A 63,015-nucleotide genomic window follows, 5' to 3' on the forward strand; every position below is an offset into this window, starting at 1 on the left:
CGAAAACGAAACCCTAAAAGACAGATCTGTACAATTCAACCGTTCGTTTTACAAAATCAAGATCAAATCTATCATCAGCAGAAGAAATAACATGGATTAAAGCCTCGTTTCAAAAGTACGAAGAGTTTTCGAAAAACTTAAAACCGTAAAGTTTGAGCCTCGATCTGCATAGATTTAAGTCTTGTTTGTGATGTCTGATGCTTGATTCGTGTTTAGATTGAAAAATAAACGGTGAAAAGCTTTAGATCGGAGAGTTTTGGTATGTTTGAGTATTAGTTAGGTTTCCGGCATCGGAATCTTCACCGGCGGCGGTGAAACCCGCCGGAGAAGATGAGTCTAGAGAGAAGAGAGGAGAGAACGATAGAAGAGAGAGAGAGACATGTTGAGAATGAGGATTGGACCGGTCTCATGCCTTATATAAAGGTGTTGAACCGGTCCGGTTTGTTCCTGGTTCAGTTTCTTTTCATTTTACCCGTTAGATCTAGGTTTTGGAAACCCTGGATCAATCCAACGCCTCTGAGGCTCTTGGATGATCCAGACATATCCATGGGTTTGGGCTTGGGCTTGGTATCTGTGCAGAATTCGTTTTCCTTTTTATTTTTGCTATTTCCTAACACTGTTGTGCTTTTTACACCTCTGTTCATGATCAAAATTACATGAAAAATTCCATAAATTTTTGTACATGTTCTTGTTAATTTTTGTGGTGTTTTTATGCATTTTGTTTACTGAAAATCTTGATGGAAAATATTATTTCATTTTTCTTGCTTTATTTCCTTAAATTGTTTGAGAATCCATGAAAATTTTGTCCAAATTCTATTTCAAATTCTTGATAATTGTTTGTGATACATGCTAGATGTTTTGTGGGTTTATTGCTACTGTTTGTGTTAGATTTTACTGTATGCATGTGAATATTGATTAGTTACTTAGCTTGCAAGTCATTAAGTAAATAAATAATGTAAATATGCTTCAAACTTGTTTTAAAATGTCAAGTAAACCATGTAGCCTTAATTCCCATTCCAATACTTGTTTCTAAACCCTTAAAATGTAATTGGAATGTGAGAATTATAGGTCACTTGGTTCTTGCATTTTATGAACAAATTTTAGCCATGTTTGCACTTATTTCCTACCTTTTACATTCTAATATTTCTCTTACTTCACTTCTTTGATATTTGCCTTATGCTACTAACCATTTTCCTTTCATATTTCATATTCACCATAAGCATCATCATTGCATCCCATTTTCATCACTATTTTCTTTCTTGCAACTTAATTTGTACCAAAAGTTAGAATGTAAACACTTAGGAAATTTTGTAATATTCTTTCATGCTTTTAATTTCTTGGCAAAGAGGCCATAGAATGTATCTAGGGTATGATGTAAAGGACAATGGACTCTAAAAATGTACACCGACACAAGCACCGACACATGCACACACATCACTATATAGCTAGAATATGCATGTTTAGATGTATGCTTAGGATTGTATGCTTAGATGAATGCCTAGGACTCTTACTTAGAAAAAACCAATTTTCCAAACAAATGTGAACAACTTCACTCAAATCTTTTCCAAATAAACCTTGGGATCCAATATCCCATTGTATTTTCTTTTCCATTTTCTTAATCAAATTTCAATGAAAATAATCAAACTTTGACTTCTTTTGCAATTCACTAATTCAACCTCACTATTTTCCAATCTCATGCCCTTGAGGCCTCTTTCTATTCTTCAAACTCCATTTTCAAACTTAAAATCAACCAACAAAAACAAAAACATTTTTGAAAGAGAACTACGGTGGATTTGATCCCTTAAACGGGTACGTAGGCAAGGAACAAAATTCCTTCAATTCAACTAAAATAAAAATCCAAAAACATTCTTCTCCCTCCAATTCTTCACTTAGAACATCCTTAGGTTTAATAAGCATTTCAAAATAGCATTTAAAAAATAAAGCGCGCGCGTAGAAATTAAAGACGGTTCCTATAGGTTACTATAGTCGTTATGGGTGCCTAACACCTTCCCGTAGCGAAAACAACTCCCGGACCTCGATTCTCAAGGGTTTTGCTTACTTTTTCCCTTCCCAAGAAAAAATAAGATATCACCGGTTTAAAAGGTTCAAACGTAATCAATGTTTGACACTCGAAAACCAAGATAAAACAGCTGGCGACTTCACTGGGGAGATTCGAGAGTTACGCCTAGTCTTTATTTCCACGCTTGCGCTTGTATTTTTACTTGCTTCCTTTACTTGCCTTCCTATGTGAATAAATGTTTAAATTCTTGCAAACGTGTGGGGTGAGAATATCAAAAGTCCTGCACCCGGGCTGAGTGAACTTAGGATTTAGGGGGGATATAATCGACAATTCATTCCGGGGGTTGCCTCGTGTTTTGGATTATGCGATCAATCCCACATAGCTGAGGCATTTTGGGGGTGATGTTGTCGGCGCGAGTTGTCGCGTTTAGGCACTTTGCTTCTAATTGTTCTATGACGCTATGAACCGTAGATAACCAAACCCATCCATGGCCATTTTCTAGGACGTAGTGCGGAGGCTAAACCGGGTGTTGTCTCGAGTTTTAGTCGTCACGCGATACTACACTCAAGTTAGACCTTCCACGTATAATCATGGAGCGAGGGTTGTCTCGTGACACCATGAGATACGTCGGAGAGGTTGCAACTTGGGAACCTTTTTAGAACCCGGTTACTATTATCCTAAAACCCTAGTTTCACCGGACACCGTGTCCACCCATGACTCCTCGACTTTGAACTTCAAACCCACCATGTTTTCTCCGAACTTGAACATAATCATGCATTCATGCATACATGCATACATGCATAAACTTTTTGTCATGCATTGTTATCGAAGGGCTTAGACAAGTTGAAATTGTAAACATTGTAGGGATGAAGATGACTAAATCCTACAAGTTCAAGGAAGTGGATTTGGCTAGTTTGAGAGATTTGGCACTCAAGATTGAGGATCCGACTGGTTTCCGACGCCGTTACGGGGCTTTACTTCCTATTCTCCATACTAATGTGGATGAGAAGCTTGTGCACACTCTAGTGCAATTCTATGATCCGGGGTATCGGTGCTTCACTTTTCCAGACTTTCAGTTGGTGCCTACTCTAGAGGCTTATTCTTCCTTGACAGGTCTATCTATTGCTAAGGGGATACCTTTCTCGGGACCTGAAAATCCTCCTCCTCCATTGGTTATTGCTAAAGATCTCTATCTCAAGACCACCGATGTCTCCAAGAATCTTGTCACTAAGGCACATATTCGAGGGTTCACTTCAGAGTATCTTCTTGGGAAGGCCAACCTCAACACCACTTGTCAGGACACTCTCGAGGCTATTCTTGCACTTCTCATCTATGGGCTTATTCTCTTTCCGAATCTTGACGGCTTCGTGGACATGAATGCTATTATGATCTTCCACTCCAAGAATCCGGTTCCTACTTTGCTAGCAGACACATACCATGCTATTCACGATCGTTCCAGCAAAGGTCGTGGATACATTCTTTGTTGTGTGCCTCTCCTCTATAGGTGGTTTATTTCGCACCTTCCGCAGTCTTTCCACGACAATCCGAGGAATTGGTCTATTTCACAGAGGATCATGGCTCTCACTCCTAATGAAGTGGTTTGGCTCACTCCCGCTTCTAGGGTCAAGGAAATCATCTTTGGTGGTGGAAAGTTTCTTAATGTACCTCTTCTTGGTACCCGGGGTGGAATCAACTACAACCCGGAGCTTGCTTTGCGACAATTTGGTTTTCCGATGAAAGATAAGCCCATCAATCTTGCTACAGCTCCCTACTTCTTTCACTACTCCAATGCCCCCACGGGAATTAGAGAGGATTTCATGGAAGCTTGGACTAAGCTTCGGAAGAAAGAGGTAAAGCATATGGGTGTAAGGTCCGGTATTGCTCATGAGGCCTATACACAGTGGGTGATAAACCGAGCTGAGGAGGCTGGTACGCCTTACCCCTCTATGAGATATGTGTCTGCAACTGTTCCTACTATGCCTTTGCCTCTACTCCCACCTACCCAGGAGATGTATCAGGAACATCTAGCTATGGAGAGTCGGGAGAAGCATCAGTGGAGAGCTAGATACTATGAGGCTGAGAACTTGATCATGACTTTGGATGGAAAAGGTGAGCAGCAGACTCATGAGGTCTTGACACTAAAGAAAGAGCTAGCTAAGGCCAAGAGAGAGATTGAAGAGAAAGATAGGTTGCTTATGAGGGACTCCAAGAGAGCTAGGGGTGCCCGTAACTTCTACGCACGATACTGCAGCTATGAGTCCGACTCTGAGGACGACGCTTCCACTTCCTATGCTTGAGGATTTCCATTTTCTGTTGTTATATCCATTTGTTTATGTTGAAATTGTCTTGTAAAACCATATGTTGGTTGTTTCCCGTTTATGTTAACTGTTGTTTAGTAATGTTTACGAGTTCATAATTTGTCTAAAACCCTTCGATAACACAAAAAGAGTCTTTTTTGCATATGCATTAACACATTTCATGCATCATATGCATTCATTGGCTACAAAAAACTTCTCTCGTGCTCATTGCCTCCTGGTTTTGTCCGCCGCAGTCTGAAAAGTGGCTCGTGTTCGCAAAGTCTACCAACCAGACAGAATTCATCAAACAAGATTTCACAAGAGAAGGATGATGGCTAATTTTGAAGAAGAGAATGCTCAGCTCCGTGCCGAACTGGCTGCTATGAAAGAAGACTTGGCTAAGGCTCATGACGCCATGTCCGCTATGATGGCTTCACAGGAACAGCCAGCCACTTCTATTCCAGTTACTGCTGAGGTGATTCCCTCTATCCCACTATCTACTGTGGCTACTGATGCTCGTTTTGTTATGCCCAACGGCCGTCCTTATGGCCTCTCAGCTTACTACTCTCCTAATACTGCTGCTGGTGTCTCTGGTTTTGCTGGTCAAGGACAGATTCCTGTGTCTACTGCTATGCCTCAAGTAACCACTGTTGTTACCGACCCTATTGTACACACTGTGCAACAGGTGATTGATGTTGATACTCTGCGTGGACAAGATCCCGCAATGGAAGCTATGAAGAGACAGTTAAGGGAGTTGGCTGGAGAACTCCGTGAGGTCAAGGCTAGCCGAGGAAACAATGGTGCTCCTGCTAAAGCTCGTGATCTGTGCTTGGTATCCCGATTTGAGGTTCCGAAGAAATTCAAAGAGCCAGAATTTGACAAGTACAATGGGACTTCTTGCCCACATAACCATGTTATCCGGTATGTCCGAAAGATGGCTAACTATGCCAACAATGATGCACTGATGATCCACTGCTTTCAAAGTAGCTTGACAGATGATGCAGCAGATTGGTACACTAGTCTGAGCAAAGATAACATCCATACCTTTGAGGAACTCGCTGCTGCTTTTGAAGGTCAATATGAATTCAACACTCGTCTGAAGCCAAATAGGGACTCTCTTAAAGCCTTGTCTCAGAAATCAGATGAAACCTTCCGAGAATATGCTCAGAGATGGAGAGGGGCAGCTGCCCGTGTTTCTCCTCGACTTGATGAGGAAGAGTTGACACAGACATTCCTGAAGACTCTGAAGAAGGAATACAAGGAGAGAATGATAGTCTCTGCCCCAAACAACTTCTCTGATATGGTTACAATGGGCACTCGATTAGAGGAGGCCGTCCGAGATGGTATTATTGTCCTAGAGAAAGGTGAATCTTCAAACAGTGCACCAAAGAAGTACGGTAACGGACATCACAAGAGGAAAGAATCTGACGTAGGGATGGTGTCTGGTAACCCGTCTGCAGCAGCCATGCAACTACCTCTGCCTTATCACTACATGCAATACTCTCAGCATCCGTTCTTCCCACCACTCTACCAGCAATACCCTCTGCCACCGGGTCAACCACCAATGCCCGTCAATGCTATTCCTCAGCCAGCACAACAACAACCTCCTACTCAACAGCAACGACAGCAACAACAGGGTCCCCGACCTAAGCCTTCTTTCCCGCCAATACCAATGCGGTATGGTGAATTGCTCCCAACCCTGCTGGCCAAGGGGCACTGTGTCACCAGACCAGGCAAGCCTCCGCCTAATCCATTACCTCCGAGGTTCCGTCAGGACTTAACATGTGAATTTCATCAGGGTGCTCAAGGCCATGATATCGAAGGTTGCTTTGCTCTGAAATATATTGTGAAAGATCTGATAGAAAAGGGACGGTTGACTTTTGAGAACAGTGTTCCCCATGTCCTTGACAACCCGCTTCCAAACCATGCTGTTGTCAATATGATTGAGGCCTTTGAAAGGATTCCCGTTCCTCAAGAGGATCCCATGTTGGATGTCCGCAATGTCGTTACTCCCTTGGTACCTCTACATATCAAGCTCTGCCAGGCTTATCTGTTCAAACATGATCATGATTCTTGTTCAGAATGTCTGCAGAATCCTATGGGCTGTCGTGTTGTGCAAAATGATATCCAGAGTCTGATGGATGACAAGCACTTGATTGCCAGTGATGTATGTGTGATTGTGCCAGTGCTTCAGGATTCTCCGGTTCAAGCAGGGCAAGCTGCTGGCTGGGGCAAGGTGATTCAGATCGTGGAAAACAAGCGTAAAGAAGGCCTTGGATTCTCCCCAACATCTGCTGTTTCAAAGGGAACTTTCTACAGTGCTGGGTTCATCAATGCTATTACTGAAGATGCTGCTGAAGGTGGTTATGTGCCTGCCTTTGTTATACCAGGAGGCACTGTGAGAAATTGGGAAGCCATTGATGTTCCTTTAGTCATGCATGCTTCCATGTAATGTGTCTTGTTGCTCATGTTTCTTGTTTTCAAAATAACAATCCTTTCGCTCTGCCCAAGGCGAAAGTGATATCTTTGTAAGGGCGTGTTTGTTTCGGCATTGCCGTTAATCAATAAAAAGTTGTCGTCTTTCCCACGACTCTTTGTTTTTTACTTTTTAGTGCCTTTTTCTTGGAAATAATGGTAATGCCAGAAAAAACCAAAACATCTGTATTTTTTTTTATTAATTTCAAAAATCTGCATAGAAAAACTTTTTTCTAAAATCATCCCAATCATATTATGCAGATTGAACCACAATAAACCCGTTGAACACAGTGACCCTATGGTTCCTCCAAATTTTGAATTCCCTGTATATGAAGCTGAAGATGAGGATGATGATGATGAAGAGATACCGTATGAGATCACTCGACTGCTTGAGCAAGAAAGAAGAGCCATTCAGCCTCACCAGGAAGAGATTGAACTCATCAACCTGGGTACTGAAGAAAACAAGCGAGAGATCAAGATTGGTGCAGCACTTGAGCCAGAAGTGAAAAAGAAGATTATTCAGCTTCTCCATGACTATCCAGATGTCTTTGCATGGTCCTATGAAGATATGCCGGGTCTAGATCCCAAGATTGTGGAACATCGGATACCGACAAGACCTGAATATCCTCCCGTCAAACAGAAATTGAGAAGGTCTCGTCCAGACATGGCTCTTAAGATCAAGGCTGAGGTGCAGAAGCAAATTGATGCGGGTTTCCTCATGACAGCTGAATATCCTGAGTGGATTGCCAACATCGTACCAGTACCAAAGAAAGATGGGAAAGTTCGAATGTGTGTTGATTACAGAGATTTGAATAAAGCCAGTCCAAAAGATAACTTCCCATTGCCTCATATTGACGTGCTTGTTGACAGTACTGCTCAATCTAAAGTGTTCTCTTTCATGGATGGTTTCTCTGGTTATAATCAGATACGAATGTCTCCTGAAGATAGAGAAAAGACGTCCTTCATCACTCCGTGGGGAACGTTCTGTTATAAAGTGATGCCGTTTGGCTTGATAAACGCTGGTGCTACCTATCAAAGGGGTATGACAACTCTGTTTCATGATATGATTCACAAAGAGATTGAAGTATATGTTGATGATATGATTGTGAAGTCAAGTGACGAAGAGCAGCATGTTGTGTACTTGAAAAAGATGTTTGAAAGACTAAGAAAGTACAAGCTGCGGTTGAATCCTAACAAGTGCACATTTGGTGTACGATCTGGAAAGTTGCTAGGCTTCATTGTCAGTCAGAGAGGCATTGAAGTTGACCCTGACAAAGTCCGAGCCATCAGAGAGATGCCGGCCCCTCAAACCGAGAAGCAAGTCAGAGGTTTCCTCGGACGTCTAAACTATATTTCAAGATTCATATCTCACATGACTACTACCTGTGGACCAATTTTCAAATTGCTCAGAAAGAATCAGCCTGTTGTATGGAATGATGAATGTCAGGAAGCTTTTGATAGCATTAAAGAATACCTGTTGGAGCCACCTATCCTTGTCCCGCCAGTGGAAGGAAGGCCTTTGATTATGTATCTGTCAGTGTTAGATGATTCAGTGGGCTGTGTTCTCGGTCAACAAGATGAGACTGGTAAGAAAGAGCATGCTATCTACTATCTGAGCAAGAAGTTCACCGACTGTGAGACTCGGTATACAATGCTTGAAAAGACTTGTTGTGCCTTAGCTTGGGCTGCCAAACGCCTGCGTCATTATATGGTGAATCATACAACTTGGTTGATATCCCGAATGGATCCAATCAAGTACATCTTTGAAAAGCCTGCTGTTACTGGAAAGATTGCACGTTGGCAAATGTTGTTGTCTGAATATGATATTGTGTATAAAGCTCGGAAAGCAATCAAGGGAAGCATCCTTGCTGAGCATCTTGCTTGCCAGCCTCTTGATGATTACCAGCCAATTAAGTTTGATTTCCCTGATGAAGAGATTATGTATCTGAAAGCAAAAGACTGTGAAGAGCCACTGATCAATGAAGGGCCGGATCCCAATAGCAAATGGGGATTGGTGTTTGATGGTGCTGTTAATGCTTATGGTAAAGGAATTGGAGCCATCATTGTAACTCCGCAGGGGCACCACATTCCTTTCACAGCTCGAATAACCTTTGACTGCACAAACAACATAGCTGAATATGAAGCATGCATCTTGGGCATTGAAGAAGCCCTTGATCTGAGGATTAAGCACCTTGACATCTATGGAGATTCTGCACTTGTTATCAATCAGATAAAGGGTGAATGGGAGACTCATCATGAGAAGCTGATCCCATACCGTGACTATGCAAGACGTCTGTTGACATACTTTACAAAGGTTGAACTGCACCACATCCCTCGGGATGAAAACCAGATGGCTGATGCTCTCGCTACTTTGTCTTCCATGTTTCGTGTGAATCACTGGAATGATGTGCCCGTAATCAAAGTGCAGCGTCTTGATAGACCCGCTCATGTGTTTACCATTGAAAATATGCCAAATCAAGCTGATAAAGATGTGAATGATAAAAAGCCTTGGTATCACAACATCAAACAATTCTTGCAGAATCGTGAATATCCACCTGGTGCTTCCAACAGGGATAAAAAGACCTTGAGACGATGGGCTAGCAGATTCCTTCTGGACGGAGAAATCCTATACAAGAGGAACTATGACATGGTCTTGCTGAGATGTGTGGATAAGCAAGAAGCCGAGAAGTTGATGCATGATGTACATGACGGTACTTTTGGGACCCACGCTTCGGGTCACACCATGTCAAGAAAACTGTTAAGAGCCGGCTATTACTGGATCACTATGGAACGTGACTGCAACAGACATGCCAAAAAATGCCACAAATGTCAAGTTTATGCTGACAAGATTCATGTGCCTCCACATGCTCTCAATGTTATCTCTTCCCCATGGCCTTTCTCTATGTGGGGCATTGACATAATCAGAAGAATTGAACCGAAGGCTTCCAATGGACATCGTTTCATTCTAGTGGCAATTGACTACTTCACCAAGTGGGTTGAAGCTGCCTCCTATGCCAATGTGACCAAGCAAGTGGTTGTCAAGTTTATCAAGAATAACATCATCTGTCGATATGGTGTTCCCAACAAAATCATCACTGACAATGGTTCCAATCTGAACAATAGCATGGTGCGAGCTTTATGTGAAGAATTCAAGATTGAACATCACAACTCTTCTCCTTACAGACCTCAGATGAATGGTGCAGTTGAGGCCGCTAACAAGAACATCAAGAAGATTGTTCAGAAGATGGTCACTACTTACAAAGACTGGCATGAAATGCTACCTTTTGCCTTGCATGGTTACCGTACTACAGTGCGCAGTTCAACCGGGGCAACCCCTTTCTCTCTGGTATATGGCATGGAAGCAGTTCTCCCTCTAGAAGTGGAGATTCCATCTCTTCGAGTGATCATGGAAGCAAAGTTAACTGAGGCTGAATGGTGTCAAAGTCGTTATGATCAATTGAATCTGATCGAAGAGAAACGTATGGATGCTATGGCTCATGGACAGTTGTATCAAGTGCGAATGAAGAATGCTTTTGACAAGAAAGTCCGACCTCGAGAATTCAAGGAAGGCGAACTTGTATTGAAACGAAGGATAAGTCAGCAACCCGACCCAAGGGGCAAGTGGACACCTAACTATGAAGGTCCTTATGTTGTCAAGAAGGCTTTCTCTGGTGGTGCTTTGATTCTTACACACATGGATGATGTTGAGCTTCCAAATCCTGTTAATGCCGATATAGTCAAGAAATACTTTGTCTAAAAAGAAAAGAACAGCGTGGTAGGTCGAAAACCCGAAAGGGCGGCCTAGGCAAAAAAGCGCTTCCCGGTGGATCGAAAACCCGAAAGGGCGATCCAGGCAAAAGTTAGGGACAAAAAATGAATATGAAAAAGCTCGCTGAGATTGTACGCAACTCAGGCAAGAATGAGCGCCTCGATGAGCCGAAAACCCGAAAGGGCGGTTCATGCAAAAATGAGGTTGATAAAAGACAAGTAACTATATCTGGCAAATCACCATCACCCCTTGGGGCATCTGCAACTGTCAATGATCGTCTTCATCAGAGGCTTCTGTACCTGTGAATTCAAAATTTCTATGAAATGTAGCGGTCATCGTGTTCAATGTATCACCAACCAATAAAATTACCATTTTCCAAGCTTTGTAAATCCGTGAAGTCATGCCTTTGGCTGACTTTCACTCTTCTATATCAATTTGAGCCTTTCTATTGTTTGAAACTCTATTTTTCCTTCTACTTTCAATGCTTTATACAAAATATTTCCTTTCTATTTGATAATGTCAATAACTGAAACAAACATTTTTGAAAATTGAAAAATCTTTTTCTGTCTATTCTGAAAGCAAACCTGAGCAATAGGGTACATTTCAGTGAAACATGCATGAATGAATGAATGTCAATGTCTATTTCAATACACGTTACAAGCAGGTTACTCCCCAGGATGATCTGTGGTCAATGGCAAGAATGAAAAACAAGAATGAAAATGAAAAATGAAAATGAAAAGCTCGCTAAGTTGAAAACCTGAAAGGGCGGCTTAGGCAAAAATGAGCACCCCGCTGATTGACAACCTATGAAGGCAATTCAGGCAAAAATGGGGCAATGAAAAGAATTTATTCCCCGGTGAATCGAAAACCCGAAAGGGCGGTTCAGGCAAAAGTGGGATTTGAAAATGAAAAATGAAGGAATGAAATATTGAAAAAGCATTGACCACAGATGCGAACATCCAATGTTTACCCAGCACTGACACGCCTAGCAACGGCGACCTGTATCCAAGGACCTTCCAAGGGTCCTCCTCTACAAGTTTTACTGCCCTCAGCCATGGTTTTTGAAACATCTCAACGACGGTCTCTCCAAAGAGGTTTTTTCCCCCGTGAATATGTTGCAGCACGAGCCACTACGTGCCCAATCTTCCAATATTTCGTCTGTCTTTGTGAAACTTCTCTGTCAAACTGTCAATCAATCATGCATTTCAAGCATTCATACATGCATAATCATGCATTTTATGTGCTCATACATCCAATAATCTTGCTATACCATACATACATGTTGCATATCCAACTTTCAACTGCCAAATTCAATGCAAGTTTCAACTCTCCAACTTCAATTCCAATCATGTCAACTGTCACATTCGAAGCAATTTCCAATCTCCAATGTCAATTCCAATCTCAACTTCAATGTCAAACTGTCAATTTCAACTCAATTTTAAATGTCAAATTCGAAGCAATCTCAACTTCAATGACAATGTCAATGTCAATCTCCAATTCCAATATTGACATCCAATGACAATGTCAATGTCAATCTCCAATTCCAATTCCAATGCCAAATTCCAATTCCAATGTCAGTTTCAATGTCAATTTCCAATTTCAATCCAATTCCAATGCCAATTTTCAATCCAATTCCAATACCAATTTTCAATCCAATTTCAATCCAATTTCAAGGTCAATTGCAACTTTCCAATATCCAATGTCAATGTCAATTCCAATTTCAATGACAATCTCCAATGTCAGTCTCCAATTTCAATTCCCATCTCAATTCCAATGTCAATGTCAATGTCAATTTCAATTTCCAAGCCAATGTCGATGTCAATGTCAATGTCAATTTCAATTTCCAAGCCAATGTCGATGTCAATGTCAATGTTAATTGCAACTGTCAATTCAATTCAAATCAATGTCAATTTACTCTTGGGCCAACAAAAAGGGTCATGTCTATTTCCAAATCAAGTCAATAACAATTTACCCTCAATTGGTATCTTGTTAAGCCAGGCTCTCAATTTGTATCTTGTTACTGGTCAAGTGCCAGGTTCGATCCAAAAAGAACCACTTGTACCTGCTTATATACCTATGCTTCCGGACAAACGGCAGGTTCGATAGAACAGTTTGTACCCAGCTTATGCTGTGTTATTGGTCAAACGGCAAGTTCGATTTGAAGAACAGTTTGTATCCAGCTCATGCTCTGTTATCAGTCAGACGGCAAGTTCAATCGGAAGAACAGTTTGTACCCAGCTTATGCTTTGTTATCGGTCAAACGACGAGTTCGTTCTAAGAGAACAGTCTGCATTATCCCACATGATGTGGTGATAATCCAACAAGCAAGTTCGATCCAAAGAAACAGCTTGTATCAACCCATATGTCTATGTCTCCAGCCAAACAGCCAGTTCAATCCAAAAGAACAGTTTGTGTCTGCTTATCTGTTTGTATCTTCAACCAAGTGTCAAGTTCGATCCAAAGAACCGCTTGTATCTGCCTATATGTCTATGTTTCCGGTCAAGTGCCAAGTTCAATTCCACGAACAGCTTGCACCTATCTTTTGTTTTGTATTCCTTGGTCAAGTGACTAGTTCGACCCAAAGAGCAGCTTGTACCTTATTTTCTATCCCTGGTTTGTCTACCCTGTCAATGTCCACCTGAATCCCCAGTGACACCACAGGTTCCATAGACCCCAGTTGTTTGTCTTGCATTCATAACTAAAATACTGCATGACATTCATAATTTTGAAACTCTGAAAGCGTATTTTTATGTCCAAAAACAGTGCAAATGTCAATATTTAAGTATCTTCGTCCCGTCAACTCTAAGACTTCGTCTCTTGACTCTCCGGACAAAGAAACTTAAATAGGGGCAGCTGTTATACCCTAATTTTGGACCTAAAAATACTAATCAATTTCTCCTTTTCTTGCATTTCAAGTCATTTGATATGTCTCTGATCAATTGCATCTTTCTCTGCATTTTATTTCAATGTTATTTGCAAAATTCACATACAAGGGTATTTTAGTCATTTCCTATGTCAAAATGTCTCTCAGTCTGTCAAAGTTTGTTTAAGTCCTTTCAAGTAGGTTGAATAAGTCTTTGTTTCATTCTATGTCAAAATCCATTTCAAAAATTGCATTTGAAGTCATTTCGAGTCAGTTTTGCCCCTAGGGGCATTTTAGTCATTTCAAGTGTCAAGTCACTGTTTAAATCCTAAAAATTATCCCTGAGTCTTTTAATTTTGCCTGTGTGAGTCTTTGATTCAATTTCTGTCAAAAATCCATTTTTTAACTGCATCTGAGTCATTTTTAGTCGTTTTCAGCCCCAGGGGCATTTTGGTCATTTCACACGAAATTTCGGCAGAGAGGTACTTTAAAGTACCTCATTTAGGCCATTGGTTCATTTTAGTCCGTTTTGTCAAATTTTAGACGTTTCACTTTACGTTTAGTCAGGTTATCATTTTTTATTTTCAATTTTATTCTTAGTTTTTTTCTCTAAGTCCAAAATTTCCAAAAATTGCATCCAAGTCCTTTTCAATTTTCTTGTCAGGCCCTTCAGTTTCGTATTTTTTGCATATTAGTTTTTTGTTGTTTTTTGATTTCTTTTAAGTTTTTATTTTTTGCAGTTTGGTCCTCTTTGACTTTTATTTTGCAGAATAGTCCTCCAAAGTTTCAAAAATTGCAGAAAGGGTCCCAAGGTCCAAAATCATGCCAAGGCCGAATCAGTTAGGGTTTTGTCCATGTGTCAATTTTCTATTGGGGCATATATCCACATGTCAGCTATATAAGGAGCCCCAATCATTGCTAAACCCATTGAATACACGCCAACTCAACAAACACATTTCAGATTTTCTCTCTGATCATCAAAGATCAAACACCAAAATTCTCAGAAAAGTTTCAAGAACATTCATAACAGAAAACCCTAACCGTTTCCAAAATCTTCAAAGTTCCTCAAATTCACATCAATACAAAGCTTAAATTCAACAATTCATTGTGCAAATCAATCGAATCTGTCACGAACTCTCAGAGATTCATCAAGAACCTTCATCATCGAGTTCGTACCTTCGCAATTCAAGCACCAAAGTGCGATCACGAAGGGTTTGAGGCGAGAAGAAGAGTAACAGAAGCAATTGTGAATCAGTGAAGAAGAAGAAGAGGATCACCGATTTATTTTCGGTTCCAGAACTTACCAGAAGCTTCAACAAGGATCTTTTGTTCGAATCTCCAAAAGTAAACCAGGTAATCCTCGAAAAACCTCTTCGTTCTCATCGCAAAAGCTCAACGAAGCTCAACAAACAGAAATAAACGGTGAAGTTGAAGAAGAGCTTCGAAGGAGATTCGAAGAACTTCAAAACGAAACCCTAACGATGTGAATCTTCAAAGATTCACCGTTTGTTTCTTGAAACGAGGCCTATAATCATCATAAGTAAGAAAAGTACTTCAGTTTAGGGTTTCGTTTCGATATATTCAGAAAAAGTTTCAAAAGCTTCGAAAACGAAACCCTAAAAGACAGATCTGTACAATTCAACCGTTCGTTTTACAAAATCAAGATCAAATCTATCATCAGCAGAAGAAATAACATGGATTAAAGCCTCGTTTCAAAAGTACGAAGAGTTTTCGAAAAACTTAAAACCGTAAAGTTTGAGCCTCGATCTGCATAGATTTAAGTCTTGTTTGTGATGTCTGATGCTTGATTCGTGTTTAGATTGAAAAATAAACGGTGAAAAGCTTTAGATCGGAGAGTTTTGGTATGTTTGAGTATTAGTTAGGTTTCCGGCATCGGAATCTGCACCGGCGGCGGTGAAACCCGCCGGAGAAGATGAGTCTAGAGAGAAGAGAGGAGAGAACGATAGAAGAGAGAGAGAGACATGTTGAGAATGAGGATTGGACCGGTCTCATGCCTTATATAAAGGTGTTGAACCGGTCCGGTTTGTTCCTGGTTCAGTTTCTTTTCATTTTACCCGTTAGATCTAGGTTTTGGAAACCCTGGATCAATCCAACGCCTCTGAGGCTCTTGGATGATCCAGACATATCCATGGGTTTGGGCTTGGGCTTGGTATCTGTGCAGAATTCGTTTTCCTTTTTATTTTTGCTATTTCCTAACACTGTTGTGCTTTTTACACCTCTGTTCATGATCAAAATTACATGAAAAATTCCATAAATTTTTGTACATGTTCTTGTTAATTTTTGTGGTGTTTTTATGCATTTTGTTTACTGAAAATCTTGATGGAAAATATTATTTCATTTTTCTTGCTTTATTTCCTTAAATTGTTTGAGAATCCATGAAAATTTTGTCCAAATTCTATTTCAAATTCTTGATAATTGTTTGTGATACATGCTAGATGTTTTGTGGGTTTATTGCTACTGTTTGTGTTAGATTTTACTGTATGCATGTGAATATTGATTAGTTACTTAGCTTGCAAGTCATTAAGTAAATAAATAATGTAAATATGCTTCAAACTTGTTTTAAAATTTCAAGTAAACCATGTAGCCTTAATTCCCATTCCAATACTTGTTTCTAAACCCTTAAAATGTAATTGGAATGTGAGAATTATAGGTCACTTGGTTCTTGCATTTTATGAACAAATTTTAGCCATGTTTGCACTTATTTCCTACCTTTTACATTCTAATATTTCTCTTACTTCACTTCTTTGATATTTGCCTTATGCTACTAACCATTTTCCTTTCATATTTCATATTCACCATAAGCATCATCATTGCATCCCATTTTCATCACTATTTTCTTTCTTGCAACTTAATTTGTACCAAAAGTTAGAATGTAAACACTTAGGAAATTTTGTAATATTCTTTCATGCTTTTAATTTCTTGGCAAAGAGGCCATAGAATGTATCTAGGGTATGATGTAAAGGACAATGGACTCTAAAAATGTACACCGACACAAGCACCGACACATGCACACACATCACTATATAGCTAGAATATGCATGTTTAGATGTATGCTTAGGATTGTATGCTTAGATGAATGCCTAGGACTCTTACTTAGAAAAAACCAATTTTCCAAACAAATGTGAACAACTTCACTCAAATCTTTTCCAAATAAACCTTGGGATCCAATATCCCATTGTATTTTCTTTTCCATTTTCTTAATCAAATTTCAATGAAAATAATCAAACTTTGACTTCTTTTGCAATTCACTAATTCAACCTCACTATTTTCCAATCTCATGCCCTTGAGGCCTCTTTCTATTCTTCAAACTCCATTTTCAAACTTAAAATCAACCAACAAAAACAAAAACATTTTTGAAAGAGAACTACGGTGGATTTGATCCCTTAAACGGGTACGTAGGCAAGGAACAAAATTCCTTCAATTCAACTAAAATAAAAATCCAAAAACATTCTTCTCCCTCCAATTCTTCACTTAGAACATCCTTAGGTTTAATAAGCATTTCAAAATAGCATTTAAAAAATAAAGCGCGCGCGTAGAAATTAAAGACGGTTCCTATAGGTTACTATAGTCGTTATGGGTGCCTAACACCTTCCCGTAGCGAAAACAACTCCCGGACCTCGATTCTCAAGGGTTTTGCTTACTTTTTCCCTTCCCAAGAAAAAATAAGATATCACCGGTTTAAAAGGTTCAAACGTAATCAATGTTTGACACTCGAAAACCAAGATAAAACACACCACAACAAACTTTTTCCACCACCTCAAACCACCATAACAAACTCTTTCCACTACAATCTTCATCTCTAACTAACTTCTTCCACCACAATCTTCATCTCTAACCTCTCTCCAACCACCACAATCTTCTTCATCCACCATTAAAATTCACCACAAAACCTCCATAACCACCACAATCTTCATCTCTAACAAACTTCAACCACCACAATTAACCTCAAACCTCCACAAATCCATTACCAAATTCAAGGATTCATCCAAAACACTCATCAACACAAACCTTCAATTCCACAAAAATCACATCCATGAACAACAATCTTCAATCAATTCCATTGTGACCGAATTCAACAACGACGAACCGGAATCGGACGAAGGAAAGGAATACAATCGAAGCAAAGGGAGAGGAAAAACAGCACCAAATCCGAATACATAAGAAGAATCCGGAGCCATTCAAAGCGTCGTCAAGCATCACGGTATTGTTCTTGATCCAAGCTTTTTTATTCCATTCTTTTTCCTCCATTAGCGCGGCTGTTAGCTTTAGATGTAGGTGGATTGATTGTGTTTTGGATGTTTCCGGGTTCATATTCGAAAAGAGGATAACGATCCGGTTTTAAAAGTGTAAAAAAAATTCGAATCGGAGCTCGCCGGAATCCGGAAGTGTCGCTGGAGTTATGAATTTTCCGGCGAACCTTTGAAGATTCCGGCGAGTTTGTTGAACTTTCCGGTGACATTCATAAGGTTGAAGATGAACATTTTAGAGAGAGAAGAGAGAGTTTATGCATGCTTTGGCTTTAGAGAGAGAAAGGTGTGTTGTTGTTTTTTTGTCTTTCACGTGAAAGACTTTTATTCACCTCTTGTTCCATTTTTTATCCTATGCGCATGACCACATTCATTCCATGTTCCTTTGCCTTCTCGATCGTTGGATCAAGGGTTGATCCAATTGGATCAATCCTACGGTCCATGATGCTTTCTGTTTGGATGTGGATCTTGTGTGTTTGGGCCTGGACTTTTGGTACTACTTTCTCCTTGTTTTCTTGCTATATGCACACTGTTTCTTGCTGAATACACCTTTGCATGCCTAAAATCTCTTTGAAAAATTCTAAGAAAATTCCTATAATTTTTTCTAGTATATTTTGATCAATTTTGATATATTGCATGTCAAGATTGATCAAGAAATACTAGAAAATTATTTTGCCTTGGTTTAATGCGTTTTCTTTTACTTTTTGTTGAAAAATCTTGATGAAAAGCTTGTAAAATTTGGTGAGTTCTTTTTGCATTTGTGTTGATTGATTTAGGATTGTTGCACGTGAATTTTTGTATGCTGAAATTTGTTAGGAAAATATACTTGTAGGATTTGTTGTAATTTTGTGTTGTTTTGTCCAAATTTTATGAAGTTTTTTGCACTTTCCAATTCCAATCTTTTGGCTCATAATGATTGTGTTTTGCTGAATGATCTTGGAGTGTTGGTTGATGCTTGATAAGTAGTGTTTGGGGCTGTTTTGAATATGTGATAATTAGTTACTTACATAGCAAGTTGCTTGATGTTTAAATGTGTGAATTAGTGCAAAAATAGGCTTAATATCATACCATAGTTTCTTGACTTGTAATTTTCTCATAACTCTCACATTGGAGCTGAACCTAAATCCTTTGAAAAATGCCAAAATGAAGAGTTACGAGTCTCTTGCATTTGCCTTGGAATCTTGATGTTTTATTAAGTGCATTTTTGCTACTTTTTCTTGCATTTTTACCATGTGTTATGCTTTATTTCCTTGCCAATTTTTCCACTATCCTATGCCTGTTATTACTAACCATTTGTTCATTGTTTCATAAGCATCTTCCATCACTTTCATCTTCATCTCAATTCTTCATTTCTTTCCCTTTACACTTTTATGTTGCTTTAAATTTCATTCATGTGGGATTAAGTTCCCACAAGGAAGTAGTGTGTATATAGGGAAATGATGTAACGGACGATGGACTCTAATGATGTACACCGACACAAGCACCGACACATGCACACACACATCACATGGTTACTTTAGATGTATGGCTAGGATATGCATGTTTAGATGTATGTTTAGGATTGAATGTTTAGATGAATGCTTAGGTTTTACACTTAGAAAAATCAATTCTCCAAAAAAACTTGAACAACATCACTTGAAAACCTTTTCCAAAAAATATAGGAGTCAAAACTCCTTTGCATTTTCTCTTTTATTTTCTTAACCAAATTTCAATGAAAATTAATCATACTTGACTTTTTTTCAAAATAACTAATCAAACCTCACATTTTCTTAAAATCTCATGCCTTTAAGGCCTCTCAATCTCCATTCTTCAAAATTCCAAGTTTCAAACTTAAAATCAACCAACAAAAACAAAAACATTTTTGGAAGAGAACTACGGTGGATTTGATCCCTTAAAAGGGTACGTATGCAAGGAATCAAAATTCCTTCAATTCAAATAAAATAAAAATTCAAACGCTTTCTTCTCCCTCCAATTCTTCACTTAGTAAACTCTTAGGTGTAAATATCATTTTCCAAATAGCATTTAAAAATGAAGCGCACGCGTAGAAAGTAAAGACGGTTCCTATAGGTTACTGTAGTCGTTATGGGTGCCTAACACCTTCCCGTAGCGAAAACAACTCCCGGACCTCGATTCTCAAGGGTTTTGCTTATTTTTTCCTTTCCCAAGAAAAAATGAGATATCAAAGGTTAAAAAGGTTCAAACGTAATCAATGTTTGACACCCGAAAACCAAGATAAAACATAGGTGTAATCAACTGCAGGAGCTTGTTGATAAGGAGGAGGCGGAGGAGCCGAGTTCTGTTAGGACCGCCTGCATTAAGGTGTTTTTGTTGCTCTTGCTTGGCTACACCATTTTTGTCGGCAAGAACAACACAAGCATTAATCTGCTATGGCTGCTTGCGCTTCAGGATTTGGACAGGTTGGGTGATTGGTCATGAGGGGGATGACATTTGCTTTTCTGTATGACCAGCTTTCTCTTACCTCCGACTCAGCTGTTAAAGTTGTTGGTGGTTACATGACCTTGCTTGTGGTAATATATTTTATCTTATTTTTTTAGTGGATCATAAATGAATAGTTATTTGTATGATACTTGTGCTGATATAAATTTATCTCTTTGTGTTTGTGTAACACCCCGTTTTCCCAACATAAAAATTTCATAACAATTATCAGAGTTTTTCATCACAAAACGGAATGTCACATTTCTTAAAAATCATAAATTGAATAAATTAATATTTATCCTTCGAAATTCAATCAACAACTAATTAATACTTTGCAGCGGAATTATTCATCATCTAAAATAGTCTTTGGCACGAAGGCCTCATCATAAAAGTCTCATAAATAGTCTAAAACATAATAATTAGTTCAAATCCAACAACTTCATTATAAATCTCTTAAAACAATACGTAAGGAATAGAAAACAGTGTCAAAATTCCCATCCCGTTACATATCAGAGCACCTAAGACACACTTGTGAGGAGTCGACTCACGACCGCAACTAATCTTGGTTACCTGCAAGTTACCCAAACGAAGAGCAACATTTTCAAGCAGAAGGGATGAGATTTCACAAGCAACAATATTAAGCATATAACTCATCAATTACATTTAACAACATAAACTTCATATAATTCAAAAATTATATTCAAATACATCGTTATCATCAATTCATCTTAGCAATGTATATCTAACACCTTAACTTCATTGATTAGGATCACTATTCATCATATGACAGTCTTAATCATCATCACATATCATCAATAACATCATAACATATCATCATTAATAATCATAACATCATCACATATCATCATTAATAATCATAACATCATCACAAGGTAATTCGTTAAAACATCACAACTTAACAACTTGACTTGTCAATGCATCTAGACTCGACTATGCAACTCTTAACGTCTTAAACCATCTCGAATCATCATGAAATGCAAATGCATGTGGTACCATTCTAGGGCATAAGCCCTCATCGTCGTTGAGAAAAAGCTCCTAGGGCAAAAGCTCCTAGGGCATAAGCCCTCATCATCGTTGAGCAAAAGCTCCATGGCATAAGCCCTCGTCTTTAAATGAGTATGCATGGACTCAACATCTTACGTCTTAGAAACTTCATGAACATGTTACAACTCTTTGACTTAGACCGACATTTACATCTTAATAAAGATTAGCAGCAACATATGCAGCACATATTAATTCATTTCATATCAGCATCACAACATAACAATATCAAATGATAATAATAGCATCTTAAGCATCACATCAACATAAGCATCATAATAACACATAATGCATATCTGATTATATATATCATTAGTAACAACATTAAATCATCTTATAACAACTTCACAGATCATCATTAATATTATATTCAAACATCAACAATTCATCATATATCATCGTATTCAAGTATCAACAATTCATCATGCATCTTTGTAAGAACATAAATAATCATGCACAACATATTTTTATGTCAAACCAAGGCTACTGGAAAGATATCACAATTATCAACAACTTTCATGTTTACAACAAAGATCAATTCAAATCAGAAACATATGAACAAAACGCAAAAACATGGAACAGAGAATGCTGTCACTGTGCAATTTCGCTAAGACCTCCTTGTAGTATTTTCATTATAACTCAAAGACCAAACATCATTTTCATGTCAAACCAAAGGCACTGGAAAGCTAACAAAATTATCTGAAACTTTCATGTTTATGCCTAAGACCAATTCTGTACCGATCAATACCAATTTTCATTTTAAATTCGGAAAAGTTGTGTTGAAAGTCCATAAAAATTCACTGTGACCTACGTGCAGTAATTTGACCATAACTCAAGTTCTATAAATCCTTTTGAAGTCAAACCAACGACATTAGAAAGCTAACATCCATACCTACAACTTTCGTGTTTACACCTAAAGCCAATTCAAAACTGAAATGTGTGAAAAAGATGCAAAAACATGAAACAGAGAATGCTGTCAGAGATAGCTCTCGGGAAAACTCCATTTTTCATCCCAAAATCCCAATTTTGAATCCTCTAAGCCCAAATTTGGTCCCAAAGTTTGTTTAAACGTTTCTAAACATGAAAAGACACCCAAATCCATATAAAACTTGAACTAAAACACCCTTCAACTAAAATCACCATTTGACCCATTTTTCATGAAAACCTTCAAGAACAACATAAATTTACTTCAAGCTCAATGATTATGATTGCCCATGGATTATCTAAGGTCTGTACACAATTTCTACATCAATCTAACAACTTCTCATCATCTAATCATCAATTCTCTCTCAGAATCCTAATTCGCAAATTCTCACAAACTAATCCTAGAACCTGTTAATTGCAAATTCAGAATTACAGACTTAATATTACCGAATGATAGTCTCACCCTTACCTTAGAATTATCGATTGGCAGCCCTTCTCTTGGTTCTTCTCTCCTCTTGTTCTCTTCTCTCTAAACCTTGTTTTCTCCAAATCCTTGTTTTTTTTTTTGCATATGTTAGTCTTTCAACCTAATATCTCCTCCAATTATAATACTAACTTCTCTTCTTAAATCTAATTAGGCCCAATAACTCTCTTCTTTCTATTTCAGCCCCCAAATCTACTTATTCTAATAATTATATTTCTCCACTAAATATATTCTTCCACTAAATATATTCAATAGGGGCTACTAATAAATATATTTCTACACCAGATAACATATATATATTGCCACACAAAATAACAAATATATTTCTACACCAAATAACATATATATTATACTAGTAAATACCAGCGTATAACATAACAAAATATCACTCATCAAAATAAGTCGACTAAATTATAAAAAGACATCTAATCTCAATAAAATAATAAATAATAAAAGTAGGGCGTTACAGTTTGCATGGATGGGTTATGGCGCACTTCAAGCAGCTCGTTTCGAGGAATCTTGAGCTAGAGTACGATCATGTTGACCCTCTTGTGGGTAGATGGAAACCTACCAGGGGCTATACTGACCCTAGACACTACAATGGCGTAATTATTTGATGGAGCATGCTAATGTCATCTAGAGGCCGTATGAGTCTCGGCGAGACCTGATGCCTTTTCGGCACATATGCTGATACTCCGGATGGATCATGGCCGACAGGGACAAGATGTGTCGTCACTTGCTGGAGTGGGTTCTGAGGCAGTACAACTATGTACAGCAGGAGAGGGGTGATCAGGTCCCGGATGACGAGGTGTGGAAGCATGAGGTGGGGTACATCAAATGGTTCTACCATGTATCCCATCCTATTATGATCGCCCCTGCGCCCGTTGTTGACCACACAACTCCTATCGCTCCGTACGAAGAGGTTATTGTTGAGCAGCAGAGGGCCAGACAGCCTCCCGACCCATTCCAGATCATCCAGAACATCAGACTCATAGTGGACAGCGTTATGGGGGGTTCCTGATGTGTTTTCAAATCCTATCGTTGACGGCATTATGGAGGGCATCTGGTCCGAGTATAGCATTTTGCAGGTGGCGCCATATATTTAGATGTTTTTATGACACTTTGGAGGATATCGATGTAATATATTTACATTTGGGCGTTTGCGTTATTTTATGATATTTTGGTTAATTTTTGGTTTATTTTGCGTGTTTAAATTTTAAATGAATGAATGTATGATGAAAACATGAATGGAAATGAATGAATGGATGTATGGAAGTATGAATGAATGATTGAAATTAGGTAAAAATGCCAAAACAACTATTCTGCTTGTGGACACAGAATCAGTGTGAGTTATGTCATGCTGGGTTTAACACTAACGTGACTTAAGTCACGCAGGTAGCGTGACTTAATTTACCCAGCGGGTATTTTCATCAGTTTGGATGGGAGTGACTAAATCTTGATGGGAGAAGAGCAATTTTCGTATTGTTTTGATGCATCTTAAGTCATATTTTCTTTCTTCTTTAGGTGAGACAAAGAGCATAACATTTATTTCTTGATCTCAATGATGCAAAGCTTAACATTAATATAAAGTTCACTTTTATTATTTTGCTTGATTGTCATTTTGATGAAGATTTTTTGTGAGTCAAGAACATTCTTGAGGGCTTTTCCCTAAAAAATATATTCTTGAGGGCTTTCTTAATGAAATATTTATTACAAAATTCATTAGTAGATAACAAGATAAAATAATTTAATATGTTTGTAATCTTTAAAATATTCATCATATTCATCAAATTACCTAAATTTCCAAATATTAAAATATATCTTATTATTTGGGTTGGATTTAACTCAATTTTACAAAAGTGGCTTTTAAGGTCGGGATTTCCCTTACGCTTAAGTATATGTTCACGTCACCACTCATCTAATGTGTGACCCTTAAGACACCCCCCCCCCCCCCCCCCCACACACACACACACACACACACACACACACAGAGCATTAGACACATGATAACAAGCGACTTAATTATTCTGTAGTCGTCATAAAATAAAAGCCAATTAAAAAAAATAGCAAACACACTATTGTAAAAAGTAGAAAACATAAGAATCAATGTTTTAATATCTGAATTGAAGATCAAACCGGTGGAAAGCTTCGGTTCAAGGTTCAAGCAACTAAACCTGATATTTTGATCAAATAAATATACCTATTTAATTAAATAGAAACACGAAATAGTAGACCCATTTTATCAATTAATAATAAGCCCAACACAATTTATTTGGTATTGGGCCAAACCCATATTAAAGTAACCCAAATTCTTTTGTGAGAATTTAATTTTTCACCTACATAGTTGCTAGCGTGTCCTCCAAAAATCTCAAAATACCTTCGTTTGGATTTTATATTTTGAACTAAATTGGCAGGATTTCAGATTATATAATCTGAATTCTGTCAAAACCCAAAATTCAAATTATAATTGATATGTATGTCTCTGTTGACCATCATACCATTCATATAAAAACAACGTAATAATTTTGAGGATAGTATGAATGATCATCGGTGATTATAGTATCATAACCCCCTCCTCATTGAAAACTAATAAAGACAAGTGAAGAAGGAATGGAAAATGGAGAATAAATTAAATGCTAAATTGCATATTTGGTCTCTTAACTTATTTGTTGTTTTCCTAATGGTCCTTTAACTAATTAACATTAACTTTTGGTCCCTTAAGTTATCCTCCGCCAACCAAATAAATCCTCTCTGTCAAAACTGTTAACCCAATGTATAAGGGGGATACACATTGTAAGTGGTCCGCCAAAGACATCGTTAATTTGATAAAGGTGCATTAAGTTTAAATTGCAGAAACTTAAAAGAAAAGAAAAAATACAAATGCAAGTGCATTAAAAATAAAGGTGGTTCGATAAATCCTTTACATACATATTTTATGACTCTTTTGTCTCGTGCCGGTACTTCGAGTGTTTTAGAATTCTATATAGGTGATTTGCGATCTGTTTTCCCTATGGAAAACTACTATTTATACATAGAAAATAAATGAAAAGAAAATCAAACTTTGATTTTTGTCAACATTAAACATCAATGCGGTCAACAAAAAAAGTTCTACGACTTTAATGCAGTCAAAAAAAAAATCTACGACTTCAATACAAAAGCATGCAGTCAACAAAAAAAGTTCTACGACTTTAATGCAGTCAAAAAAATCTACGACTTCAATACAAATACTTCATCCGTCCAAGTGACACAGTTGGCTTTGTCACACATACCAATGCACAATTTTAATCTATTAGAAAAAATTATAAAATTTGATATTTTGAAAATATTTATCGACGAATCCAACAATATTTTATATGATATATTTGTATATTAGTAGAAAAATACAGTCAAATATTTTAGGTCAATAATAAATATTTTCAAATAAGTCATTTATATCATAGATTTTATACAGTTTTTGAACGGAAATTTTTAAAAATATAGAACAAGTTTTAATTCTAAGAGGATACCACAAGTCTATAAATTAAGAACTCTAAAATAACTTTTAGCATCTACCAGATACAAAAAAATGGTACCCTCAACATATCTATCCTTGTTGCTCACCATTTCAATGATCTTTATTTCTCAAGCCATTTCACCGACTCCTAGCCCTAAATTGTATGAAAATGTATGTCAAAGTGTCCAAGAAGAGCGTTGCTTGAAACTTCTAGAATCCAACCCTCAAATCACTTCGGCCATAGACTATGTTACCCTTTCCAGGTTATTCTTGGAGATGGCAATAGATAAGGCCACAAAAGGCCAAGATTACCTCAAAAGTTTAATCAACAAATACCCTTCTTCGCAAATCCTCAAAAAGTGTGCAACAAATAATTATGATTATTTGATTTTAGGGTTTAGATTGGCGATACCTCAGTTGACTAAGGATTCGAATGGTGCAAATTGGGATGCCACATCTGCTTACCATGGACCTGACATGTGCGAACAAAATCTGGCTCAAGAAAAGATCGTCAAGGAACCTTCTATTACCAAACTCAATAATGATATGCAATTTCTTTGTGATATTGCAGGTGTAGCCATAGACTTTATAAGGCAATGACATATTTAGTTTTTATTGTTATAATGGCGCTATGAAATATCTTTGGCCACTATTATTTGGAAGTCTTGTATTCCGCCTTCTCACTCATTTTTCTTTTTTGCCATTCATGCGTCAAAAGCTCCCAACCGATGAAAATTTTAAGATTCGAGAATGTATTATGGTTTGGATTTGTGTGTTGTGTTATTAGATGGATGAAACTTCTCATTTATTTTTGTCTTGTGATTTTGCCATCAGTTTATGGCTCTAGCTTGATTCCAAGTTGAATTCATTTTCTTTCTCATCCGTAGCTGTTCTCCTGGAGTGCATTCCTGCACATTGTAGCTCTCAGGTGCAAGACGTTTTTGTGGCTGCAATTGTGCATACGGTTCACATCATTTGGATGGCACGAAACATATCAGGCTTTAGCTTTGAAAAAATATCTCTGCATACGGCAAAGGCTAAAATTATTTCATTAATGGTGCTTAGTGTAAGCATCTCAAAAAGTAACTGATTACCATATTCTTCTGATGCCTCTTTGTTGGAATGTTTCATCATAGCTCCTGCTTACCCGCGGTTCAAGGATTTTATTAAAGTTATTTGGAAACCTCCAACCATCAATTGGTTCAGTTAATACTGATGGTTATGTGCTTTGTTTGCATGCCTCTTGTGGAGGTACTTTATGTGATTATAAAGGCACATTCATGGGTTTTCTTGCTAGCAATTTAGGGGTTTTGTTTGTTTTTTAGGCTGAATTAACACATTTTAATTTAGCAATTGAGTTTTCTTCTTAGTTTGCTTGGCGCCGAATTTGGATAGAGAATGATTCTTCAAGAGTTGTTAAAGCCTTCAAGAATCCTGACATTATTTTGTTTTGCTTGAGGAACAGTTGGCAAAATTGTCTCTAGGTTGGTATTAGTTATGTTTTCTCTCACATATACCGCGAACGGAATTGTTTTGCGGGTAAATTAGCCACTCATGTTCATAACATCCCTGGAGTATCTTGGTTCAACATTTTACTGCAATTATTGTTAAAGGATTTCTCTCGGGGATAGGAATGGTTTGTCTAATTACCGTTTTCCTTAGAATGTCTTCTTTTTTTGCTGTTTATTTTGGTTAATATATATTGAGTAGGCGGTAGAGGATGAGAGTTTCAGTTAGGTTCCAACTTAGTTGAAATGTTTCTGATTCTTCTTGATGCCTAACCCATCTCTTGGTTTATCGAAAAGAAAAAAAAAACTAAATTTAAAGAAGGTAACATTACATGAATAGGACCAACTATGAGTTGGATGGCGAGACACCACGAGATACTGAGTTCCTTGCTTCAAAACATGCATCATAGATCAAGAAAATTTGAACCCGTCTTCAGAAATGAAGTTTTTCTTTTAAAGATAGGGTTTTCAGGGTGTAAAATCGCTACGATGTCTCAAAATCGTGCCACGATGCTTCATTAATTTCAAAATTCCTGGTTTGGCGCTCACAAAATCATACCACGATTTACATGTCAGTAGAAAATGCTCCATGCTGAGATGAAAATTGTGCCACGATGCTAAGGGTGTGTTTGTTTTAGAAGAGAAATTGTGAAGAGAGAAGTAGGTAAGAGAGAGTATGAGAAAAGAGAAATTGGTGAGAAATAGAGTAGATTTGATAGGTTGTTTGATATAAGAGAAGAAGAAAAGAAATAGAGAAGAGAGAAGTGTTGATTATATTTAAAAGTACAAAAATACCCTTGAGATAAAAATATCACATAAAAATGATTTAATTATTTGATTTGAGTTGTTTAACTAATTATATTAGCTCTAAATAAAAGAACTAATTATATTAATTAAATATTTTAATTATTAATTAATTTAACTAATTTCCCGTAAAAAAATAATTTGACTAATTTTATTTTTTTTGTTGAGTAATTTGACTAATTGAACAACAAGTAAAAGGATCTTAAAAAAACACAGTAAAAGGAATGAAGGAAAAAAAAAATCCAGGAGCTTCCATCACCGACCCATCCACACGCTGCATCTATCATCACTCAACAAGACCTTCTCTTCATTCTTTTTCTCTCTCTCTTTTTTTTTTTTTTTTGTCTTTTTTAAATAAGCTCACGGTAAAACCTTTACGATTTTGTCCACTGCCCATAAACACTTCCTTGGTGTTTTTATCTCATCATAGCACAGACCTTCTCTTCATTTATATAACAACAAATTAATTGTTTTAAGGGATAAATTCCACTCAAGAAATATTGGGTTTGACCGTTTTGGTATGGTAGAGCAAAAGTTGAAACAGAACTGCACAATTGTTGAAGACAGGGACAAAGTTGGAAAGGCAAAAAAGTCACGCTCTCTCTCCCACTTTCTTCGCATAAATGGGGAGACTAAATTTTAGGTGGGTCCCACACGAATTTAATCACTCTCTTCAATGTCTTTGCTAAACCAAACAGGAGAAGTTGGGTGTTTCTCTACATATTCTCTCGTCCCCTTCTCTCTCTTCTCTATTTCACCTCTACCAAACAAAGGCTAAAAGTCATGTCATGAACCTATAAAAACAAAAACATTGACTTTTTTGAATTCTTTTGCTCCAAGCGGTCTAAAACCGCTAAACACTAAACTAAAAAACATAATAAATGGATACAAAACATCATATCACATCATGTCATCACATATAAAATTTATCATATAGAGACATAAAAATTTGTTTTAACAGATATAAGCTCATAAAATATGTAACGGGTGTGGTGCAAATATTTAACAAACTTTGTATATAAAAGGGTTTAATATATTTTTGACCTCTATTAGTATATCAAATTTTCGTTTTAGTCCCTCTAAAACTTTCTTTCAACTTTTAGTCCGTATCAAATTTTCAATCACTACTTTTGGTCCCAATTTTTAAGTCAACTCTTGAATTTTTTTAATGAAATTGTGCAGAAATGTGTAGAATAGTCTCTCGCAAAAAAATTAGAACTTTTTAACAAAATATAAATTAAATATGAATTTTTAACCGCCAAAAATATAAAAATTCATATTTAATTTATGTTTTGTTAAAAAATTCTAATTTTTTTGGGAGAGATTCTTATAATATTATAATTTTTTATGCAAAATTTTATTAAAAAATATGAATTCTACATTTGAGTTTACTTAAAAAGAGGGACCAAATGTTAAGATAATTTTTTTGGGGGGACCATAAGTCGAAGAAATTTTTTAGAGAGACTAAAAATAAATGTTGACATCTTTATACGGACCAAAAACATATTTAACCCTATACAAAATAAATAAATATTTAATAGAAACACTGCATTATTTTGGGTATTTTTGATAATACACATGAATTTTTAAAATTATATTATACCAACTTTCTCATATAGAGACATAAAACTTTGTTTCAAAAGATATATGAACAGATAAAAATACTACATTAATGATGATAATTTTTGCATATAAAATAAACAAATATTGAATAAAAACTCTACATTAATGTTGATAATTTTTATTTAATATCTTTAAACATTTCAAATTACTAACAATATAATTTTTTTATTTGTTTAATTACTGTAATATTACCCGATCCATGCTTATGCACGGGTCTATTACGAGTTTATATTAAAAATGCATACTGGTGATTCTGTGTCAAAAAACATCCCAGCACCACCTCTTTTCGGTGAAAAACGAAGAGAAACTTAGAGATAAGATGAATTTTAGACGATTAACATAATATATTACTCTAATGTTTGAAAAAGAAAATAAAAAAGTCAACTTATATATATATATATATATATATATATATATTATAATGCAATAATATTAAGAGTTACGATAAATCTCATTAAAAGAAAAGTGTGCATTAAATTCAGAAACCGATATTTGGAAACATATAATTAGTCAAAAAAGAAAGAAAAAAAATAAACGCATCATAAAGGGATTGGGACACAAATGGAAGGCATGCACCGGGGGATGCATGAATCATGACAAACTGTAGTAAGTATTCATTAACTCATATCAAATTTACTTTTGCATTATTAGAGTTGGATTCAAACCCAAGAGGCCAAGACCTTCAATTAAGCTTAAAGTGATCCCTTACCATTTCATCCATGTGCTAATGCGTGACTCATATCAATTCTTAAAAGAAAGAGTTTGACACTAAATTAATAAACATCTATGTTTCTTAAACCACATGTATAGAAAATCTACATTTGTTAGAACACATGAAAACTAACACACAAATAGGAGATATCAGGTTGGATCCCGAATAACAACGAAAAATATCAAGCATAAAAATGCACACATTGTTAGGCTGGATAGGTCTAATTCCATAATCTAATCAACTAAAAATGTGATTTACTCATGATTAAAAAGATTTGTCAACAACAATAATAACAAAGTCTTATCCCACTGCGTAGGGTCTGCTACATGGATCAAATTACGCCATAACGTTATATCATAACTAAATTTGGATCCAACTCATTAACATCTAAATCTTTCCTAATAGTTTCTCTTATAGTTTTTCTAGGTCTTCCTCTACCTCATTTTGATCCGACTCTACTCCATCAGATTAATCAGACTCATAATTATTTTTTCTCTCATTATTTATATAATAATAAATGATAGAAAATTATTAAAATAATTAAAAAAAAGATAAGAAATAATTTAACATTTACAATTGTCTATGGAAATATCTATCCCCTTTATATTTTTTTCATTAAAAATATTATTTTTCTTATTATAAATAGCTATTAAGTCTTCAACTTGTTCACACTCCACCATCAAATTGCTTGCTCCCCCCCCCCCCCTCTCTCTCTCTCTCTCTCTCTCTCTCTCTCTCATGGAAAATGATGATTGGGATCTCTTTTCTATTGTGCGTAGCTGCAAAGCTACCACCTATAATGCTCCTGCCACCTTTTATGAAACTGCAACGCCAATCCTTCCAATCACCACCAACACAATCACAAATAACATCACATCCCCTCACAACACCACGTCATATTGCTTTGATGATTTTACACTTACCCAAGAAAATAGCACAATCCCAATATCCCCACTTAAACCAAATGACCTCATCGAACTAGACAAGTTGATCATTTGTTCCAATCCCACAAAAATTATCCCTATCCCTACTACAAGCGATATCCCAACCCCCTCAATCACTACCACCACTATCCCCACCTCGTTGACCAATACCACAATTATCACCACCCCCTCGACCATTACCATCCCTAATCACATCACCACTGATACCATCACTAACACTAGTTCTCATGGATCAGATCAAAATTCTACATTTTTTTATTTTCCAATACTCATTGAACAACAACAGATTCAACCAAGTGAGTTCACTGAGTTAGAAAAATGTATACTCCAATTTAATCCCATCACAACTATCCCGATCTCCACTATTACTACTCCCAACCCCAGTACCAGTACGCCCATCACCTTCACTACCCCCACAACCACTATCAACACCCTAACCACCATTACCACTGCCATTCCTACCACTACCACAACCACAACCATGAATAACTATGAGGCAAATAGAATCAATCAATGTTCTACCGTTTCTAATTTCCCAATGCTCGTTGAACAACAACATGTTCAAGCAAACCAAAATCGAGTGTCTGTTTTCGACTCTATTTCCTGCATTAAGACTACAACCACCAATTTTCATCCTGAACTCAACCATCCATTACAACCACAAGAACCCCAGAGAAATCATAATCAACTACCGATTCTACTACCCCAAACCAGTTCTACAGCTTTACTGAATACAAAACCGAAACAACAAAAATTTAAACCAGGAAAAAGGTAAAGAATTGATTCCTACTATTTAATATATTTTATATGTAAATATATTTCATTTTATTGAAATTATTAAAATACTTTTATATAACTCATTTTTACCGAAAATTATCTTACCCTTCTTTTCTTGTAGAAAAAATAATAACCAAGTGACATTGGTGAGCTATGTGAAGGCAGATAAAATTTCAGAAGATTCATGGAGATGGAGAAAATATGGACAAAAACCCATTAAAGGGTCGCCACATCCAAGGTTTTTTATTCATTCAAAACTCTAACATTATCATAATTTTCTTTTTTCTAATATTAACACAATATTTTTGTTACCTAATACACACACCCACACCCAAACCAATGGTTTTAAATAGTGACCACATGCATTTTGATCATTCTTATTGAAAAGAATTTTAGTTAAATGTGACAAATATGGTCTTGATAGTGGTTGTGTTTTCTTTTCAATTTTGAAAGAATAAAAAATTGTTACTCTCATCATTTCAATGAGAGTCATGTTTGCAAAATATTTTTTTTACAAAGTAAATGTCACTTTTAATTTTCTATGTAATGAGATTAGTTTTTACTTTAATATATGTTTTAAGACCTTGTATATGTATCATTTGTTGTTTAGTAAAAAAAATTATCATTTTTTTGCTTTTAACCTCGTTGATTTTTTGTTTTTGACTATCACAAATATTTCCCCTTTGTTCTTTAATGCTTGGTATTTGTTTTAGTTCATGTAATTTTGTTTTATATTAAAATTGGTTCCTTTAATATTAATTTTAACCCTTATATTGATGGGTTAAAATCAAATATTCCAATATGAATAAATTTTGTAGGGACTAAACAAAACAACAAACACTGAAATAAAAATGTGGTATATATGAAAAAGCTAAACAAATTAGAAAGACTAAATTTTAAAAAAAAAAATATATTTTTAGGGAACAAAAACATATTTAAATCTCACTTATTTTTCACAACTGTAGAATTGTCTATATCTTTCACTTTAGAATTGTAAAACTCCTATTTTCCCTTTACATTTACATCATTTTTTAATATGTATTATTTCACGTGTCGTGGGACGGAGTTGGATTTTAAATATTTTTTTGAAAGCATCGCCTATTTATATGTGTCTATATGATTTTAGATATTAAAATGTTACGATTTAGTGATGTTTGATATAAAAACAATCAATGAATGACTTTGCAGGAGCTACTTCAAATGTAGCAGTTTCAACGATTGTTTAGCAAAAAAACTAGTGGAGAAAATAAAAACTGGAGAGGACACTTATGAAGTGACATATATAGGAGAACACAATCACAGAAAACCAGCAAATAATTGGAATTCCGTTGTTGGTAGCTCCCGGAATATGTCATCAAATTCTGGATTAGATGTTGTCCGAGAAGCTGGATGTTGCTCAAACGTTAGAAACTTGGGTTCTCCTAATGTGGTAATGTTGCAGCATGATCATCCAGAGAGCAGCAAGGCTCGAGTTCATGATGGTGAATAAAAAATGCCTTATCTCAAAAATGAACTTCTAAAAAATGCTGGAAAATTGGATTCACCTAACATGATTATGTTGCAGTTTGATGAGCTAGAGAGCGAAAATTCTAATGTTTTTTTAGATGAATAAGAAATCCCTGATACAGAAACGAAATTTATTGAAAGCTCGAACGAAGACGACATTTTGATACCAAACATGATAAATATGTTAGAGGATTTTATTTTTATTTTTTTGAATTTCAAAAACATCAACAATGGTTCTCCATTCCGCTAGTTGGGTTTAACCCAAATAGTTTTTCTGGGTTGAGCATATTTAGTTTTGAGTTGTCCTCTAAGTAATATATGATTCAATAGTTTTTCTAGGTGATGTAGTATGGCACAAATTAATATATGAACCAATAGTTTTTCTCGCCAAATTTAATTTTATTATTTAATTTAAATAGTTGCAATTAAATAATTTAATAATAATAAAGTGTGTGTTTTTTTAGTAGAATAATAAAGCGTGTTTATTATTGTTAACAATCGGTTAATGGTTATCGCCTTAATCCTTTTATTTTAATTTATTTTGAAAATTTAAAAATACAGCCTGCATGTCATTACTCTCGCTTGAATTTTTTATGTACATTCTCTTATCATACACTTCCTTGTATGTAAAACGAGTATTTTTAAATGTAATATAATTAGAAGGCAAGAAGGCAAAAATATACACAGCGTGACAACAACCTTAGAGGTCAAGCTTGGAGAAGCATGACCATTCATAAGATTAGTTAAGATTCTCTCATTGGCTTGAGAGAATCACCGTATTAGATGGCCATAACCACCTCACATTTATTTATACATGATGCATGTTTGTATGTTTTGAGAGACGTTTGTATGTGATACATAAGCCGTGGTGAGGTGAGATTAAGCTAATTTAAAGTGTGTAGGTTCGCCTCTGTCAAGTACACTTTTTATACTATAAGTTACAATACGGTAACTTCTAATATACAAAATTTGTATTCTTTCGGTCTAAATTAACAAAATTATTTTAATGATTAAAATAAATTTAGAATCAATGATTGGGGAACATTTATACGATAGATAAAAGTAAGGAGTTACTTAACCAATTGATTTGAAATTGTATAAGATAAACTAGGGAGGAGTTCCTACCTAAATAACTAATTTTTGAGGGATCATCCCTCGCTGACTAAAAAATGAAGTGAAATATGTATTTCAAGAGTATGTCGTATATGATGAATTTCAAGAGGATGAGATGAATGATAAATTTCAAGATGACGATTTGGATGATGAATTCCAAGAAGACAAACTTTAATGAGTTGGATGGTGTTTTATTTGAAATTGTAGTTGAAAGCATTAAACTTTAGAGAAATATGGTTTTTGCTATTTTGCTAGGCTCATACTTCAAAGTGTATTATTATGTAATGTTCAACATTTTGTTTACTACTATGTGTGGATTTAATGTTTGAACTATTTTATTATAATATAATTTTTGTGGATATGTTGTTGAATTCGATCTTGTTTGAGTTATAACCGACAAAGTTTTTTTTTATTAAGCTAGTTATAATCGACTATATCTCAAATTGATTGCAAAATTGTAATATTTTATGGGGACCTGTAATTTTTTTTGCCTCAGATGCCATAAAAACGTCCCATATTCCAATGGTTTAGCGACGTTTTTAAAAAATGTGCCCAAATATCATAAAAAAAATGTCCCCTTAAACAATAGGAAACGCTCGCACTAGAGACACTTTAAAAACATCTCATATTCTTTTAGACAACATTTTTCATAGTTTTGGCTAGTTATCCATAGCTTCATGTTAAATTTACCGTTAAATAATAAGAAATAACAATATATTATGAGATAATTAATAGGAAAAAAATTTATTCTTCTATCTTATGTCATAATCTATTACTTTATTACTAATTACTGATATATTATAACTAATGTCCATCAAATTATCTAAAATGTCTTTGGTTAGACTTTTAATCTCACCTAATTTGTTAGCTTCAATGTGGCATTTGGTTAGGTGTCTCTTCGGTTTCTTCTGATGACCTTCGGCAACATTTTGTTCAATTTACATATATGGCGGGCATGCCTAGATATACTCATTCGTTCTTCACAACTATTTGGTTTGCCTCTATTTGGGTGATTTGGAAGGAGAGGAATTACCGTGTATTCCAAAACACTGCTTCTGATCCTTCTATCCTCATCGAAAAGGTTAAACTAAACTCTTTTTTATGGCTGAAATCAAAACAGGCGACTTTTAGTTACAATTATCATGATTGGTGGAAAAACCCGCTTCTTTGTATGGGTGTCCACTTGTAATTTTATTCTCTGCTTTTGGTGGTGCTTCCTTCGTGATTGCACCTTGAGGTTGTAAATACTCTTGTGTGGTTTGCCTTGCACGCCTTGTGGGGGGTAAAACACAGTTGTTTATATATCATTTTAGCTTGTTAAAAAAAATTTGTTAGCTTCAATGTCAATTTGCTATTAAATAATAATATTTAATAATGTATTATGACAAACATAAAGGAAAAATAATTGAAAAATAATTTGTTCTCCTATCTTATACCATAAATAAAAGAAACATGTTATTCCCATCTCTTTTTATCTCTTAATCACAATAATTTGCATATCAAATAGAAAAAATCTTTTATAAAAATACTTCATTATATTTTTATTTAAGGATGAAATACTACGTTAATGTTGATCTGAAAATAATTATGAGTTTTTAAATTTTCATTGTATCGACTTTTTCATATTGATACATACATACGTACGTACGTATAAATTTTGTTCCGTAGATATAAACACATAAAATCCATTGTTTGATGCGGACTTAAGAAATGAGAAGAAGAAAATTATTTTTATTTTGTTCTGGACCGGCTAGAGCGCCACTCCCATGAAGACACGTGGACCCAAAACCCTCGAAACATGACGTTACAGACTGAAGGAGCACGCTAGTTCCGGTGCACACCACAGAACTAAAGCACTTGTCTGTGCTTTTTGCACCGTACACGTGGCCTCCAACGACTCCCTGATGAGGCGCCGCATTTCATAGAAGCCATTAGAGCCTCCTTCTCCTATATAAGGGTGATTACATGTCACCCTCAAGGTACGATTCATTTCCCACACACTTTAACACATTCGATTTCATTTCCTACACTGACTTAAGCGTTAGAGTGTTAACATGCCTACAGACACCTTTCGTTCCACAATAAAGACTGCACTATCACCGTGTCGGAGCACTGCACGCCACTGTTGCTTTTATCCGTTCATTACCGGACATATCAAATTTCCAATTTAAATTCTTGAATGCAAATAGAAGTTTTAAATAAGAGGTCTAAGGTTCGCTCTTTGTTAATAATATTTTCGTCTCTCTCTAATAAAGTAATTACTAACATTTGTCTCTTAAAAACATGCACAAACATATCATAATTGTACGATAATTGATAAACTAATGGCAAAAAAAGAAGTGATGCAAACATATATAGTTCATTGGCAAAGTTTAAATTTGACGCAGTCAGAAGAGAAGGCTAGCAAGCGCTAAATATATATTGAAAAGAAACAAGTTTGCAAGCGACAAACTTGTGAAAATAGGGTTCCAAAATGCACCAGGAATCGAGAAAACTCTCTAAAATATTATTGAATGAAAAAACTGCCTGTTAGACTACAAATGTTAATATTAAATACTAGGGAAACAACAAAACCCTAATGGGCCGAAAATCCAAAATAGAAAATAAAACATAAATTATTTAAATTGGGCCAAAATAAAAATACTATAGAAACTGATGAGTCATAGATAGTATTAATTATTGCCTTATTTAGTTTAATTTTATTTTAGATTTGATTTAGTTTTATTGCATTTTATTTTATATTAGAATATTTTACTTCAAATTGTATTTTATTTTATTTTAGGAATAAATATATGGTGGAAGGTGTCTTGGAGCAAAAGAAAGAGGACTGGAGCAAAATACAGCGCAAGAATACGAAGATACGGGGCAAAAATATATTCCCCCAACTCAGAAGCTTGGCACGGCCCGTGCCAACATGTGGCACGGCCGTGCCCGTCCCAGAAACCACTTTTGCTGCTTTTTCTTCAAGGCCAAGTTACCCTGTTGCGGCTTTACCGTTTTATCCTTTTAGTTGCTTAGTTTCTAAGTCAATTGTAAAGCTATAAATAGAGTAGCTCTCCACCATAAACAATCATGCTTTACTTTGTTTATTTCAATTGCTATTTTAATAAAAGTCTTTATTTTCCCTTTTACTTTCTTTGCAATTTATTTTACCGTATTTCTCTCTTCTTCCTCCATGTCTACGATGAACATGAGTGAGTAGACTTCTTAGTCTTAGGATTGTTGGGGAGTCTAATGACTCAATCCTAAACAAAACATGTCTAAACCCTAATTTCCATGTAACCCTAATTTCTAATCTAGATTCACCGTCTTAACGTGGATTAACAATTATCAAACTGTGGAAGCGAAAGCGGAGGGTTTGATAATCGTTAATCCATCATCCCAAACATCAATTCATAAAGCGAGAGCGGAGTCTTGATGTTGGAACAAGTGAATCTAGACAATAATTGCAAAACAGTGAAATAGTCTTTGCAATTATTGAGACAAAGAGTAGTTTCAATCCTCTATGCATCTTCTAGTAATCATGTCAGTGAAATAGGCTTGGTTGCTAGAAGTAAACTCTCACCGGACTTTCATCGGAAAGGTTAGGGGCTAAGGGAAACCGGTCTTTAGAAATTAGTGTGTAAATCATGAAATTAGATGTTTAGGTTTTGTCTAGTGAAGGATTAGTTATTAAGATGAACCAATGATCCTAAGGCCCTTTTATTATTATTGTTTTTACCTTCAGCAATCAAACCCTTTCTTATCAACTTTCTCTCCTCTAATCATTCATTAAAAGTTAATTAAGTTGAACAACTCCCTAGCGGAACGATACTCTACTTACTACTATTACTTCGATAGGCCGTGCACTTGCGGTTTGGCTCTATCAGAAACCCCCCTACATTAGTCTCCTCCACCTCTGAATAACTCGACCTCGAGTTCTCGTTCTAATAAAGAGATTCTCATACATGTTGATTCCTTCAATGAACAAGAGACCAACCTTCTGGATTCGATTGAGTGAAATGTGAAGATGGTTTGGTTTTAAGAATATAGCAGTTGCCTTTACCCCATCGAAGAAATGTAGTAGCATGTTGAATACTTACCCCATTTCTATGAAGTGCTTTGAGGACCATTTTATGTTTTTTATGAGATATAACTTTCACACATCGGTCCTTCATGGTCAATTTATTTTGTTCAGAAGAAATTTTTTCTTTTCTCGCACTTAAGTCAGAATCCTTCAACGTAAAAGCTTCCAAACATTTTTCACTACCACCATGGACATTAATTGGTGAATTTCTTTCACAAGTGTCTAATTATTTTACACCTTTACCATCTTTCAAGTCCTGCAAACCGTAGGGAAATTTACTTGGTGCCGAATCAGTTGTCCTGCACTGCTATTCTTTCTTTTCTTACTCTCATGACATTATCATGGGGATGTCTTCCTGCTCAGTGGAATTTGCATTCGGTATTGATTCTTTCTACAACAACAGGTTTTCAGCTAATTGATTGTCAATAAATATGCTAGCTTCTTTTTGAATGCAAGAATGATCTCAAGTTCGTTTATTCTCTGATTCACTTGCGCTGGAAATCTTCTTTTCAAATTTCCTTGCTTATTTTGACACATCAGTCTCCTCCACCTTAGAAGAACTCGGATCCTCAATAATTCGATTGTTTCCACCACGTGGAACCCTAATTGGTCCACCGCCCAGGTTCTTGTTGTTGTTGTTGTTGGCTGTGGTAAGAGCCGCGATTATGCCGGCAAACTCTTCCCTCGTCACTGTTTGAACTCTCATAGCTAATCACATTACGAAAAGAATAGGAGAAACCTACTATGATACCAACTGACGCAGTCAGAAGAGAAGGCTAGCAAGCGCTAAATATATATTGAAAAGAAAAAAGTTTGCAAGCGACAAACTTGTGAAAATATGGTTCCAAAATCCACCAGAAATTGAGAAAACTCCTAAAATATTATTGAATGAAAAAACTTCCTGTTAGGCTACAACTGTTAAGCTTGAATACTAGGAAATAACAAAACCCTAATGGGCCGAGAATCTAAAATAGAAAATAAAACAGTAATTATTTAATTTGGACCAAAATAAAAATCCTATTAAAATACTATGGAAACCCCTACATCAAAATTAACGACCATTCTCTAGGCTTGTGGTTATGGAAGCTCCTTCTGAGCTTATAGGCGTTGCAGGAGCAAGATAAGTTGCAACAGGCTTCTTTGGTGGAAGATTTGGCAAGGCAACCTCAAAATTAAGCACTTGAATTGCTTGTACAATTGATGGTCTTAAACTTACATCCGGATGAGCACACCATAATCCAACAATCAACAAACACTCTACTTGTTTCTCATCAAAATCCTTTTGCAAATTCTCATCCATAGTCACAAGTAGTTCTCCTCTTCCATAATGATCCCAAACCCAGTCAATTAATCCCTTATCTTCACCTTGTTCCTTCATAACTTGAACAGCTTTCCTTCCAGTTGTGATCTCCAAGGCAACAACCCCAAAACTATACACATCTGACTCTTTACTAGTCTTTCCTGTACTTATATATTCTGGAGCCATATAGCCTAAGGTTCCGGCAACCACTGTCGTTTGGGGTCCAATCTCATGGTCCATTAGCTTAGCCAACCCAAAGTCACCAAGCTTAACATTGAAACTAGAATCTAGCATAACATTACTTGATTTAATATCCCTATGTACCACACACCTCTCCCATTCTTCATGTAGATAAAGCACACCAGAGGCCAAGCCAAGTGCTATTTTGTGCCTTACAATCCAAGGAAGAGGTGTTCTTTTACCAAATAAATGAGAATCAAGACTACCATTTGGCATGAACTCATAAACAAGTAGAAACTCACCTTTGTCATGGCACCATCCCAGAAGCTTCACAAGATTTCTATGTCTCAGTTGACTAATGACTTTAACTTCAGTGACATACTCTTTCTTACCTTGTCTTGACCCTCTTGATATTTTCTTCACAGCAACTTGTAAATCTAAATCAGCAAAGTAACCTTTATAAACAGCTCCAAAACCACCTTGACCCAACTTTCTATCCTTGGAAAAATTATTGGTTGCCAAATCAAGTTCTTTGTAGGTGAACCTTCTTGGCCCTGCTCCTCTTTCTAGGTCATCATTCATTGAAGTCAAATGCATAGCCTCTTCCTTTTGCTTTTCACTTCTCTTTCTTTTCCTCTTTAGTATTACATATGCTACTAATACTCCCACTCCTATAACTACAAGCCCACAAGAAATTGTTGCTATCACAATTAATCTTGTGTCTTTTGTTTTACTATCATTACTTTTCTCCAAAGTGGAATTAAATTCCCATGACAAAAGAGTATTTACTTCTCTTATGTTGCCTATTGACGCAGAAAATCCTATAGTAACCCATTCAGGCAAAAACTCCATCAAATCAATCTGATATGAAAGGCTAGTTTTTTCTTGAGGATTTGAAGTTCTTTGGTATTTCCAAGATACTGTCAAATTTTTGGTTGTAGAATTGAAACTAATCCATACCTCAGCAATGTCTCCACTGTGTAGACTAGCATTCCAAGGTGTAAATACAGATGACATGATTGAATTAATGTTGATTCCCACATGCTCCGTTTTCTCACCCCATTGACCATTTGGAAAAGAATCAAACTCCACTACAACAATTTGATTACTAGATGAAACCCTAGTTGTCATGTTAAATAGGCCCAAAAAAGCAGTAGCTGAATTTGGTGGAATATCAAATCCAAAAGGAGCTAAAAAAAATGCAAGTCCATGACCATATTCAGAAGCATTTTGAGTGTCGATGATAAAAGTGTAATGGGTTGTGAAATCAGTGATTTGACCTGTTTTTGAATCCCAAAGTAACACCTCTTTAGAATACATGGCTCGTCCAACTTGAAATGGATACTTTTCAATTTCATAAATGTTAAAATCAACTTTTCCATCTCGTGGTGCTGCTGAACCTTGGTAGAGTATGTTTGCATCATTAGGATTAAAACTGGTAATTTGGAAGTGAATTGAATTTGAAGGGAAAGTGAAGAAAATAAATGAGAAGAAGAAAAGGGGAACGGTATAGAAACTAGGAGCCATGCCTTGAACTGCATACATTTCTTGACTTGTAAGTATATAAATATAAATATTTTATGATTAGCAATGAATATGTAGTAAATGGAAGATTCCTTCAAAAAAAGTAGTAACAGGAAGAAGGCAATGAAAACAAATCCAACAGTACAAAACAACATATGTTGACAATGTGATTATACCCAACTTTTCACTCTTTGAAAAGTAACGTGAATGAGACGAATATGTTCCCAATTCCAACCTCGAAACATTTTAATAATAGATTAAGAGATCGTAAATATATGTGTGTGTGTGTTTGTTTATATATATTAAAAAAAAATACATCTTTATATAAATATTTCATCTTTTTTAAAATGAATGTCTATTAAGAGTTTTAATTAAAAAGTGTAATAAAGTTGTCGGAAGACATGACACTTACTAAAGTAACTTTATTAATTATTGATGTATTTTTTAAGGATCATGAATTCAAACTGAGGTATAATTTAAGAATAGTGTACAAAATAGTAATTAAGAAATACATTTAGGGGAAAAGCTAATTCTACATTAAAAAAATTAAAATAACATTTTTTTGAAACAAAGTTCTTTATTAAAAGGACATTCTTCATTGTGAAAGGGATCTTGAAATAGGAAATTAGATACTGAAAAGGGGCAATCAAAGAACCAACATGTCCACTACAACATAGTCAACTTTAGCTTCTTAGTCCAATTCAGGATCTGTGACTCAATAGTTTAGTCCAATTTGAGATCTTTGACTCAAAAGTAGTAGTCCAGCATACTATAGGATTAGGGTCATCTGCCAAGGGAACTTCTCCACGTTTTCTAGATGGAATTATGTTTAATTTTTGTGTTCACAAACCCACTTAGGTTGGTCTAGAGGTTGGTTTTGAAGTTTTGGAATGTACTTCTCTTAAGGTCTCACTTTCAATTTCTCCTAAAATCAATTTCAGTGGGTTAAGTCTAAATCGTGTTCGAGATATATGCTTTTATCAAGATATATGCTTTTGTCAAATTGATAATTGCCTTATTTTTTTTGGGATCTAACACAGTCCTTTCCCAAAATGAGAAAAGTGGGGGACATCCCAATTATATATGTTCATAGACAAACAAAATTGCCGTGTTACTCATCTTTGGTATGAAGGGAATATTTTCACTTGGAATAATAGCAATACATAAAGAACCTCATAAATCCATATAGGGCAGAATATTTTCTACCTCTAATTGGATTTCTATTTTTCAAAATCAATGGTCAACGTCTCCTAAGGAAGCTTCTGATCATTGCCCCATCCTTATAGATTTTTCCTCAAACCAACATCACATGTATCAAGGTCAGAAGACAAACAAAATTTAGACGAATGAGCCAATTTGGATCCGAAATGAGGGTATCTATAATATTGTAAATAACAATTGGAATTCTAGCAATGAAACTGCTAATATAAAACTTTCCTTTTATGAATACTCCAAATGACTCTATAGTAAATCAAACTAGATGGCATCCCGCGCGTTGCGCCCATTTGATAAATTAAACAACTTAATTTGCATCTTAATTTGCAGCATTATCGCTCATGATGACAAGACTAATGTATAAGTTATCTGCTAACCATACATAAAAATAAAAATCGAAGTAGAACAAAATTTCATAATATTAAAATTCATAGTCATGAGTTTCCAAAATTTTATGTTGGAACATTGGTGTGAAGATGGAAAGAAATTGGAAGGTTGGAAGATTAAACACCAAGTTATTAAACTTTGATTTAGTGTTGTGTGAATTGAAAAAATAGAGTGTGGGAGTCCCACATAAAATAGAACACACACATTAATGGTGTTTAAATAGTGGTATTTAATTTTAAATACCTGATAATGATGAAAATAATAATAATAATAATTATTATTCTTTATTCATATATATCACTTCCCATAATTTTATGTTATGTTTGTTGTGATAATATAAGATTGAGAATCCAACTGAATTTCCTATATTTCCTTCATTAGTTTGTTTCAGCTAACCTTGTGGGTTTGTTTCTTTTTGAACTTATCCGATTAGTTTGTTACTTGAACTGATTTGTGGGTTGCTTAATTTTTAAGTTTACCTAATTCTTAAGTTTCTCCAAATTGGTTACAAACTCTCCCTATAAAAGGAGAGCTCAACTAGTTCAAAAATCACACCAAAGAGTTTCATTGAGTTGTCGGGAACTCTTTCTCTCTTCTCCCTTTCTTGACTTGTGTTGACGAGTCTTTTTATCTTCATCTCCTTTTTTCTGTCCCTTCGGAATTAAGAGTGTTCTTAAGATCATAGTCCCTTTTTCGGTTTAATGTCCCTTCGGAATTAAGAATGGTCTTAAAAGCATAGTCCCTTCGATAATATAAGTCCCTTCGGAATAAAGAGTACTATTAAGATCATAGTCCCTATTTGGAATAACAGTGTCCCGTCGGAATTAAGAATGATCTTAATGGTATATAAATATTATTTTAATATTTTTCTAATTGAGGAGAAATTAAAAAATCGAAATGGTAGAATCACCATATTTGAGTGGTCGTAGTGCCATATTGATATTTTGGAGAACTTAAAGGTTAGAATGGTGGTAACACCATATTTGAGTGGTCATAGCACCATAATAGAATGGTAACAATACCATATTAAAGTGGTTTCAGTATTAAAGAGCAGTCTTAGTACCATATTTGAAGGTGTAAATCTCGAACGGTTTTCTGCAGTGCAGTAGTTAACCGCACAGTCATAGCTGTGCTTGTTTTATCCTGGAGGTGGCGTGGTTGATAGTCTGCCTTGCACAATTTTGGGCAGTGCCACGATAAAATTGTTGTTTTTGGATTTCCAAACTGTTGTATTTGAATTTCCAAATTCTATTATCTACCGAAGTTGTTACTAGGTTGAGTCACGACCAGGTTGCTCTCTTTAAGACGTTTCGGGGCACTGCCCAAAATTGTGCAAGGCAGACTATCAACCACGCCGCCTCCAGGATAAAACAAGCCAAGCTACAACTGTGCGGTTAACTACTGCACTGTAGAAAACCTTTCAGGATTTACACCTTCAAATATGATACTAAGACCACTCTTTAATACTGAAACCACTTTAATATGGTATTGTTACCACTCTATTACGGTGCTAAGACCACTCAAATATGGTGTTACCACCATTCTAACCTTTAAGTTCTCCAAAATATCAATATGGCACTACGACCACTCAAATATTGTGATTCTACCATTTCAATTTTTTAATTTCTCCTCAATTAGAAAAATATTAAAATAATATTTATATACCATTAAGATCATTCTTAATTCCGACGGGACATTGTTATTCCAAATAGGGACTATGATCTTAATAATACTCTTTATTCCGAAGGGACTTATATTATCGAAGGGACTATGTTTTTAAGACCATTCTTAATTCCGAAGGGACATTAAACCGAAAAAGGGACTATGTTCTTAAGAACACTCTTAATTCCGAAGGGACAGAAAAAAGGAGATGAAGATAAGAAATACTCGTCAACACAATTCAAGAAAGGGAGAAGAGAGAAAGAGTTCCCGACAACTCAATGAAACTCTTTAGTGTGATTTTTGAACTAGGTGAGCTCTCCCTTTGTAGGGAGAGTTTGTAACTAATTTGGATAAACTTAAGAATTAGGTAAACTTAAAAATTAAGCAACCCACATATCAGTTCAAGTAACAAACTAATCGGATAAGTTCAAAAAGAAACAAACCCACAAGATTAGCTGAAACAAACTAATGAAGGAAAGATAGGAAATTCAGTTGGATTGTCAATCTTATCACAACAAACATAACCTAAAATTATGGGAAGTGATATCCATGAATAAAGAATAATAATTATTATTATTTTCATCATTATCAGGTATTTAAAATTAAATACCACTATTTAAACCCTACTAATGTGTGTGTTCTATTTTATGTGGGACCCCCACACTCTATTTTTTCAATTCACACAACACTAAATCAAAGTTTAATAACTTGGTGTTTAATCTTCCAACCTTCCAATTTCTTTCCATCTTCACACCAATGTTCCAACATTTTATCATATCGACTTTCTCATATATGTATATAGAAATTTGTTTCTACAGATATAAACATTTAAAATATGCAACGGATGCGGTGCAAACATTGAACAGTGTTTTGCATATAAAATAAAAAGTTATTTAATAAAAACACCAAATTAATTTTGATTTTGAAAATAGTAATGTGTTTTTTAAAATTTTATCATATTGACTTTCTCATACATGTATATAAATTTTTTTTTATGCAGATATAAGTTTATAAAATCTGCAACGGGTGCGGTGCAAACATTGAACAGTGTTTTGCATATTAAATAAGAGAGTTATTTAATAGAAACACCACATTAATTTTGATTTTGAAAATAGTCAAGAGTTTTAAAATTGTATCATATCAACATTCTAATATATGTATATAAAAATTTGTTTATGCATATATATGTAAACAAAATCTGCAACAGGTGTTGATCGTACCTGATTAGAAGGTGACTGCCGGTGCTTTGAATGCGGTGGTTTAGACGGTGGTGGAATACGTCAGAATGCTTCTTGGAGTGAATGGGGGTGTGTACCTGCAGGCACTCCGACGCTCAAGTCAGTAGAAATCAGAGAGGGTTTAGAAGAAGAGATAAAACCTACTTTGGGGACTGCAGTTGGTCCCCTATTTATAGAGGTGGAGGGCTGCAGAGCCGTTGTAGTGGTACACCTGTCTCTGGCGGTTACGAAATTGTGGGAAGTGTAACCGCCAGAGAGTTTATTGCGGGAACATGCAGAGAGACGTTGTGGCTCATTTGAATCGGTCTTCGCTCGCTCCGTGCACCCCGCCTCACGAGGAAGGGGTGTGTCGCAAGTAACGTTGCCAACCGTGGCGTTTGAGCTTTGGATTGTATTGGGCCTAAGTGAATGGGCCAAAGGTCCTTTTGGCCGGTCCAGAACAGTAGCCCCCAAGTCGTTGCTCTTGACGAAGAGTGATGACTTAAGTGTGGGCGTTTCGCCTGTTCGTGGTCGGTCCTGGAAAGGAAGGTTCGCGTTTATGCGCTCTCTTGTTCGAGAGTGAGATGGGTTATGTTCGGCTTTTGAGTGTTCGGCCGAGCAGGATTGGAAGGAAAAGGTTCCCTCATCAGAAAGTTTGGTCGAATGTCATTCCGCAATTAATTCCCACGTCTCGAGGGAGAAACTGAGAAGACAGGATCTTTGGTTTCTAAGTGACACGTGTAAAGACTATTGTAGTACTTGAGTACCTATAGTCTGCACAGTGTTTTTGGTTTGTGTTTCCAAGATGTCATCAGTACCGTTGATTCAATCCTAACGTTTATAGAACTGCTACGAGTGATCAGAGCCCTTGGACCAATGATTTGATTTGATCAGGACCGTAGGCATGTTACTTGAATAGAGAGTTTTATGTGAAGGGTTGCACCGGATTGGGACCTCGCGACCTTTGAGAGGTTTTATGAAACGAGTATAAATAGTTCAAACGTTGTTTGGAACATTACTGCATTTTCATTTTTCTCAGATACTTAGAAGTTTTTCCAAGAGTTCCTTCAAAGGCGAAGCATTTCCGAACTTCAACTTTCAACTTCAAGTTCAAACCATCTGTCATAACAGGTAATGCTCATAATTTTTAAAATGAGCGTGAGAGAGACCAAGAGAGGTGATTCTTCACGGCTCCGCCACGAACAATCACGTCGGCATTCTTTTTCTCCGGCAGTGAGGACTAATGGGGGGGAAAGGGGGCCAAGCAGGGTGCCAGATATTGGGGGGGATGGGGATGATTGGACTGTGGTGAGAGTGCGGAAGAGGAAAGCGCGAGGACAGGTGGTTCGAGGACAAGATGGACAGCGGGACAACGAGCGGCATGGAGGTTCAGAGATATGGCAGCAACATAGGTTTAGGTCATCTTCTCGACAGATTTTGGCGACTGAATTTGATGAAGTTCAAAACCCTAAGCAGGGTGCGATTGCAAGTGATCATCACAGTGTACGTACTAGCGTTTGGGATCGGCTTGGGCAGAATTCTAGGGTTTTCGCACCGATTTTGCAACCTGTTCCAGCTGCAGTACGCTCAGGTATTTTAGGTGGTGGTGCAGCACATAAACAATCTTCTGAATCGGCTGTTGTTCATGGCACAATTCCAGCAAACAGCAAAAGTGCATCAAATACACAACGGTATGTTACATTCTATTTCACTAATGTGCCAGATATGATCCCATATTTTTACGTTAAAAAGGCTTTTGAGGTGTGTGGCATCATGGACAATTTATTTTTGTCGAGGAAGAGAAACAAGCAGGGTCATGTTTATGGTTTTGTCAGATATGTTAATGTTAGGGACTCAGATAAATTGCTAAAGGCTCTTAACAATGTAACTTTCGGTCAGTTTCGTGTGTGGGCGAAGGTTGCTCGGTTTCATCGCAAGCCCTTGGGAGAGAGTGTGTCGAGGGAGTTGGAGGATGTTAGGGGAGAGGGAGCCTCGGGGAAGAGGAAGGTCAGGTTGGATATTGCAGTTGTTGAGGGAGAAAAAAGAGAGCCAGTGAGAAAATATTCAGCAGATGGAAGACGAGGGTTTGAGGTGAGGGAGCAGGTGACTTTGGATAAGGAGATTGAGAGGGATGCTGATGGAGAGGGAGGTGCTAGGAAGGTTATGGGGATGAAGGAGATTAACGTAAGGAAATGTACTTCAGTTCATGATAAGAAGGCTGATGTTCTCATGTCAGAGGCACAAGTGGTTGGTAATGCAGGTAGGCAATCTGTTTCTAAACTGGTTCGCACTTACAGATCACATTCCGATGATTTATCTTGGGCACGGAAGGGTGTGGTTGCAACAGTATTGTATGGTGAAGCCATTCCGGTAATTCAAACGCGTATTATGGATGCTGGTTTTAATGACTTGGACATCATTCCGATGGGTGCAGATAAAGCTTTTATCAGGTGCGTATCGAACGCGGATGTCATGCAAGTGATAGATAATGCTCGAGATTTTTTCAATTTATTTTTCTCTCAAATTGTCAGCTGGAAAAAAGATATTGTTAAGTTCGAAAGGGGAGCATGGGTTCGTATATATGGCATTCCCATTCATGCTTGGAATGCATCTTTTTTCAAGTTGGCTATTATGGATTGTGGCAGATTTTTAAGGTTGGATAACAGTACGGTTGCCAAAGACCGATTTGACTTTGCACGAGTTTTATTAGCAACATCTTCACTGGATGTTATTAATTTTACGGAAAGAATTGTGGTAGATGGTGTGTTGGTAGATTTAAAAGTCATTGAGGAATGGGGATTTGCACTAGGTGAGGATGCTTGTTTATTAGAAGAAGAAGAAGATGCAGATTCCAAGATATCAATTCCAGACAATAACTATGATGATGAATCACCTGAAAACCGCGATTAAGTGGCTGATCTAGTTAACAATTTAGCCGAGGATTGGATTGAGAAAGAAAAAGAGAACGATGTTACACTTTCTAACAAGACTCCGTCTGGTTCATTACAACATGATGGGAATATTTTACCAGACATGAACCATGTAGTTCAGTCCGAGTCTGATCCATTTCAGACTGAAGTTCTTCCGAATGTGTTACTGCCACATGCAGCTCAGGTGATGGTTAATTATGACTTAGATGCAAAGGAAGTCAGCAAGCAATCCTTTGATAAAGTGGTGCAAAAGGTGATCAAACAGGCTGAATGTGAAGAGTTAGACAAGGGTAACCGAACCAACATCCAAAATTCTTGTGTGATGGTTAATTATGACTTAGATGCAAAGGAAGCCAGCAAGCAATCTATTGATATAGTGGTTCAGAAGGTGGTTAAACACGCTGAATGTGAAGAATTAGACAAGGGCAAACGAACCAACAACCAACATTCTTGTGAGATGGTTAATTATGACTTTGATGCAAAGGAAGCCAGCAAGCAATATATTTATAAAGTGATTTAGAAGGTGGTCAAACAGGTTGAATGTGAAGATTTAGACAAGGGCAAACGACCCTCCAGACAACATTCTTGTCCTCCAAAGGCGGCTCGATCCGTTACATCAGGGCCGTGGAGCCTTGAATGGCTCAAAGATCATGTTCATGGTGATGCAGGGGTGGTGTCTTCATCCAAACTTGTTTCAAAGCAAAGGTCGTATTCTCAATCAAATGCATCCATAGCTACGGTGGTTAGGAACTCTATTATTAAAAAGAAAGCAGGTGGCAGTTTGAAACATCCAGTTCATAATTTAAAGAAAATTGCTCGTTTATCAGATCATGATCGTAAGCAAGTCCTTAAAATTTTAATGAAGAAACGAAGACGCAAAGTGGTTAATTTAGTAGAAGCTTTGCCTTTTTCTATTCCTATTGGACCACAGTCATCTGATTCTTCCTCTTCAGCATCTGTTAATAATGATTGGAAGAATTGGGTAGCGTTAAAGGGCAAAGAGGAGGAGGTCTTGAATGATGTTAAAGGCTTTGGCAAGGCATTGGGCGTTAAATTCTATAATGATAAATGTAACCAATTTCGGTTGTTATCGAGAGGTCGGAAACAAAACAAGGAAGTGCAGGGTGGCTCAAAGGTAGGGGCACATTCTGAGTAACGTGGGGGTCGGCTGGTTGTCAAGGGAGAAGGGGTTGTAATGAAGATTCTCTCTTGGAATGTCAGGGGCTTAGGTGGTTTTGCTAAAAGGCCGGAAGTCCGTAAACTAATAGCTGAAAAAATTCCTTCCATTGTTTGTCTGCAAGAAACGAAGTTGTCTGTCATTGATGATGCTTTGTCCTTATCCTTATGGGGTTCTTCTGCTCATTCATATTCTTTCCGACCAGCTGTGGGAGCGTCTGAGGGCCTGTTAATTATGTGGGACACTGCAGTTGTCGAGGTTTGGTCATCGGTTAGTTTTGAGCATGTGTTAATTATTCATGGACAGTTTCTTGATTCAAATGATGAATTTTATCTTTTTAACATTTATGCTCCTTGCGATAATGGTGCGAAACAATTATTATGGAATTTTTTGTCTGTTTATCTTCAACAATTGGTGGGAAATTTTTTTTGTTTGTGTGGGGATTTTAATGCGGTCCGTAATATGGAAGAAAGAAGGTCTAGGGGAGCTACGATTCAGTCCTTTGATTGCGGTCCCTTTAATGCTTTCATTGTCAATAACATCTTGTTAGATCTACCCTTACATGGCAGAGGCTTCACGTGGTATAAAGGGGATGGCAATTCCATGAGTCGTATAGATAGATTTTTGCTTTCTGAGGAGTGGTGTGCAAAATGGCCCAATTGCTTGCAAGTTGCTTCTTTGCGTGGTTTATCTGACCATTGTCCATTGTTTTTATCGGTGGATGATCACAATTGGGGACCGAAGCCGGTGAGAATGTTGAAATGTTGGTCTGATGTTCCGGGGTATCATCAATTTGTTCGATCAAAATTACAATCATACCAAGTCGACGGTTGGGGGGGTTTTATTTTGAAGGAAAAATTGAAAAGGATCAAAGGTGATCTCAAAGAATGGCATCTAACTCATTCACACAATTTACCGGGCAAGATTAATTCCCTGAAGAATCAGATTGATGTGTTGGATTCTAAGGGTGAGGTGGATATGTTATCTGAGGAAGAAGTGAGTACTTTGCATGATTTATCTTCTGAGCTGCATTCTTTATCAAGGGCTAACACTAGTATATCTTGGGAACAATCTCGTTTATTATGGCTTCGCGAAGGGGATGCAAATTCAAAGTATTTTCATGCTATCATGTCTGGTAGACGCCGACGCAATGCCATTTCTTCGGTTACAGTGAACAATAACGTTATAGAGGGAGTTGACAATGTTCGGCAAGCAGTGTTTGGTCACTTCCAGTCTCATTTTCAAGCGCTCCAAATCAACAGGCCTAGGGTTGATGACTTACATTTTCGTAGGTTGAATGCATCTGATGGTAATTTTTTGACTTGTCCGTTTCGTGAAGAAGAGGTAAAGGCGGCTGTGTGGGACTGTGATAGTTTCAAAAGTCCTGGTCCGGATGGTATTCATCTTGGTTTTATAAAAGATTTCTGGTTAGAGTTGAAGCATGACATTATGAGGTTCATATCAGATTTTCACCGTAACGGGCGCCTTTCGAAAGGTATTAACATTACTTTCATTGCCCTTATTCCAAAGATAGATAATCCGCAACGCCTTAATGATTTTCGCCCCATTGCTTTAATTGGTTGTTTATATAAAATTTTGGCGAAATTGTTGGCCAATCGTTTGAGGCATGTGGTGGGTAAGGTTGTATCAGAAACCCAAACAGCTTTTGTTAAGGACAGACAAATTCTTGATGGCATCCTTATTGCTAACGAAGCCGTTGATGAAGCTCGTAAGACGAAGAAAGAAATGTTATTGTTCAAGGTTGATTTTGAAAAAGCTTATGACTCAGTTGATTGGGGTTACCTGGATGATGTTATGGGGAGAATGTCTTTTCCTACATTGTGGCGAAAGTGGATGAAGGAATGTGTTTCTACAGCAACTGCGTCGATTTTGGTTAATGGTAGTCCAACAGATGAATTCCAATTGAAAAGGGGTTTACGTCAGGGTGACCCGCTTTCTCCTTTTCTTTTCCTTCTCGCAGCAGAAGGCTTAAATATTTTGATGTCTGAGGCGGTGAATTTGAATCTCTTTACAGGGTACTCAATTGGGGCGCAAAATCCCACTGTGTTATCTCACTTGCAATTTGCTGATGATACTCTTCTGATAGGTGTTAAGAATTGGGCGAATGTTCGAGCTTTAAGGGCTGTTCTGGTTCTTTTTGAAAATATGTCAGGGTTGAAGGTAAACTATCACAAGAGTAGTTTGTTTGGTATTAATATTGAAGACTCGTGGTTACGTGAAGCTGCTTCTATTTTGTCTTGCAAAGTGGGTCGCATTCCTTTCATTTATCTTGGTCTCCCCATTGGTGGTGATCCTAGACGCCTGGCTTTTTGGGATCCGGTTATTTTTCGAATAAAATCTAGGTTGTCTGAGTGGAATAGCAGAAGTTTGTCTTATGGGGGTCGCTTGATTCTCCTCAAATCTGTCCTGTCTTCATTGCCTGTCTACGCCCTTTCTTTTTTCAGAGCTCCCGCAGGTATAATCTCTTCCATCGAATCTATTCTTATTAATTTTTTTTTGGGGTGGGGGTGAGGATAATAGGAAAATTGCTTGGGTCGATTGGAATTCTATTTGTATGAGTAAGGAGGTTGGTGGTTTGGGGGTTAGGAGACTGAAAGAGTTTAATATTGCTCTTTTGGCTAAATGGTGTTGGAGGTGTTTAGTGGATAGGGAAGGGTTGTGGTTTAAGGTGTTATTGTCTCGTTACGGTGAGGAGAGAGGGCGACTTAGAGAGGGTAGTAGGTTGGGGTCGGCGTGGTGGAAGGAAATTGTTAAAATCCGAGAGGGGATAGGTGTTGAAGGTGGAGGTTGGTTTGAAGAGAATATTTCTATACGTCTTGGTAATGGCCTTAACACTTATTTTTGGTCAGATTTTTGGGTGGGGTCAGTGTCGTTTTTGGAGAGATTTAGAAGATTATTTGAATTATCGATTCATCAGAATTTGACGGTAGGTGCGATGCAGGCTTTAGGTTGGGGGGAGGATGGGGAAGCTTGGAGGTGGAGACGTCGTCTGTTTGCCTGGGAGGAGGATTTAGTAGTGGAGATTAGGAATTTGTTGTCTAACATTTCTTTGCAGGACTCTGAGTCTGATGTCTGGCTTTGGCGACCGGATCGTACAGTAGGTTATACGGTCCGTGGAGCGTATCAAATGCTTATGAGGCAGGAGATACAAGTTCATGATTTGGCTTCGGATGCACCTTGGCATAAAAACGTTCCTTTGAAAGTGTCTATTTGTGCTTGGCATCTCTTTCGCAATAGATGGCCAACAAAGGACAACTTGGTGCGGCGAGGTGTTCTCTCCTTTGACAATCAACTATGTGTTTCAGGATGTGGTCAACAAGAAACATTAGATCACTTAATAATTCATTGTAATGTTTTTGGTAATCTTTGGAAGCTTATTAAGTCTTGGATAGGTGTGTATTCTGTGGATCCCTTACAGGTTACGGATCACTTCAATCAATTTGTTCACTCTTCAGGTGGTTATGTTCCCCGTCGGTCATTCTTACATTTGATTTGGCTTTGTTGCATATGGGTTATTTGGAATGAAAGAAACCAAAGACTCTTTTCCAACAAAGCTAACACGATGGAGCAGCTATTGGAAAAAGTTAAGTTGTTTTCTCTTCGTTGGTTGAAAGCTAAAAATGTGAGCTTTCCTTTTGGTTTTCATTTATGGTGGCAGCAACCCCTTGCTTGTTTGGGGATTGGCTGATTTGTTTTTTCCTTTTCAAAACCTTTGAACGGTGTGTGACATCGTTTGTAATCTTGTTTTGTCTCTTTTTGCACTTCTTGTGCTAGGGAGCAAAACTATTGTTTGTTAATATATATCTCATTTTGGCTTGTTAAAAAAAAAAAAACAGGTAATGCTCATACGATCCATTTTTTCCTTCATTTCTGCGTTTTGATTTCCTTAGTTTCTATTTTTAGAAATCGCAGAAATGCATGCTTTAGGGTAGAAGTTACTCCGACTCGGTGGTTTCCGTCGTTTGTTACGGTGGTTTCCACCGTGTGTGAGGAGTTTTTAGGATTTGCTGTCGGTTTTCTGTATTCTTTAGAAAAACATTGGCTACATGCTTTAGTTTTCTAAGGCTACGCCTAGTTGTTGCCATGCATAGGCGCTCGTAGTCGTCCGCCTCCCTATTTGAATTACTGTCGCATTATCAACGTCTTTTTGAAATCCTTTTCCGTGGTGATCAAACCCGTTGGTTTGAAGGAGAAATGAGTGTGATCTTTAGGGTTGATCCTCTCCTTGCTTTTTCGCCTTCAGGTTTGATCACGACAAGTAATTCAAGTAGGGACAGCGGAGCAGCGTACGAGAACTCCTGGGTAGGGAAGGAAACCCTAGAAACAACATCTCATTTCTCGGCTGATGGTGCGGCGATGATCCCGCGTTGCTTGATAGGGCGGAAAGAAGATTGGGAAATCCTCCTTCCAAACGTCTCGGATAGGGTTTGTTCGCACTTTTCGGCGAACCGTATCCCTATGTACAAGGCTGTCTTTCGGGAAGTAGGCTTTAGACTTCCTTTATCTTCTTTTCAGGTGAGCGTTTTCGCCTGGCTAGAGCTGTGCCCTTCTCAGTTACGCCCGGATTCTTTTGCTTATCTGATAGCTTTCAAACTGCTGTGTCGCTTTCTGCGTCTTCCGGCTACTAAATACCTGTTTTTCACCATCTTTACCATTCAGCGTGGTTTGGACAAAGATGGCGGCTATAACTGGGTGTCTTTTGGCCAACGTAAGGTTTTGTTTGAGGTCTTTAATAGCGAAGCCACGAAGTTCCAAGAGAGATTTTTTTTAGTGAGACCGCGAACTGAGACGTCGTTGAACAGCGTTCTGAAGGTGGTGGAACTCCCCCACGAGGATGTAGGGGCTGTGTCAGCGCGTGTCCCACGTTTCCACTTTTGCTGGAGTCATAATCATTTCAAGCATGAGCCTGCTATGTACAAACATAGCTTTGAGAGGCTGACCGACCATAACAAAACGAGCTTTGCACGGATCATCGAGTTCGTGGGGTCCTTTTCTCGGTCAGAGGTGGTTGCTGAGGATGGTAACCCTGTCTTGGATTCGCAGGGGAATCCAGTCACCAAACCTTGTTTGATTGATACCCGCTCTTTAGTGCTTTCTAAGGATCCCATGACTCTTTTAGGTAGGTTCGACTTGTTGTTTTTCGTCTTCTGCTTGTTTCAGGCTTTTTACTAACAATTTGCTTACGTTTTCACGTGCAGGAAAGATGTCTCATATCCGTTCCCTGGTGAACAAGGCTAACGAGAAAGTTACTGGCCAGGGCAGTAGTAGCAGGAAGAGAAATGAGCAGCGAGATCGGACAGCGGAAGCTTGGTTTCCTGTTCGAGTGACCGATGACCCCGCAGAGAAGGAAGAGGTTCCTCTTAAGAGAAAAAGGATCACTGCTCTTGACAAAGGCAAGCAGGTCCAGACTCAAGCTGTGGTCCCTTCTAAAGGTGCTCCACCTGTTATGAGGGCGAGAGAGTTTATTGCGAGAACGTGCAGAGAGACTCGTTTGAACCGGTCTCGCTCGCTCCGTGCACCCCCCTCGCGAGGAAGGGGTGTGTCGTAAGTAACGTTGCCAAACATGGCGTTTGGGCTTTGGATTGTATTGGGCCTAAGTGAATGGGCCAAAGGTCCTTTTGGCCGGTCCAGAACAGGTGCGATGCAAACTTTTTTTTTGAAGGAAGGTGTGATGCAAACTTTGAAAAGTCTTTTGCATATAACTAGCAACTAACTAATTTGAAGCGGGGGATTATGTTTCAAAGCGCATTGCAATGTTATATGAATTGAGAAAATAAAAAAATTAATGATAAAACCGACGTTAATGATACAAGGGAAAATTACATTGACTTCCAAACACATCAATCTCCCCTTATTTTATCCATTTCAATAACTTTGTAAATATACAATTTAATTTAAGTTATTTTGGTTTGTTTGTATCTGTTTTTTCTTTTCATAATTAAATTAAATGAGGTTTTTTCTCGCAATGGAGAAACTATATCAACATTTGTTTTTACCAACAAATAGAATCAAACATCAGCAATTATTGAAGAGATCAAAAGAGAATATAGAAATGAGAAGAATTTTGGTGGATGGACATTGTGGTTGATCAATGAAAAGGAAATAATTTTGAATATATTCGTTTTATTAAATTAGAGTTTAAAAATTAAACCACCTTGATCAAGGAACAATAAATTGAGAAAAATCACCTAAGTGAATAATGGAAAGAAAAATGGTCGAAAATTAAGTGAGTTCATATTCGTATGAAGAAGTTAATTGCTAAAAAAATGAAATTAACAAAGTTTAAACCGTGTTATATTATAAGAAGTGCTTGTCAATTTGATAAAAAAATAAAGAAGATTAATGTTTAGTTAAAAAATAGAGCGGCTGTTTGTGTTCTTTAAGAAGACCTTAAGTGAGCTTAGTGTAATTTGCCCATGATTTTTTTTAAAGAGTCATTTTCCAATGATAAAATAATTGATATAGTTGTTATTAAATATTATGAAATAGTAAACTAAAAATATGTAAAAATAATAAAGATTCCATTATTGATAAAGGTTTCGCTATGATTCCCGTGTATGAATTGTACAACTATATTATTTAATGACTCATTTATCATCTTTTCAATGTTTTTATAGTCATATTTCTAAAAGATATAATAGTTAATAATCTAAGATAATAAAATATATTATTTTATAATATGACATGGTGACCCGACTTCTTTGATTTTCTGTTGTTTTCAAATATGTTGAGATCTGCATGTTTCAAGGTGTCTTGCTTGTCTGCATTCTGGTTCTTCAAGCTCGAAAGAGTTTGCTGAATTTTTTTATGAAGTTGTTGGCACTTGGACTTTGATGTCGTGTTGATGGTCGATCCATTAATTGTTTTTTTACAGATGTTCACTTTTCATATTTTTTTTGTAACCTGGTTTTGCGTCCGTACTTGGGTTTGTTGGGTTGCATCTGTGATTAGTGAATTTTTTAAGGATAGGTTAGGGTCGCTCCACTTGGTCCGATTTATTATGTTGTATCCCCATTCTAGGCTTACTTGAGTCAGGTCTAATGTCTCAGTCTCTTTATCTATTTCTTTTTATTTAATATAATTTTTCTTTTGACTAAAAAAAAAGTTAAAGAAAAAACAAAAGCAAATTATTTTTAGAAAAGAAGCAATCTTGAAAATGTGTAATTTTTTAAAAAGTATGTATATGCCTTGTATTAAATATTTTGTAACTTTCTTTATTTTTTTATTTTTTTTTACGAATGAAGTTGTGTTAATTTGTGATTATCAATTAGATATAATTGAATGTTTTTTTTTCTTTTTTATTTTCTTAGTGAAAATATTTTTTCAGTGTTTTGCTATAGTATCAATGATAATTGTCTCAACCATATTTTGTTATTTTATTGATAAGTGAAATGTATTTATTAATGTTTTTGTTATTAAAATTTATATTTATGATATTTTTTTAGACTAAATATGTAAACAATTCTAATTTTTTCAATGGATTACCTACAAAAGAAAAACTCACAGGAAGGTAGTGATATTGCATCAAATAGATTCAGTGTGAGACAAAATCATAATCTATTTTGTGTTTGTTTATCGTAATACAATCATTTTTTTAATAATTTAGTTTGTTTAGATACATCAATATAAAAAGAATTTTTTTTATTACAAAATCACATCAATCTTTTGAAAGTTATTTTCTTTCTCAGCTAAATAGGATCTTTTGTTACAAAAGACAAAAAAAAAGGTAAATATATGTTGAGGTGTTAAAATATTAAGATGGGGCAAAATTGTGTTTTTACTGGTCAATAACTTTCATAATTAGAGAATTAGAGAAAGATAATAGATTGTAAATTGTTTTTAACCCTTTAGATATTTTTTTTTTGACAAAAAAAATTTAAAAGTTGCATTATAGGAAAATTTGTTTTGATTGAGATTAAGATTAAATTTGTTTGTTCCTTAAAAAAGATTAAGTTAGTGTGTTTTATCGAGTGATTTTGTTTTAATTTGTTTTTAAGAGAAAAAAATAGGGGGAGGTTGAAGCAAAAGACGCAAAAGGAAATAATTTTGATGACGTGTCAAAAAATTAAGGGGTAAGATTGTAATTTTGGTAGACATTAAGTTTCATAATTAGAAGATAAAGAAGATAATATATAGTTTTTAATTCTTTAGATATTTAGAAGTGAAATTATAGGAAAATTTGTTTTAATAGAGATTAAGATTATGTTAGTCTGTTCTTATAAATAAAAGATTAAGTTAGTGTATATTATCGAGTGAGTTGGTTTTAATTTGTTTTTAAGGAGAGAAAAATAGGGGGATTTGAAACTAAAGACACAAAATGTTATAATTTTGATGACGTGTCAAAAAATTAAGAAGGGGTAAGATTGTATATTTGGTAGTCATTAAGTTTCATATTTAGTAAAATCGAGATTAAGATTATGTTAGTTTGTTCTTATAAATAAAAGATTAAGTTAGTGTATATTATCAATTGCGTTTGTTTTAATTTATTTTTAAGGAGAGAAAAATAGGGGGATTTGAAACAAAAGACACAAAAGGTTATAATTTTGATGACGTGTCAAAAAATTAAGAAGGGGTAAGATTGTATATTTGGTAGTCATTAAGTTTCATATTTAGTAGTAAATTTGTTTTAATTTGTTTTTAAGGAGAGAAAAATAGGGGGATTTGAAACAAAAGACATAAAAGGTTATAATTTTGATGACGTGTTAAAAAATTAAGAAGGGGTAAGATTGTATATTTGGTAGTCATTAAGTTTCATATTTAGTAAAATCGAGATTAAGATTATGTTAGTTTGTTCTTATAAATAAAAGATTAAGTTAGTGTATATTATCAATTGCGTTTGTTTTAATTTATTTTTAAGGAGAGAAAAATAGGGGGATTTGAAACAAAAGACACAAAAGGTTATAATTTTGATGACGTGTCAAAAAATTAAGAAGGGGTAAAATTGTATATTTGGTAGTCATTAAGTTTCATATTTAGTAGTAAATTTGTTTTAATTTGTTTTTAAGGAGAGAAAAATAGGAGGATTTGAAACAAAAGACATAAAAGGTTATAATTTTGATGACGTGTTAAAAAATTAAGAAGGGGTAAGATTGTATATTTGGTAGTCATTAAGTTTCATATTTAGTAATAGTAAATAGATTAGTAAATAGAAGTAAAAATTATTTAATAAAAACACTACATTAATTTTAATTTTGAAATTAGTAACAAGTTTTCAAAATTTCATCATATCAAATTTTTCATATATGTACATAAAATTTTGTTTTGCATATATAAGCAAATAAAATTCATAACTGGTGTGACTCAATTATTTAACAAATTTTTGTATATAAGAGAAAAATATTTAATAGATATATTACATTAATACTCATAATTTTCATTGAATATTTATATACATTCTACAATTAACAATTAAATTAATTTTATATAATTTTTGCAATGTTACATGACTCGTTCGAAAGTACATATGTTTTACTAGTTTTCATAACAAAAGATAAAAAATATATTGTTTTTGTAATAGTCTGAAATTGTTTTCATAAAATGTTTTCAAGCCCTTTAAAACAGTTTCACAGTCCTCGTGAGCTTAGCTCAGTTACTATGGACAATGCATAATATACGTAAGGTCCGGGGTTCAAACCCTGGCCAAAAAAAAAAAAAACAGTTTCACAAATGTGTATGACTGTTAATAAGATCAAATCAACAAGAATTCTGCTCTTCTCCCAACACATTTTGCTCGCGCCCAACTGACATACCAAAAATACCCATGTGTTAGCTAACACAAGTGTTAAAATCTACGCATCTTAACATGCGCTGCGCAACTCAACTCACGCTGGAATTAACACTTGCGTGCGTTAACTCACGCTGGAAATTAACACTTGCGTGAGTTAACTCACGCTGGAATTAACACTTCTGTGAGTTAACTCACGCTGGAATTAACACTTGCGTTTGCGTGAGTTAACTCACGCAGGGATATTTTCGGTATTTTAGTTGGGCGCGAGCAAAATGTGTTGAAAGAAGAGCAGAATTCAATGAACAAATCAGAATAGATCAGTACAAGTAATATAATAAGTGTTGAAAATATATAGTATAGAAACATAACTTTGTGATGTTCATAATTTAAGGACAACTAATTATTTAGAATGTGTCATTGGGTAAGTCCTTACAGAGCTTTGCTCTCCCTTCAAATATGCTCTCTGTAGGTGAGCAGTAGGATTGATCACATCTAGTTAGTTGGTTCTTAGAACGGATACTGAGTTTTAGAAAGAAAAAAAAGGACAACTAATTATTTGTTGTAAAAAAATATAAGACATCATTGAATTGAAGCTGAGATAAAACCTTATAAATGTACGTTGAGCCAGGATGACAATGTGAACCTACAAGATTTACATCATTGAATTGAAGACATAAAAACCACTACAAGTTACAACTTGTTTCGAAGTTCAGCAAAATTATGGAGTTGAGTGTAATTGAAGCATCAGAGTAGAAAGTCTTTTCCATGAATCGGTTTAAGCTTTCTCTTCAATTCATTCTTGCTTTGATGCCATAAGATTATTGTTGAATGTTGAAATTTTGACCTAATTCATTCTTACAAAACCGAACTTGTGGAAACAAGCTTGTAAGAAGAGGAGTATGTGGAACTTGAGTTTTTTCCAATACTCATAACCAACCATAAATCTCAAACCCTCCAAGGCTTGGCCATTGGCTTCGATACTTCTAGTTACTCAAAACTTGCTTTACAAAGACAAATAGGTATTATAAAGATATTTCACAATGTAAGATCTAATGTCCAAAACTCATGGTTTCAAATTTTGGGCCACAACTGCAAAATTGTGATGGCCGTAGTATTTATGTTGTGGTGGCCTCTGCAACGGCATCACACATCAATTGCGGTGTGATTTTCAATCACTTGTATGGACCAAATCGAAACATCAAATCCATGTGCTTTTTTGGATATAAGTCTACAAATCCATGAATTGAAATATTCATACACAGAAAGTTATGATTGTAACTATAATCGAAGGAATCAATAAAGGACAATGATATAGATATAGAATGTGAATATGAGATGCGATGATGAAGATAGAGAGGGAGAATAACAGTATTCTTCTGAGGATGAAACGTAAACACAAGTATCGGAAGACAAAATCGCCGATATGGATCGAATGCGATGGAAGGAGATGCTGGGAGGAGTCGACAGAGAGGCTGAGCAGTTACTATTCCAGAGAATCGAAGGGAGCGAGATGAAGCTTTTAGTGATGTGAGAAGCTCGCCCTGTTCTCATTCAATCACCATGGAAACTAGGTTTGAAAGGGTGAAATGAGGCAGTAGCAGTAGCATAAAGATCTCAAGGTAGAATGTAGATGATGAGAAACAACAAAATTATGGGATCAATCAAAACCGAAAATAGTGGAACGAGTGAACAAAAGTGGTTATTACAAATTTTACTTAGATTTCTCCGTTTTTGATGTGTCAAAATTACTGATGTTAATTGGTTGACGTTGTAAAGTTCATGTACTCTAATAGTCTATTCTAATTAATCTTAATTGTTATACTCTTTCCGTCCTAAATTATACGACGATGTGACCATTTCACATATATTAATAAATGTAATTAATTTTATAAGAGAAATAGATATTATAAGTTGTTTTACAAAATTGTCATTAATAAATGGTATGGGAAAGATAAATTAATTGAAAGAAGAGAGTGTAATAAACAGTTAAGTATATAATAGGAAAAATAACATTAATGCTTCATTGTTATTGTAAAACGACATATAATTTGTGACAATTTTTCCTCAAAGCGACGTATAATTTGGGACGGAGAAAACATCATTTATCGATTAATTTTGCAAGTAATTGAGTATAAAAACACTCAATTCGATACAAATAACATTTATATTTGTAAACTACGCTAGAAAGTTGTTTCACTTATTTCCCATACATTTTTATAAGTTTTGAGCATGACTACACCAATGCGGAGTAAAAGAAAGCAAACACACCAGATGTCAAGTTAGAGCATCACGAAGACATCTTATTAAAAGTATGATTTGCTAGGCGAGCTGAGCATAGTGAAAGCGAGCCAAAGGTGGTTCACTATTTGAGGTTTGGTCTGCTAAGTGAACTAAGAGGTTTCAGGAAAATATCTAAAGACAACTGATTTTTCCCTCCTTTAAAGAAACTTTGATTCGCTAGGCGAACTTGACTTCGCCTAACCAATTTAACATGTCAGAATCTCTATAAATAGAGGTGTAGGTCATTTCAA

The 63,015-nt window shown here is 36.1% G+C and overlaps 3 protein-coding genes and 1 pseudogene across 4 annotated transcripts; 3 read left to right on the plus strand and 1 right to left on the minus strand.

The window, feature by feature from the left end:
- The first annotated feature begins 23,304 nt into the window (after window positions 1-23,304).
- On the plus strand, window positions 23,305-23,619 carry LOC146900146 (uncharacterized). Its single transcript, XM_085736911.1, has one exon. It carries the CDS (start codon window positions 23,305-23,307, stop codon window positions 23,617-23,619), a length of 315 nt encoding a protein of 104 aa, XP_085593037.1.
- A 2,544-nt stretch (window positions 23,620-26,163) lies between these two features.
- On the plus strand, window positions 26,164-26,691 carry LOC146900147 (pectinesterase inhibitor 2-like). The gene has a single exon (XM_085736912.1). It carries the CDS (start codon window positions 26,164-26,166, stop codon window positions 26,689-26,691), a length of 528 nt encoding a protein of 175 aa, XP_085593038.1.
- Window positions 26,692-31,419: 4,728 nt separating this feature from the next.
- LOC146900148 (uncharacterized) lies at window positions 31,420-34,354 on the plus strand. Its single transcript, XM_085735222.1, has 3 exons — window positions 31,420-32,453; window positions 32,581-32,697; window positions 33,648-34,354. Exons 1-3 carry the CDS (start codon window positions 31,477-31,479, stop codon window positions 33,946-33,948), a joined length of 1,395 nt encoding a protein of 464 aa, XP_085591348.1. The 5' UTR covers window positions 31,420-31,476; the 3' UTR covers window positions 33,949-34,354.
- A 5,651-nt stretch (window positions 34,355-40,005) lies between these two features.
- On the minus strand, window positions 40,006-42,306 carry LOC146900149 (L-type lectin-domain containing receptor kinase IX.1 pseudogene; annotated as a pseudogene). The gene has a single exon (XR_015023123.1). The product of XR_015023123.1 is annotated as an L-type lectin-domain containing receptor kinase IX.1 pseudogene (transcript).
- Window positions 42,307-63,015: the final 20,709 nt, after the last annotated feature.

The sequence above is a fragment of the Medicago sativa genome, chromosome 8 (genome assembly GCF_051527215.1).
Source record: "Medicago sativa cultivar Bolivia chromosome 8, Bolivia_mono, whole genome shotgun sequence".
NCBI lineage: Eukaryota > Viridiplantae > Streptophyta > Magnoliopsida > Fabales > Fabaceae > Medicago > Medicago sativa.

Bases quoted from the DNA above. Each gene is read 5' to 3' on its own strand.
- LOC146900148 (XM_085735222.1), top strand. From the start codon at position 31,477: ATGGAAAATGATGATTGGGATCTCTTTTCTATTGTGCGTAGCTGCAAA. The intron at 32,454-32,580 runs GTAAAGAATTGA...CTTTTCTTGTAG, and splicing joins AAATTTAAACCAGGAAAAAG to AAAAAATAATAACCAAGTGA. The intron at 32,698-33,647 runs GTTTTTTATTCA...ATGACTTTGCAG, and splicing joins AAAGGGTCGCCACATCCAAG to GAGCTACTTCAAATGTAGCA.
- LOC146900147 (XM_085736912.1), top strand. From the start codon at position 26,164: ATGGTACCCTCAACATATCTATCCTTGTTGCTCACCATTTCAATGATC.
- LOC146900146 (XM_085736911.1), top strand. From the start codon at position 23,305: ATGGCCGACAGGGACAAGATGTGTCGTCACTTGCTGGAGTGGGTTCTG.